A 72,089-nucleotide genomic window follows, 5' to 3' on the forward strand; every position below is an offset into this window, starting at 1 on the left:
ATATTACAATATATTATTACCATACTACAAGTTGCAAAAATTTAAATATAACCAAATACTAATAAAGACATAATCAAGGGTCAGAATCAAATACTATTAATTTGCTATGTTTCAGAAATTGGTGTCAACTCCTCCACTATAAATAAAGTCTCCAATTTGTAGTTTAAAATCCAATACACAGAGTGTCCTGGAAGTAGAACACTTTCACAGATGAAATACTTTCCTATAATTGCTCAGAAATCACACTTATTCATAAAATATTAACAAAATATTTAAAAAGATGGTATCATAAAATATCCATGAGTTCCAAACTATGTAGAATGTAGATCTTTCAAAATACAGAATTCAGATAGAAAGAAACAAAACCATGTGAGAACACGATGAGGTGTATATCTTCTTCATAGTCCTGACGTCTACTGAGTAAGGGAGGGAGGGAGAATGAAATGAAGGTAAAGAACAAGCAGTTACATAATTACTAATAGATGTAATATTATATGTGTTGATAATAGATGTGATATTATTTCAGTTGAATATCATAACACATTGTGAAGTAGGTGCTATTAGAAGTATTTTCACTGGAGAAAACTGAAGCAAACCATGGTTAAGTGGCTTATCCAGGGCCACAGAGATAGTAAATGTCTGAGGCCAGATTTTCTTTCAGATTTTCCTGACTCTAACTCCACTCTTCCATTCACTGTTCCACCAAGGTGCTTCAATTACTACTGGAATTTTCTCATTTTCTTATGTTGGAACAATGTTATAAACATAGTTGATAATATTTTATTTCAATTTGAAAGGTAGTTAGTTTTTCTGTGTTTTTATTGCAATTGAATTAAATATAAAGAAAATTACTTTTTCTGGACCTATTGCTTTCTGAATCCCATAAAAAGGAGTAAAAGATAATATAATAATTGTATCATATTTTTATTTTTCATTATTAATTAATGTTCAGTTTTCTAAAATCACCTCAATAAATCTTATATTTTGTCCCCTTTCCTCCCCCTCCCTCTCCATTGTGCAATCTTATATGTGTTCTACACATGCATTCTTGCTAAATACATTTTCACCTTAGTCATGTTACTTGGAAGAAATAAAATGAATAGGAGAAACCATGAGAAAAACCAAAACAAAACAAAATGCAAGACAAAATAATTTGCTTCATTCTGCAATCGAATTTCATAGTTCTTCCTCTGGATGTAGATGGAATTTTGCCTCAAGAGGTTATTGGGAATTTTTTAGGTCCTTGAATTGCTGTGAGAGGTTAAGTCTACCAGAAAAATGACTCACATACTGTGACAGTTGCTGTACACAAAGTTCTCCTGGTTCTGCTTCTTTCACTCAGCATCAGTTCATATAAGTCCTCCCAGGCCTCTCAGAAGTCTTCTTGTTCATCATTTCATATAGCACAATAGCATTCCATTACATTTATGTACCACAATCTGTCCAGCCATTCGTCAATTGATGGGTATCCCCTTGATTCCCAGTTCTTGCTCACCACAAAAAGAGCAGTTATAAATATTGTTTTACATGTGGACTCTTTCCCAATTTTATGATCTCCTTGGGATACAGAACTAGAAGTGATATTGTTGGGTCAAAGGGAATGTATATTTTTGTACCCTTTAGGCATAGTTCCAAATTGCTCTCCACAATGGTTAGATCAGCTCACAGCTTCGCCAACATTGAATTAGGACTCCAACTCTCCTACATCTTTTTCAAAGTTTATCATCTTCCTGTTTTGTCATGTTAGCCAATCTGACCACTGTGATGTGGCACCCCAGAGTTGTTCTAATTTGCATTTCTCTAATCTATAGTGACTTAGAGCATTTTTTCATATGACTATAGATAGCTTTTAATTTCTTCCCCTGAAAACAGCCAGTTCATATGCTTTGACCATTTATCAATTGGGGAATGGCTTGTATTTTTGAGTCCAATTTCAGTTATCTATATATTTTAGAAATGAGGCCTTTATCACAGACACTAGTTGCAAAAATTCTTTACCAGTTTTCTGTGTCCCTCCTAATCTTGGTTGTATTGGGTTTGGTTGTGCAAAACCTTTTCAATTTAGTGCAATGAAAATTATGTATTTTGCAGTGCATAATGTTCCCTATCACGTTTAGTCAAATATTTCTGCATTCTCCACAAATCTGACAAATACACTATTCCTTGCTCCACTAATTTGTCCATAGTATCAATTTAATACCTAAATCATGTGTCCATTTGGACTTTATTCTTGTGTATGGTGTCAGACATTGGTCTACGCCGAATTTCCACCATAATGTAATCCAGTTTTCATAGCATTTTTTGTCAAACAGTGAGTTCTTAACCCAGAAACTGGGCTCCTTGGGTCTATCTGTTACTGTATACTGCTTATTGATTGGCTACTGTGTCTTGAATACCTAACATATTCCACAAGTCTATCCCTCTATTTTTTACTCAGTACCAAGTGATTTTGATGATTGCTATTTTATAATGCAATTGGAAATCTGGTAGGGCTAGACCACATTCCCTAGCATTACTTTTCATTAGTTCCCTTGATATTTTGGACCATTTCTTCTTCCAAATGAATTTTGATATTATTTTTTCAGGCTGTACAAGATAATTATCTAGTAGTTTGCTTGGTATGGCATTGAATAAATAAGTTATTTTAGATAGAATTATCATTTTTATTTTATTACCGTGGGTTACCCATGAGCAACTGATGTTTTTCCACCTATTTAGATCTGACTTTATTTGTGTGAAAAGTGTTTTGTAATTGTGTTCGTACATTCCCTGAGTTTATTTTGGCAGGTAGACTCCCACATATTTTAGATTGTCTACTGTAGCTTTAAAAGGAATTTCTCTTTCTATTTCTTGTTGTTGGACTTTCTTAGTAATATATAGAATGCAAATGATTTATGTGGATTTGTTTTGTAACCTGTAAATTTGCCAAAGTTGTTTGTTATTTCAAATGGTGTTTTACTAGATTCTCTGGGATTCTTTAAGTATATCATCAGGTCATATGCAAAGAGTGATAATTTATTCTTTGCCTTTTCTAAGTCCTTTAATTTCTTTATCTTGTCTAATTGCTACAGCTAACATTTCTAGTACCATACTAAATAATAGTGGTGATAATGGACACCCTTATTTCACCCCTGATCTTATTGGCAATGCATCTAGCTTATCCCCATTGCATATAATGCTTGCTGATGGGTTTAGGTAGACACTATTTATTATTATATGGAAGGCTCCATTTAGTCCTTTGCTCTTCAGTGCTTTCAATAGGAATTGGTGTTGTATTTGGTCAAAAGTATTTTTCTGCATCTATTGAGATAATCTTATATTTTCTGTTAGTTTTGTTGTTGATATGATGAATAATGCTTATAGCTTTCCTAATATTGAACCAGCCCTGTATTCCTGATATAAATCCTACTTGATCATAATGTATTATTCTCATGATAAGTTGCTGTATTCTTTTTGCTAATTTCTAATTTAAAAGTTTTGCATCTATATTCATTGGAGAAATTAGTTTGTAATTTTCTTTCTCTGTTTTGGCTTTTCCTGGTTTAGGCAAAAAAACCATATTTGTATCATAAAAAGAATTTGGTCCTCTTCCCCAATTTTTCCAAATAGTCAAGAATGTATTGGAATTAACTGCTCTTTAAATGTTTGATAGAATTTGCCTATAAATCCATCTAGCCCTGAATGTTGTTTCCTAGGTAGTTCATTGATGGCTTGTTCAATTTTTTTTTTTCTGAGATGGGGTTATTTAAGTATTAAAATTAAACTTCCCGAGATACCTCTGAGGAGAGAATCTGACCAAACTTTGGAGGTGCAGATTCATAGCCCAGGACAGACTGGAAGGTCTATGGGAAGGACTTGTTCTGCCCAGCTGAGCCCACAGAGCACAGCACAGACTGCAGCACGTACAGCACAGCCAAGCGGGAGCGCCCTGGGGAGACCTGAAACAGCAGCAAGCAGAACAGCAGATCAGCAGCTCCTGAAACAGCAGCAAGAGACCAGCACAGCCACTGAGCCCCAGATATCAGCTGCAGCAGCTCCTGAGACTTTCAGTCAGATTAAACGTCTGTAGGTCACCTACTTCAACTTCCAGGAGCAAGAATGGTAGAGCGATCAGTAAATGCTCTCTCCTCCCCCCTTGATGATCTCAAAAGAACAATAAAATATTTCCCCAGAAAAATCCTGGATCACTGGGAACAGCAGAGGTGGCAAACAGTCTCATAACACATGAAGCTAGGAAAATAGTTAAGGGGGATTCCTCCTACTATGGCAGAGGTGAACTGAAGGAAAGGGGCCCCAGGGAAGTTGAAAGTTGCACTAGGACCCAGGTGTACCTCAGTGCTTGGAGAGGAGCCCCAGAAGGGGTGGAAACACACTAGGATCCAGGTGTGCCTCAGAACTCCAGGGGAAACAGGAAGACAATAGGGTAGCTGGGATCACCAACCCGTGAGCTAAAGGGTTGCCTCAGCTCAGCTTAGGAGATCCTCTTTGACCAGACCACCTCTCCCCCATGCTTAACAAGCTAGCCTACAGGCTGATCAGGGAAACATAAAAAAAAAAAAAAAAAGATAAAAAGACACTTGCCCTTATTTTTTTCACACCAGTCAGCTAAACACCAAATTTTACAGGTTCTATCTGAAAGAACCAGAAGCCACAACACACAATCATCATCATGAACAAGAAAAAGCAAAAGAAGGGCGAAAAAACCATAAAATCTTTCTGTGAGGACAAAGACCAAAACACAAATATGAAAGAGGTCACTAGTGAGACTGTACTTCAATCCGAAACTTCAGAAGCGACTATGAACTTCTCACATGCACAAAAAGCTCTCCTGGAACAGCTGAAGAAGGAAACAGAAGAGAAACTGGCCAATGATTTTAAAAGTGTGAAAAAAGAATTCCAAGAAGAGAATATCTCTTTAAAAAGAATATTGAACAAATGGAAAATGAAGTTCAAAAACTAACTGGAGAAAATAATTTCTTAAAAGGAAAAACTGGACAGAAAAAGTTAACTGAAGAAAACAATTTGATAAAAACTAGAATTGGGCACGTAGAAACTAATGACTCTATGAGACAGCAAGAATCAGTCAAACAAAATCTAAAGAATGAAAAGATAGAAGAAAATGTAAAATATCTAACTGGAAAAACAACTGACCTGGAAAATAGATGCAGGAAGGAAAATATCAGAATTATTGGCCTGCTAGAAAGTCACAATAAAAACAAAAGAGTCTGGATAATATCTTCCAGGAAATCATCAAGGAAAACTGCTCAGAAGTGCTAGTTACAGAGGGCAAAACAGTCATCAAAATAATCCACCATTCACTGAAAGGGATCCTAAATTCAAAACCCCAAGAAATACTGTTGCCAAATTCCAGAACTATCAAATGAAGGAGAAAATACTACAGGCAGCCAGAAAGAAACCATTCAAATATTGAGGAGCTAAAGTCAGGATCACATAGGACCTTGCAGCTTCTACACTAAAAATCAAAGGAATTGGAATACGATATCCCGTTAGGCAAAAGAGCTGGGACTACAGTCACAGATTAATTACTCAGCAAAGTTTAGCATAATATTTCAGGCAAGGAGATGGACAGTCAATGAAATAAGGGATTTCCAGGCCTTCCTGACAAAAACGCCAGCATTTAATAGAAAAGTCGATCTTCAAACGCAGGTCTTAAGAGAGGCATAAAAAGGTAAGTGAGGAAAAAAACACCTTGTTCCTCAATTTGGGCAAACTGTTTACCCCCTATAAGAGATGATGCCTGTTAATCTTGAGAATTGTACATGTATTATGAAAGATAAAAGGCATATACATAGAAGGAATATTATATAATAAATGATGTGATGACAAAACTATGATTTAAGAATACAAAGAGATTGTAACAGGAGGTATGAAAAGGAGGAAGCATAAAATGGTAAATTACATCACAGGAAGAAATACAAAATTATAGCAGAGGGAAAGAGGAGAGGGAGATGAGCTTTGTTTGAGAGGTACTCTCATCTGATTTGGTTCAAGGACGGAACAATAAGCTTAATTAAGTAAATAATTCTTTTATTTTTAATTGTGAAAAATTTATTCAGAATCCACCAGCTCCAAATTGGTCTGGAAACATCAGACAGCTTCTTTTGCGACTCAGTCCTTTTTGAGTGGCCCTATGAAAGCTTTTTTCTCCTCCACAGTCTGGAACCGACCGTGGCCAAATTTGGGTGTGGTGTCAATAAATTTCAGGTCAGTCTTCTCCAGGGCATGACGTTTGGTCTGTACCAGCAGAAACTTTCACAGGGTGAGGACACGCTTCTTGGTCCCAACGACACAGCCTTTCAACATGATAAAATCATTGGTCACTTCACCATAGTGGATTAAGCCTCCCCAAGGATTGATGCTCTTGTTGGACAGATCATAATCTGTGGATGCATTGTTCTTGATAAGTTTGCCATCCTTGATCTGGCAGCCTTGGCCAATCTTGTAGATCTTTTTGTTGATCTCAGTGCGATGGTGATAGCCCTTCTGACCAGCTCGAGTCACAGAGAAGGCTACCCGGGCAGGATGCTAAGCTTCAATACATGCCACCTTACACAGCCCTCCATGGGTTTTTTCCTGGCAGTTTCTTGGTGCCAGTAGCTAGTAACACCTTTGTAACCCTTGCCATTCGTCACCCCAATGACATTAATCATCTCATCTTGCCCAAACACGGTGGACATGGGCACCTGCTGCTCCAGCTTCTCACAGGCCCAGTCCAGTTTCTCAGCCACGCTACCTCCATTCACCTGGATGTCTATCAGGTGAGACTTCTTCTACCTCAGAGGGAGCAGGCGCATCTGGGTGTGGGCAATGACACGGATCACCTGGAAGTACTTTTTCATGCTCCTCAAGTCTTTCTCCAGCTCCTTTTTGCCATCCTTATCTTGCCACTTTTTGCAATACTTGGTGAAGGCCTTCTTCTTGGACTTTGGCCAATTCTATAGAATCACTTCTTACACTCATCACTGATGTACTCTGCAAAGATGATTTTAAAGCTCCGCAGGCCTCCTTGGGTTTGCACATAGCCCACGATGCCCACAGTGACCATGGGGGGCGTCTCCATGATCGTCACAGCCTCGACGACTTCCTTCTTATTGACCTTTGAGCCTGTACTGTCCACTTCTCGAACAATATAGGTCATGCCTGCCTTGTAGCCCAGAAAGGCAGTCAGATGGATGGGCTTGGAGGGGTCATCTTTGTGGAAGCTCTTAACCTTCCTCCGGTGCCTGCTACTTCTCTTTCGAGATAGGAAGCCCAGAGACCCATGCCTGGGAGTGGAGAATTTTGGGGACGTGCTGCTACTGAAGAACCTGCGGCTGCTGCAGAGGCGAGTTAGGAGCTAAGTATATAATTTGAACGACCTCTATAGGCAGTAGGAGGGGAAGAGTAATGAAAGGGGAGGGGAAGCTAAAAAGGAGGAAAGAAGTAGTAAGATGAAAAGGGAGTAAAAGGGAGGGGGCTAAAAGAAGGAAGGGAAGGCTGGAGGATGTGGTGATAAAAAGTGAAAACAATTGAGGAGGGGAAGGGAGGGGGAGAACTACAAGTCCAAATTGTGGGAAAGAGGATGGAGGGAAATACACAGATTGTAATCATAACTGTGAATGTGAATGGAATGACCTCTCCTATAAAACGGAGATGGATAGCAGAATGGATTAAAAGCCATAATCCAACAATATGTTGTTTACAAGAAACACATCTGAAATGGGGGGATGCACACAGGGTGAGGGTAAAAGGTTGGAGCAGAATATATTGTGCTTCATCTGATGTAAGAAAAGTAGGGGTAGCAATCCTAATCTCAGTTAAAACAAAAGCAGAAATAGATCTAATCAAAAGAGATAAGGAAGGAAACTATTTCCTGCTAAAAAGGCACCACAGACAGTGAAGCAATACCATTACTAAACATGTATGCTCCAAGTGGTATAGCATCCAAATTCATAAAGGAGAGGTTGGGAGAGTTGAAGGAAGAAATAGATTCAACCCCGCCCCCCCCTTAACTTGATATATTTAACCACAAAATAAACAAGAAAGAGGTTAAGGGGGTAAATAAAACTCTGGATAAGGTAGATATGATAGATCTCTGGAGAAAAGTGAATGGGAAAAGAAAGAGATACACTTTTTTTACAGTGGTACATGGCACATATACAAAATTTGATCATGTATTAGGACATAAAAACCTCACAATCCAGTGCAGAAAGCCAGAGATAATCACGTGCATCCTTCTCAGATCATAATGCAATAAAAGTTATATGTAATAAAAGGCTATGGAAAGACAACACAAAAATCAATTAGAAACTAAATAATCTAATACTAAAGAAGGAGTGGGTTAAACAAAAAATCATAGAAACAATCAACAACTTCATTCAAGGGAATGAGAAAAAGGAGAGAAAACACCAAATCTTATGGGATACTGCAAAAGCAGTTCTTAGGGGAAGTTTTATGTCTTTGAATGCCTACAAAAATAAAATAGAGAAAGAGAAGATCAAAGACTTGGACATGCAGCTGAAAAAGCTAGAAAAAGAACAAATTGAAAATCCCCAAGTAAATACCAAATTAGAAATACTGAAAACCTAAGGATAGATTAACAAAATTGAAATTAAGAAAACTATTGAATTAATAAAAAAAAAAACAATAGTTGGTTTTATGAAAAAACTAATAGAATTGATAAAACTTTGGTTAATTTCATTAAAAAAAAGAAAGAATAAAATCAAACTACTAATATCAAAAAGAAAAGGGGTGAACTCACCTCCAACGAGGAGGAAAGTAAAACAATAATTAGAAATTGCTTTGCCCAACTTTATGCCCATAAATTCGACAACGTAAATGAGATGGATGAGTATTTTAAAAAATACAAATTGCCCAGATTGACAGAAGAGGAAATTTAATCCTTAAACAACCCCATCTCAGAAAAAGAAATTCAACAAGCCATCAATGAACTCCTCGGGAAAAAATCTCCAGGGCCAGATGAATTGACAAGTGAATTCTATCAAACATTTAAAGAACGGTGAATTCCAATACCATATAGACTATTTTTAAAAATTGGGGAAGAAGGAGTCCTCTCAAATTCTTTTCATGATACAAATACAATTTTAATACCTAAATCAGGAAGAGACAAAACAGAGAGAGAAAATTATAGACCAATTTACCTAATGAATATAGATGTTAAAATTTTAAATAAGATTTTAGCAAAACGAATACAGCATCTTATCACAAGAATAATACATTATGGTCAAGTAGGATTCATACCAGGAATGCAGGGCTGGTTCAATATTAGAAAAACTATTAGCATCATCGATCATATCAACAAGAAAACTAACAAAAACCACATGATTATCTCAACAGATGCAGAAAAAGCTTTCGAAAAAATACAACACCCATTCCTATTAAAAACTCTGGAGAACATAGGAATAAAGGGAACTTTCCATAAAATAATAAGTAGTATCTACCTACAACTTTCAGCAAGCATTATATGCAGTGGAAATAAGCTAGATGCATTTCCAATAAGATCAGGGGTGAAACAAGGATGTCCATTATCATCACTACTATTCAATATGGTACTAGAAATGTTAGCTGTAGCAATTAAACAAGATAAAGAAATTAAAGATTAACAACAGGCAGAGAAGAAACTAAGTTATCACTCTTTGTAGATGATATGTTGATATACTTAGGGAATCCCAGAGATTCAAGTAAAAAATTATTTGAAATAATAAACAACTTCGGCAAAGTTGCAGCTTATAAAATAAACCTGCACAAATCTTCTGCATTCTTATATATTAGTAACAAAGTACAGCAGCAAGAGATAAAAAGAGAAATCCCATTTAAAGCTAGGGTAGACACTATGAAACACTTGGGAGTTTACCTGCCAAAACAAACTCAGGGACTATGTGAAGAGAATTACAAAACATTTTTTGTACAAATAGAGCCAGATCTAAGTAAGTGGAAAAACATCAGTTGCTCGTGGGTGGGCTAAGTCAATATAATAAAAATGACAATTCTGCCGAAATTAATTTACTTTTTCAGTTTCATAATCATAATGTGGGAGAGTTGGAACACTAATTCATTTTTGGTCCAGCTGTGAGCTCATCCAACCATACTGGAGAGTGATTTAAAACTATGCCCAAAGGACCACCAAAATGTGCTACCCTTTGACCCAGCAATATTGCTTCTAGGATTGTATCTCCAATAAATCGTAAAATCAGAAAGGGTCCCACATGCACAAAAATATTTATAACAGCCCTCTTTGTAGTGGTCAAGAACAGGAAATCAAGGAAATGTCCGTCAATTGGGGAATGGCTGAATAAAACACGGTATATGAATATAATGGAACACTATTGTGCCATAAGAAATGATGAACAAGAAGACTTCAGAGAGGCCTGGAAAGACTTATATAATCTGATGCTGAGCGAAAGGAGGAGAACCAGGAGAACTTAGTGCACAGCAGGAACCACAGTGTGTGAGAGTTTTTTCTTGTAGATTTGGATCTTCATACCAATGTGAGGACTTAAAAAAAAATATTCCCAATGATCTTCTAAGCAATATGCCTTCCACATCCAGAGAAAGAACTATGGAATTCAATCACAGAATGTAGGAGATCATTTCTTTTCTCTGTTTAATATTTTGGTTTGTTGCAAGATTTCTCCCATTTATTTTAGTTCTTCTACACAGCATGACCATAGTGAAAATGTATTGAATAAAAATGTATGTGTAGATCCTATATAGAATTGTATGCCATCTTGGGGAGGGAGTTGGGTTATAGGGGGTAGGTTGGGGAAAAAATATCTAAGTTTTATGGTAGTGATTATACAGCACTAAAGATAAATAAAATTAATAAAAGAAATTTTAAAAAGTATTAAACTTCCTCTTCTGCTAATTTTGGCAACACCCACACATATACGTGTGTGTGGTGTGTGTGTATATATATATATATATATATATATATATATATATATATATATACACTTTAAATATTCATCCATCTCACTTAGATTGTCAAATTTATATGCATACAGTTGGGCAAAGTAATTTCTAATTATTGTTTTAATTTCCTCCTCATTAGAGGTGAGTTCACCCTATTCATTTTTTATATTGATAATTTGGTTTTCTTCTTTCTCCTTTTTAATGAAATTGACAAAAGGTTTATCAATTTTACTGGTTTTTTCATAAACTAACTCCTAGTTTTATTTATTAGTTCAATCATTTTCTTAATTTCAGTTTTATTAATCTTTCCTTTGGTTTTCAGTATTTCTAATTTGGTATTTACTTGGGGATTTTTAATTTGTTCTTTTTGTAACTTTGTCCACTGCATGCCCAATTCACTGAACTTTTCTTTCTCTATTTTATTCATGTAGGAGTTCAATGACATAAAACTTCCTCTAAGAACTGCTTTTGCAGTATCCCATAAGTTTTAGTAGGTTGTCTCATTTTTTCATTCTCTTGAATAAAGTTGTTGATTGTTTTCATGATTTGTTGTTTAACCCACTCATTCTTTAGGATTAGATTGTTTAGTTTCCAAGTAACTTTTGTTCTATCTTTCCATGGTCTTTTATTACATATAATTTTTATTGCATTATGATGGGAGAAGGATGCATTGATTATCTCTGCCTTTCTGCACTGGATTACGAGGTTTTTAAACCCTAATAGATGTTCAGTTTTCATATATGTGCCATGTACTGCCGAGAAAAAGTGTATTCCTTTCTGTATCCTTCAATTTTCTCCAGATATCTATCATATCTACTTCATCCAGGGCTTTATTCACTTCCTTAACTTGTTTCTTGCTTATGTTGAGGTTAGATTTATCAAGTTCGGACAAGGGGTTGTTGACTTCCTCCACTAGCATAATTTTGCTGTCTATTTCTTCCAGAAACTCCCTTAACTTCTCCTTCAAGAATGTGCATGCTATACCACTGGGTGTATATATATTTAGTAATGGTGTTGCTTCGTTTTCTATCGTACCTTGTAGCAGTATATAGTTTCCTTCCTTGTCTCGTTTGATTAGATCTATTTCTGTTTTTGCTTTGCCTGAGATAACGATTGCTACATCTGCTTTACATCAGTTGAAGCATAATACATTCTGCTCCAATCTTTGACCTTTAACCCTTTTGTATCTCCCCTTTTCAAATGTGTTTGTTGTAAACCATGTGTTATTGGAATCTGGTTTTTAATTCATTCGGCTATATGCCTCCATTGTATGGGAGAGTTCACCCCATTCACATTCACAGTTAAGGCTACTTTCTGTTACTTTCCATCCATCCTATTTTCCCCCTACTTTACTTTTAGTTCTCCCTTCTCCTTCACAAGAGTTTTAATTTTTTCCACCGTCTCCCTCAGTCCTCCCTCCCTTCTTTCAGCCCCACTCCCTTTTGCCCCTCTTTTCCTTAATACTTCCCTCCCTTTTAGTCTCACCTCCCTTTTCTTTCCCTTTTCCCTTCCTACTACCGAGAAAGTTATTTAGATTTCTACTTAACTGAGTTTGTTGTTCCCTTCTTGAACAAAATAAGATGAAAGTAAATCTCAAAGAATGCACATCTCCCTCCCCTCTTTCCCTCTACTGTAATATGTTTTTGTTCCTTTTCACATGATGCAATTTACCTTTTGCTGCTGCCTCCTTTTTACATCTCCCGTTACAATTTCATTGCACTCTTAAATCACATTTTTTTATCATCACATCATTTAATTTATACTCACTCCTAATATCTCTGTATATCTCTTTTAAATATAATAATAAATACATCATTCTCAAAATTTGTAGCAATTTTCTTCCCTTATAGGGATATAAACAGTCTGCCCATATTGAATAACAAGTTTTTCCCCCTGTTTACCTTTTTATGCCTCTCTTGAGACTTGTGTTTGAAGAGCAAATTTTCTATGAGCTCTGGTCTTTTCATTTGGAAGGTCTGAAAATCCCTTCTTTCCCTGAATGGCTGTCTCCTTGCTTGAAATGTTATGCTCACCTTTACTGGGTAATTAATCTTTGGTTGTAGTTCCAGCTCCTTTGCCTTATGGAATATCATATTTCAAATCTTTCAGTCTTTTAATATAGAGACTACAAGGATTGTAGCTCCTCGGTATTTGGTTTCTTTCTGGCTGCCTGCAATATTTCTTCTTCACTTGGTAGTCCAGGAATTTTGCAACGATATTCTTTGGTATTTTCAGTTTGGGATCCCTTTCAGGGGGTGATCAGTAGATTCTTTCAAAGATCATTTTGCCCTCTGGAACTAGGACTACTGGACATTTTTCTTTAATGATTTCTTGGAAGATATTGTCCAGGCTCTTTTTTCATCATGGCTTTCTAGTAGGTCAATATTTCTTAGATTTTCTCTCCTGGATCTATTTTCCAGGTGGGTTTTTTTTCTAAGGAGATATTTTACATTTTCTTCTATTTTTTCATTCTTTAGATTTTGTTTGATTGATTCTTGATGTCTCATAGAGTCATTAGCTTCTACTTGACAAGTTCTACCTTTTAACAGATTATTTTCTTCAGTTCATTTTTGCATCTTCCTTACCATTTGTCCAATTGTTCCTTTTAAGGAGTTATTACCTCCAGTTAGCTTTTGTATTTCCTTTTCCGTTTGTCCAATTTTCCCAGTGAAGTTTTGTGCATCCTTTTTCATTCGTCCAAATTTTTTTTTTCAAGGAGTTATTCTCTTCAATGAATTATTTCCTCATATTTTTAAAATCGTTAAAATCTCTAATTTGGTTTTTAAAGTTCTTCTTGAGCTCTTCTAAGAATGCTCTTTGGGACTGAGACCATTTCATATTCCCTTCTGAAGTTTTAGATGAAAGTACAGTTTCAATGCACATCTTCTCAGTATTCATCTTTTGGAGCTTGTCCCTATAGTAAGCTTCTATAATCTTTTCTTTTCTAGTTTGTGTTCTGCTCGTGATGATCACCTTTTAGATCACTCCGTGCTTCTGGGGCACAGAGGCCACAGTCCTATGATTTTTTGCTTAGCACTTGAGGCTTTGTGTATTGTAGCCTCTGGTTCATTCAGTTAGAAGCTAGAGTGCTGTAACTTACCTGATGCTGAGCTGGCTGATGTGCCAAAGCAGAGGCCAGGTGAGGTCTTTCTGAGTTTCACTGGAGTTACCCTGGAGGTTACTGAGCTGCAAGAGTTGTGGGGGAGGTGTGATCTGGCCACAAGAGGTCTCCTTTCCTGAGCTAGAGTACAGGTAGCCTCAGCAGTTGGTGAACTCTGTCTGCAATGGTATCTTCCCAATTCCCCTGGCTGTTCTGAAGCATGCCTGGAATTCTGGTGCTGGCAATTACAGGCTCCACATCCCTGGAGATAAGGATCTTCTCCTGATTTCCTGAGATTGGGCTATCTTGGACAGTTCTGATCCTGCACTGGTCCACTTCAGCCACAGCCAGAGGGAAACCCCCTCACCCCCCTGCTGTGCAATTTTCCTAGCCTCACAGGCCAAGACACTGTTTATCCCTTTGGCTGATCCCACTACTCCAGGATTTTTCCTAGGGAAATATTCTCCAGGTTTTTCAAAGTAAACAAGGGGAGGGGAATAGCATATACAGATCACTCTGCCATCTTGGCTCCTGGAAGTTTCCATATCACATTTCTATAACATTTTTTGTTTTAATGAAATATTTTCTTTACAAGTCTGTTAGGTATTATACTTAGATAAGAAATTTTTCATTATTTTATCTCTTGTTTACAAGACAGAACACTGACAAATTATGAAATTTCATATGATACATTCTATTTCCAGGCATACTGATGATCTTTTTATTTTCTCTGCTGTACATGCCATTTCTGGCCTCTATGATGTTTTTGTATAGAATGTCAGTCATAGCTAGAATGTCTTCCTTCCATACCTTTGCCTCTTAGTATCCATAGTTCCCTTCCCAGCTCAGAACAAGTTCTGTCTCCTATAAGTACCTTTTCTTCAAGCCCACTGCTTTTACGGTCTTCCTACAAATTATTTCTGTATTTACTTTTGCATATTTTTATATGCTTTTCTATATATAGTGTCCTTGTATAATGTAAGTCCCTTGAGGACAGAGTATATTTTATTGTTGACTTTGTATTCACAGTGTCTGCCACATAGTTGGTGATTATTAAATGTTTGTTGGTTGGTTGGCTGATTATCAGGAGGCTCCAATGAGATGAGAGGTAGTGGGGTGCACTGGAAAAGACATAATTTGGAATCACAGTTCCTGAGGTTAAATCTCTACTTTTCTTCACACTACCTGTGTCATTTAGGGAAAATTAGTTAACTTTCTGTGGCTTCAATTTCTTTTTTAAAAATATTGGATTTCTAGAGTAGTAGACAAGTAAAAACACTCTTATTTCCCTCATAGCTCTAAATTTTAGAGCTATGATTTTTGTTCAGTAATTTGTTTCACATTTAGTCTCTCAGAAGCACAACAATTACTAAGACATAATTGAGAAGTATTTATTAAGGGCTGACTGTGGACCAGGTGCTAGGTAAAGCATGGTAGAAACATATGCAAAAGAAAGGTAATTCCCGAAGAAGTTAAATTTGATTAAGGGTACATATCATATTTATAGAAACTGATATAATGGATATACGCAGAATAAATTTCCCTAAATAGGACAGGGCTAATAACTGGAGGAAAGACGAAAGTCCTCTTGAAGAAGATAACACTTGGTCTAGCCCTAGAGAAAATGTGGGGTTGCAAGGGGCAGAGATCTGAGAAAGATCAATCAAGACAATAGTTACAAATTGAGGAAAGTCACAAAGGGAGGAGGTAGAACGACATGTATAGAGTCTAGCAAGTGTGCCAGCCACTCTTCCTTTCCAGAATTTTCCCAATATTAAAATCCCCACTTTACTATTATCAATAACTTTTTATCTCTAACAATTTTAATTGAATCACAAAAAACAACTTCCCGCATACATTGAAATCACATTAAGAAATGAAATTATCTAAGTTCTCTCCTTATCTTATCTCCGTGTATTGGCATTACCTGTTATCTGTTTCTAACACAACAAATAACCAAACTTTTTTTTAAATTTAATTTAATTTAATTTTCAGTTACAAATGTTCTCCCTACCTCCACCCTTGATTCCTCTTCTTTTATTAGTGTCTTTTAAATAAATTCTCTACATTTTAAATTCAGGTTGAAATGAAGAAATGGACAATATTCTCATTGACTTCAAGCTATGCCTTGACACAAAAATCTCATATGTTTAAGACTCCCATTTTTAAAATTTTCTTTTCCATCCAGAATTAATCATCAAAAGACCCAAGAATTTCAACATATCAATTTTCAATTAGTGTAACAGTAATAATTTACATGATTTTGGGGGTTGACAAAATGTTTTCTATATGTTATTTCCTTTTTTCTCACAGCAACACTGTTAAGGAGATCATCTTATTAAACTGAATTGCAGGGAATATCAATATGTTGTTGTATGTCCTCAAGCTACTAAGAGTCAAAGTAGAGAAGACAATGGGGCAGGTGGGATCACCATCCCCTGAGCTTGCCTATACCTTAGTTCAGCTGAGGAGATCTTCCTTAACCAGACCACCCCTCCCCGACACTTAACAAGCTAACCACAGGGCAGATATGGAAAACACAAAACAAAAAGATAAGAAGACACATGCTCTTAGATTTTTCAAATAAGTCAGTTCAACACCAAGTTCTGCAGTTTCTAACTGAAAGAAGCAGAATCCATAACACACAATCAGCATCATGAACAAGAAAAAGCAAAAGAAGTGCAAAAAAGCCATAGAATCTTTCTATGGGGACAAAGACCAAAACACAAATATGAAATAGGTCAGTCTTGAGACTGTGCTTCCATCTGCAACTTCAGAATGGACTATGAACTGCTCGCATGCATAAACCACTCTCCTGGAACAGGTGAAGAAGGAAACAGAGGCAAAACTGGCCAATGATTTTAAAAGTATAAAAAAAAAATAATTCATTGACAAGAACATCTCTTTGAAAAGGAAAATTGAGCAAATGAAAAAGGAAGTACAAAAATTAACTGGAAAAAAATAACTCTTTAAAAGGAACAATTGGACAAATGGAAAAGGAGATGCAAATGTTAACTGAAGAAAACAATTTGATAAGCATTAGAATTTGGCAAGTAGAAACTAATGACTCAATGAGACAGCAAGAATCAGTCAAACAAAATCTAAAGAATGAAAAGATAGAAGAAAATGTAAAATATCTAATTGGAAAAACAGCTGACCTGGAAAACAGATCCAGAAGAGAAAATTTAAGAATTATTGGCCTGCCAGAAAGCCACAATGAAAACAAAGAGTCTGGACAACATCTTCCAGGAAAACATCAAGGAAAACTGCCCAGAAATGCTAGATCCAGAGGGCAAAATAGTCATTGAAAGAATCCACCATTCACTTCCCAAAAGGGATTCCAAACTCAAAACCCCAAGAAACATCGTTACCAAATTTTAGAACTATCAAGTGAAGGAGAAAATACTACAGGCAGCCAGAAAGAAACCATTCAAATATCGAAGAGCTACAATCAGGATCATGCAGGACCTTGCAGCTTCTACATTAAAAGACTGAAGAAACTGGAATCCAATATTCCATAAGGCAAAGGAGTTGGGACTACAACCAAGGATCAACTACCCAATAAACTTCAGCAAAACATTTCAGGCAAGGAAATGGTCATTCAACAAAATAAGGGATTAGAAAATTTGATCTTCAAACGCAGGTCTCAAGAGAGACATAAAAAGGTAAATGGGGGGGTGGGGGAGAAACTTGTTACTCAATAAGGGCAAACATTTTACCTCCCTATAAGGAAAGATAATATATGTTAATCTTGAGAATTATGAATCTATTATGAAATATAAAAAGGATACACAAAGAGGGAACATGTAAAAAGTAAATTATGTCATGTAAAAAATATGATTTAAGTATGTGAAGGGATTGTAGCAGGAGGTGTGAAAAGGAGGAAACAGAAATTGTTAAATCACATAACAGGAAGAAGTACCAAATTATAGTAGAGGGAAAGAGGGGAGAGAGATGAGCATTGTTTGAGAGGTACTCCCATCTGATTTGGTTCAAGGAGGGAACAATACACATAAGTAGATAATCCTAACTACTTCCATATGCAGTAGGGAAGGGGGAAGAAAGACGAGGGAAGCTAAAAGGGAGGGAAGAAGCAGTAAGGGTAAAAGGGAGTAAAAGGGAGGAGGGATAAAAGAAGGAAGGGAAAGCTGCAGAAGGTGGTGGTGAAAAGTGAAAACTATTGAGGAGGGAAAGGGAGACGGGAGATCTAAAAGCACTAACAGTGGGAAAGAAGATGGAGGGAAATACACAGATTGTAATCATAACTGTGAATGTGAATGGAATGAACTCTCCCATAAAACAGAGACAGATAGTAGAATGGAATAAAAGCCATAACCCAACAATATGTTGTTTACAAGAAACACAATTGAAAACGGGGGATACACACAGGGTAAAGGTAAAAGGTTGAAGCAGAATATATGGTGCTTCAGCTGATGTAAGAAAAGTAGGGATAGCAATCCTAATCTCAGACAAAGCAAAAGCAGAAATAGATCTTATCAAAAGGGATAAGGATGGAAACTATATCCTGCTAAAAGGCACCATAGGCAATGAAGCAATTTCATTACTAAACATGTATCCTTCAAGTGGTATAGCATCCAGATTCTTGGAGGAGAGTTTGGGGGAGTTGAAGGAAGAAATAGACAGCAAAACTATACTAGTGGGAGATGTCAACCTCGCCCTCTCTGAACTTGATAAATCTAACCTCAAAATAAACAAGAAAGAGGTTAAGGAGGTAAATAAAATTCTGGATAAGGTAGATATGATAGATATCTGGAGAAAACTGAATGGGAAGAGAAAGGAATATACCTTTTTCTCAGCGGTACATGGCACAATTACAAAAACTGACTATGTTCCAAGACATAATAACCTCACAATCCAGTACAGAAAAGCAGCAATAATCAATGCATTCTTCTCAGATCATAATACAATAAAAATCATATGTATTAAAAGGCCATAGAATGATAAACCAAAAATTAATTGGAAACTAAATAATCTAATCCTAAAGCAAGAGTGGGTTAAAGAAGAAATCAAAGAAACAATCAACAACTTCATCCAAGAGAGTGACAACAATGAGACAACCTACCAGATGTTATAGGGTACTGCAAAAGTAGTTCTTAGTGGAAGTTTTATGTCTTTGAATGCCTACATAAATAAAATAGAGAAAGAGGAGATCAATGATTTGGGCATGCAGCTGAAAAAGCTGAAAATCCCCAAGTAAATACCAAATTAGAAATACTCAAAACCAAAGAAGAGGTGAATAAAATTGAAATTAAGATAACTGTTGAATTAATAAATAAAACCAATAGTTGGTTTTATGAAAAAACTAATAAAATTGATAAAACTTTGGTCAATTTTATTAAAAAAAGAAAGAAGAAACTCAAATTACTAATATCAAAAAAGAAAGGGGTGAACTCACTTCCAATGAGGAGAAAATTAAAACAATAATTAGAAATTATGTTGTCCAACTTTATGCCCACAAATTCGATAATCTAAATGAAATGGATGAGTATTTTAAAAAATACAAATTGCCCAGATAAACAGAAGAGGAATTTGAATACTTTAACAACCCCATTTCAGAAAAAGAAATTGAACAAGCCATCGATGAACTCCCTAGGAAAAATTCTTCAGGGCCAGATGGATTTACAAGTGAATTCTATCAAGCATTTAAAGAACAGTTAATTTCAATAGTATATTGACTATTTTTGAAAACTGGGGAAGAAGGAGTCCTCCCAAATTCTTTTCATGATACAAATACGGTTTTAATACCTAAATCAGGAAGAGACAAAACAGAGAAAGAAAATTATAGACCAATTTATCTAATGAATATAGATGTTAAAATTTTAAATAAGATTTTAGAAAAATGAATACAGCATCTTTTCACAAGAATAATACATTATGGTCAAGTAGGATTCATACCAGGAATGCAGGGCTGGTTCAATATTAGAAAAACTATTAGCATTATCGATCATATCATCAACAAAACTAAAAAAACCACATGATTATCTCAACAGATGCAGAAAAAGCTTTCAAAAAAATACAACACCCTTACTATTAAAAACTCTGGAGAACATAGAAATAAAGGGAACTTTCCATAAAATAATAAGCAGTATCTACCTACAACTTTCAGCAAGCATTATATGCAGTGGAAATAAGCTAGATGCATTTCCAATAAGATCAGGGGTGAAACAAGGATGTCCATTATCACCACTATTATTCAATATGGTACTAGAAATGTTAGCTGTAGCAATTAAACAAGATAAAGAAATTAAAGGATTAACAACAGGCAGAGAAGAAACTAAGCTATCACTCTTTGTAGATGATATGATGATATACTTAGGGAATCCCAGAGATTCAAGTAAAAAATTACTTGAAATAATAAACAACTTTGGCAAAGTTGCAGCTTACAAAATAAACCCGCACAAATCTTCTGCATTCCTACATATTAGTAACAAAGTACAACAGCAAGAGATAAAAACAGAAATCCCATTTAAAGCTAGGGTAGACACTATGAAACACTTGGGAGTTTACCTGCCACAACAAACTCAGGGACTATATTAACACAATTCCAAGACACTTTTTGTACAAATAAAGTCAGATCTAAGTAAGTGAAAAAACATCAGTTGCTCATGGGTAGGCTGAGCTAATATAATAAAAATGACAATTCTATTGAAATTAATTTACTTATTTAGCACCATACCAATTAAGCTATCATATAATTATTTTCTAGATCTGGATAAAATAACATCAAAATTCATCTGGAAGAACAAAAGATCCAGAATATCAAAGGTGGGAAGGCGGCCTAGTGCTACCAGATTTTAAATTGTATTATAAAGCAGCAATTATCAAAATAACTTGGTACTGGCTAAGAAACAGAAGGGTAGACAAGCGGAATAGACTAGGCACTCAAGAAACAGAAGGTAAGGAATATAGCAACCTCCTATTTGATAAACCCAATGACCCCAACTTTGGGAAAAGAACTCACTGTTCCACAAAAATTGTTGGGAAAACTGGATAACAGTGTGGAGGAAACTAGGCATACACCCATGCTTGACACCATACACAAGAATAAAGTCCAAATGGGTACACGATCTAGGTATAAGGACTGATAGCATGGACAAACTAGAGGAGCAAGGAATAGTGTATTTATCAAATTTATGACTAAAGAAGAGATAGAAAGCATTATAAAATGCAATATGGATAATTTTGATTACATTAAACTGAAAAGTTTTTGCACAACCAAATCCAATGCAACCAAAATTCGGGGGGATGTAGTAAACTGGTAAAGAATTTTTACAGCCAATCTCAGGGATAAAGACCTCATTTCTAGAATATATAGAGAACTGAGTCAAATGTACAATAATACAAGTCATTCCCCCAATTGATAAATGGTCAAAGGGTATGAACAAGCGGTTTTCAGAGGAAGAAATTAAAGATATCTATAATCATATGGAAAAAATGCTCTAAATCACTTTTGATTAGAGAGATACAAATAAAAAAAACTCAGAGGTACTACACCACACCTATTAGATTGGCAAATACGAGAGAACAGGAAAATTATAAATGTTGGAGAGTTTATGGGAGAGTTGGAATACTTACTCATTGTTGGTGGAGTTTTGAGCTCATCCCACCATTCTGGAGAGCAGTTTGAAACTATGCCCAAAGGGCTATAAAATGTGCATACCCTTTGACTCAGCAATATCGTTTCTAGGACTATATCCCCAAGCAATCATAAAAATGGGAAAGGGTCCCACATGTGCAAAAATATTTATTGCAGCACTCTTTGTAGTTGCCCAAAACTGGAAGTCAAGGGGATGCCCATCAACCGGGGAATGGCAGAATGAATTATGGTATATGAATATAATGGAATACTATTGCGCCATAAGAAACGATGAAGAAGAAGACTTCAGAGAGACCTTGAAGGACTTATATGATATGATGCTGAGCGAAAGGAGCAGAACCAGGAAAACTTTGTGCACAGCAACGACCACAGTGTGCAAGAGTTTTTTCTGGTAGACTTGGAATTTCGTAGCAATGCAAGGACTTAAAAAAAAATTCCCAATGGTCTTCTAAGGCAAAATGCCTTCCAAACTCAGAGAAAGAAATATGAAAGTCATTCACAGAATGTAGCTGATCATTGTGTGTGTGTGTGTGTGTGTGTGTGTGTGTGTGTATTATGTTTTGATTTGTTCTATCATTTCTTCCATTCTTTTTAGTTGGTCTACACAGAATGACTACAGTGAAAACGTATTCAGTAGGTAAGTATGTGTAGATCCTATATAGAATTGTATGCCATCTTGGGGAGGGAGGGCAGTGGTGGGGGATAAGTACGAGGGGAAAAATCTAAGTTTTATGGTAGTGATTGTAGAACGTTAAAAAAAGAATGATTTATAAGAAACTGCATACGAGTTTAGTTTCATATACAATCGTTTTTTATACTAATGTTTTTATTTGTTGATGATTAAGATCATAATATAAAAAGAATTGGTCATAAACAATGGGATTTCCCCTTTTTGAATAGATTATTGAAGAGCTTATTTTTAAAAAAAGAGTCAAAGTAGAATTTACACTCCAAGTTTTCCTCACTCCAGGCCTATTAGTCTATCCATTATACTACCTAGTTATAGGTTTGTGAGTTGTGGAGAAATCTGTTATCTGAAGAATCCAAATTTCATCTGATGTTAATAGTGTGTATCAATAGGTTGTGTCATATTATCATGGGCTGTTTTAATGCCTAAGTGCAACGCTGATACTCAGGGGAAAAAGACTTAAACAAGTTATCCAGGCTGGACAATACATTTTGAGAGACCTTCAGGTGAGTATGTAAAGGTAGGACCTTTTTTACCTCCTAAAGGATGTAAACAGAGCCAAAGAAAACATGCATGGATGGAAGGAAACAAGAATGGGAAAGGGTAAGAAAGTTCATATAAGACATGACCTGAATCCTTGGTAAGTGTTTGTATATGGAAGGATGGCAATTCATCCAGAATGATAGAAGCCTAAGACCAAAGGGACCCAATTAACCTGTTTTTCTGAAGTGCAAATACCAGTAAATCAGGTACCTCCTTCTCTTAAGACATTATTCAAGCAATTAAACCAATTGCAGTATTTTTCTATGCTCTACTTCTAATCCCTAGTTTGTAGGGAGTTTGTAGCTCCAATGTGATATTCACAGTGCCTATGGCAGTCATGAATATCCCATCACAATTTGGAATCACTAAATACAACAGATTTTCCCCATGGAAGACAGAATCAAAATATTTGTTCAGATACCAGATAGTCAAATGCATCATAGTAATTAAAAAAATCTATATACAATAACAATTCATCCCCAAACCTTCCCTCTGTTATGCTTCCCACAAACCAGTTCCCTTTAACAAATCACAAACAGACTCTCTCACTCATGCTAGCCAGCTGCCTTTTCCAGTTCTGACTGCTTTCTGATGAATTTCCTCTCAGCTGTGCTCTAGCTCTGCCCCTTCCTGCCCCACCCTTCCTGCTCCACTGATTTATCAAACTTCTCCCAGCACAGGCTCCATGTGACTCTAATTTCCAAGTGACCCAGGAAGGTCACATGGGGCTATTAATGAATAGGAAAGATTTTCCCATTTAAATTACCATTACAACATTTCATTTCTTTCAACTTATAATAGAATATAAGCTCCTGATAGGCAAGCGCAGCTTGGATTTTTGTCTTCGTATTTCTACTACATAACCATATGTCTAATCTTACTGATAAATCTTAAGTGAAATGAATTGAACTGATTGCTAATATTAGATCAGAACATCATACTGGAATATAGAACTGGGTAATAACAAAAATAGACACAGAATCAGTCTCAGAACATTGTGTGTTCACTACTATTGTTGTGAAGAAAATTGTTTGTGTCTACTCTTTTCTCTCTTATGTAATCCTGAAGGTGGAAAGGACCAACCGATGTCTACAGAATTTGGAGAAACTTCTAAAAAAATGCAGTTGAAAGTTTGCTCAGATAACTTTGAGTACACCAGGATTGGGAGGAAATCAAAGAATTTCTCAAATTTCACAGGCATTGAAAAGTTGAAAGTTTTAAAAATCAATAAGAAATTTCAAGTGAAAGTTTGTGAAGAAAATAGTAGTCATGCTAGGGCTTGTTAAAAATCTTCAGGGGGGAGGAGCCAAGATGGCGAAGTAGGAAGACATGCATATGCTAGCTCTGAAACCCACAGCCCATAAAATATCTGTAAAGAAGAACTCCCAACAAATTCTGGAGCAGCAGAAGCCACAGAACAATGAAGTGGAGGAGATTTCTGTTCCAGAGAGCCCTGAAAACCTGACTGGAAAGGTCCATTGCACCCTGGACCCAGAGCAGAGCCCAGGCCTTCCTTGGCTACCCAGCGCCAAGAGGAGCCGATCGGAGCAGGCTTCAGTGAAAGAATTTCCAGCAGCAGTGCAGGTCACTCCACCCACAGGTGCCAAAGGTCAGTGAGAGGGTCTCTTTGGCTGGTCGAGAGGGGAGTGGGGTGTCCCCATAACTCAGGCCCCCTTGGAAAGCAGCAGCAGGGGTGGCAGTGGACCAGGGCTCCCCAAGCAGGCAGGAGCTTGGATTCATTGTTGAAGGTCTCTGCATAAACCCCCTGAGGGGACTGAGCCCCTTGTTGCAGTCCTGCCCCTACCTGAGCAGCTGAACTTAATCTCACACTGAATAGCAGCCTCACCCCACCCAAAGCCCTGAGGCTGAGAGGCAGCATTTGAATCTCAGACCCCAAGCACTGGCTGGGTGGATCTGAAGGGATGGTGGGAGTGAAAAGAAGACTCAGAAGTCAAGTCACTGGTTGGGAAAACGCCCAGAAAAGGGACAAAAAATAAAACGATAGAAGGTCACTTTCTCGTTGAACAGATAATTACTCCCTTCCTTTCAGATGAGGAAGAACAATGCTTACCATCAGGGAAAGACATAGAAGTCAAGGCTTCTGTATCCCACACACGCAAAATAAATATACCATGGCCTCAGGGCATGGAAGAGCTCAAAAAGGATTTTGAAAATCAAGTAAGAGAGATGGAGGAAAAACTGGGAAAAGAAATGAGAGAGATGCAAGAAAAGCATCAAAAGCAGGTCGACACCTTGAAAAAGGAGATCCAAAAAAATGCTGAAGAAAATAATACCTTGAAAAATAGGCTAACTCAAGTGGCAAAAGAGGTTCAAAAAGCCAATGAGGAGAAGAATGCTTTCAAAAGCAGAATTAGCCAAATGGAAAAGGAGGTTCAAAAGCTCACTGAAGAAAATAGTTCTTTCAAAATTGGAATGGAACAGATGGAGGCTAATGACTTTGTGAAAAACCAAGAAATCACAAAATAAAACCAAAAGAATGAAGAAATGGAAGATAATGTGAAATATCTCATTGGAAAAACAACTAACTTGGAAAATAGATCCAGGAGAGACTATTTAAAAATTATGGGACTACCTGAAAGCCAGGATCAAAAAAAGAGCCTAGACATCATCTTTCAGGAAATTATCAAGGAAAACTGCCCTGGTATTCTAGAACCAGAGGGCAAAATAAGGATTCAAGGAATCCACAGATCACCTCCTGAAAGACATGCAAAAAGAGAAACTCCTAGGAACATTGTGGCCAAATTCCAGAGTTCTCTGGTCAAGGAGAAAATATTTCAAGCAGCTAGAAAGAAACAATTGAAGTATTGTGGAAATACAATCAGGATAACACAAGATCTAGCAGCTTCTACATTAAGGGATTGAAGGGCATGGAATAGGATATTCCAGAAGTCAAAAGAACTAGGACTAAAACCAAGAATCACCTATCCAGCAAAACTGAGTATAATACTTCAGGGGGAAATAAATGGCCTTTCAACGAAATTGGGGACTTTCAAGAATTCTTGATGAAAAGACCAGAGCTGAAAAGAAAATTTGACTTTCAAACACAAGAATGAAGAGAAGCATGAACAGGTAAACAGAAAGAGAAGTCACAAGGGACTTACTACAGTTGAACTGTTAACATTCCTACATGGAAAGACAATATTTGTAACTCTTGAAACTTTTCAGTATCTGGGTAGTTGGTGGGATTACACACACACACACACACACACACACACACACACACACAGCACAGCACAGCACAGAGTGAATTGAATAGGAAGGGATCATATCTTAAAAAAATGAAATCAAGCAGTGAGAGAGAAATACATTGGGAGGAGAAAGGGAGAAATGGAATGGGGCAAATTATTTCTCATAAAAGAGGCAAGCAAAAGACCTTTTAGTGGAGGGAAAAAAAAGGGAAGTGAGAGAAAAACATGAAGTTTACTCTCATCACATTCCACTAAAGGAAGGAATAAAATGCACACTCATTTTGATATGAAAACCTATCTTACAATACAGGAAAGTGGGGGAGAAGGGAATAAGCAGGGTGGGGGGGATGATGGAAGGGAGGGCAATGGGAGGAGGTTGCAATTTGAAGTCAACACTCTTGAGGAGGGACAGGATCAAAAGAGAGAATAGAAGCAATGGGGGGCAGGATAGGATGGAGGGAAATATAGTTAGTCTTACACAACATGACCATTGTGGAAGTCATTTGCAAAACTACACAGATATGGCCTATATTGAATTGCTTGCCTTCCAAAGGGAATGGGTGGGGAGGGAGGGACGAAGAGAAGTTGAAACTCAAAGTTTTAGGAACAACTGTTGAGTAATGTTCTTGTTGCTAGGAAATAAGAAATACAAGTAAATGGGTATAGAAAGTTACCTGACCCTACAGGACAAAAGAGAAGATGGTGACAACAGAAGGGAGGGATGATAGAAAAGAGGGCAGATTGGTGATAGGGGCAATTAGAATGCTCGGTGTTTTGGGGTGGGGAGGGGACAAATGGGGAGAAAATGTGGAACCCAAAATTTTGTGAAAATGAATGTTAAAAGTTAAATTAATAAAAAAGAGGAAAAAAATAAAAATAAAAATCTTTATTCGTAAAACAGAGATGAGAGAAATGCAAGAGCCAAATATGAAGTCATCGTTATAGAACTTTAATAGTTGAATTCATCTGCATAAAGAATTACCCCCCATCTATCTTCATAAAATAACGGACATCTGTACCTACAAAGGACAGAATTAGGGGGAAGAATGGACTTCTGAAATTCTTGGGAGGAAAAAGAGTCATATGGAAAAGAAGGAATAAACATTTTTATAGTGTCTATTATGGTGAGGAACTGTTCTAAGAGTGTTTTTACAGATATCTCATCTATTCCTTACAGTAATCCAGAAAGAAAAATGATATTATTATCTCCATTCTACAGTTGAAGAAATTAAACGAGACCTAGGTTCATTTACTTGATCAAGTCCATGTATCCAATGAGTATCTGAGGCTTTATTTAAATGAAAGTCTTCCTGACTCCATGGCCAAAACTCTTATCTTCTGTGTCACCAGGTGGCTTTAGAATGGCTTGCAAATACTAAAAATTGATAGTTTGTCATTCATTCTTATCTCACTCACTGTTTATTTTGGAGGTTTTAACGCCTTGAAGTCTTTATTTTGCTAATACAGTGGTACTCAAAGTATAGTCTGAGAATTCTCAGTGTTCCCAAGGCATGAGGTCAAAATTATTTTCGTAATAATACCAATATGTTTTAAAATCTAATATTTTAAAATCTTGTAGACATAAACCATATTTAAAAAAATCTTTGGTGAAGAAGTTCTCCATAATTTTTAAAAATATAAAAGCATTCTGAGACCAAAAAGTTTGAGAACCACTGATCTAAAAGAAATTATGCTCCTTAAGGGCAACCATAGTAATAAGTAAGGGAAATATATAGAAATATATACTCTCTTCCCTCCTTTCTCCTCTCTCTTGTTTCTCTTTCTCCATTTATCAGTTACATTTGTCTTTTCATCCATCTATCAACCAATCTATGTATGTATGTATGTATGTATGTATGTATGTATGTATGTATCTATCTATCTATCTATCTATCTATCTATCTATCTATCTATCTATCTATCTATCTATCTACACTTTCATCACCAAAAGAGAATGAGATATCAAAGAACTAGGCATGCAACCAATGAAGAAAAGTATAAAAACAAATAAAACCAAAAATTGAAATTCTGAAAATCAAAAAAAGAGAGACTCAAAACATCAAAAACTTAGCAAACAAATTTAGTAACTTATAAAAGAGTAACACATTAGAGAAACTGTTTTATTCCTAATTTGATAAAAAAAAGAGACTAATCAACTTGCAAACAATGAAACAAGGGAAAGGCTTCAAAGTAAATATAGAAGAAATAAAGGAAAGCGTTGTAACTATTATTTTCAACTGTATGCCAATTAAAACAATAAAACACGAAACATAAATATTTGCAAAAAAATCTAATACCCAAAGTGACCATACAAAAATAAGAGAACTGCATGACCCCAATGCAGAAAAATAAATCGAATAAGTCATAAAAGAACTGCAAAAGAAAAATAACTATGATTCATGATTACTATTGCCTAGCTTATATTGCTGTGAAAAAAGTGCTTTGCAGAGCTTAAATTGTGATAGAAGTGTGCATTATTATTTTATTTCTTGAACATACCATGACCTGAACAAATCCCAACCCTACAAAACTGTCCACACTGTATTAAATACAAATGTGCTTTTACTGAGGCATCACAGGAACTGCACATTTAGACATCCAGTATTTATGGCTAGGTCCATATTTTGGCTGTTTTAAGAAATATATATCTCAAGGACTGTAAAGGTAATTGAAATTCAAATGATTTGCAGCCCCCTGTTCAAATTTCCAAAGAGGTAAGTTATTGACCTGCTGTCACTTCATGCTTTTCCAGCCTTGACAGATTTGCTAAATTGGTCCCCAATTTCTATAAGGCATCTATTTTCATGTAGTGCTCCTCTCACAGGAAGACAATGACAAGGAAGTAGAACCTGAACAGTCACTCTGAAAGGCCCTGCAACATGAGAAATGGTCCATTTCACCAAAGAGCTGAATAAAATATTATCTTTTCAACCCCAGAAATGCTTTAGGGACACACAAGATTCAACATGTTGACAACTTACAGATAGATTGCAAGATAAGGTCCCTGACTTTTGCCTTCAGAATTTGAAAGCTAATGTGTTTTCTGAGGAATGAGAGTGAAGGGAAGACAGGTAGTGGCTGAAGATACTTGCATTTGGGCAGTGACCTTTATATGAATGCATTAGAATGGGGACAAGAAAATATCAGAATTTATTGCTGGTAAGTATTTTTACGAACATGTAACTTTAAAAATTCTTGGAGGACAATGGCGATATTGCTTTAAGACAGAATGAAACTTTCTTTGAAAATGACACTTTAAATAGTAATAGTGTTCTTTTTTTGGGGGAAGGGGCAGAATATTTTTTAGGCAACTTGTTATTTGCAGATCACGTGGCTTAGCACTGGAGTGAGATTTATGGAAAGAGAAAGCAAACTTCATGATCACTGTCTTTCTCAAAATCATCTGTGATTAGGACAATAAATGGTGACAGAAAACAAGAGAAGAAGTGATCTTAAACAGTTGTAGCAAAGAACAGTAGTCAAGATCAAAGAGAAAAGATAACTTGGGAATGCAGTTGTGTTATATCCAACTGCAAATTTCACTCAGTCCTCTATGTGAAGGATTAGTGACAGGTAGGCAAAGTGAGAATTCTCCATCAAAGACTAGATAGCTCAGATATGGAAGCACCCTCCCTCCTGAGTTAGAGTGTGCACCAGATCCTAAGTTACATGCTTATGTTATACAATTAAAATTAAGTTTTTGACTCCAGAATTCACTCATGTGCACTTGATTATTAGTTGTTTGGGAAGTATTACTTACATCTCCAATGTAAACTGTGTTTTACCTTACTCTGCCTTCTTTAGGGGAGACTCAGTTGTATATTCCTTGGAAATCCTTGCACTAGGTCATTCACATGGATCAAGTTACTTCCAGGGCTTAGGAGAGTGATAGTTACACAGTTGGGGAAGTTTTATAGTACAGTGGATAAAGCACTAGGCCTAGCCAAATCTGGCCTCTGACACTTACTAGCTGTGTGATCATCAGTTTCTTCATGTTTAAAGACCTGGAGATGGAAATGGCAAATCCCTCCTGTATCTTTGCCAAGAAAACCCAAATGGAGTCATGAAGAGTCCAATATGACTGAAAAACAACTGAACTGAACAAAGTATATGGTCCCATAATAGAAGTATATTGCTAAAACTTATGAATTGTTTTCATTTGATAAATTATAATTTACTTATTTTTTATATTAAACTGGGTAAAAATGTTATATGTAATATTCCAACATACATATCTCTCTCCATGAGAAATGAAGCCTAGAAGGTAAAGTTCATGTAACTAGTGCTTAATGAAATAAAACACTTTTCTAAAGAGGACTGGTTTGTCAGTGGCAAGAAGCTTACAGGGGGGTGAGCCAAGATGGTGGAGTAGAAAGACACACATATGCTAGCTCCAAAACCCACAGCCCATAAAATGTCTGTAAAGAAGAACTCCCAACAAATTCTGGAGCAACAGAAGCCACAGAAGAATGAAGTAGAGGAGATTTCTGTTCCAGGGACACCTGAAAACTTGACACAAAAGGTCCGTCACACCCTAGACCCGGAGCAGAGCCCAGCCCTGCCTTGGCCACGCAGCACCAAGAGGAGCAGATCTGGGCAGGCTTCAGTGACAGAACCTCCAGCAGCAGCGCAGGTCCCTCCACCCACAGGTGCCGAAGGTCAGTGAGAGGGCCTCTTTTGCTGGTCGAGAGGGGAGTGGGGTGTCCCCACAACTCAGGCCCCCTCATGAGGCAGCAGCGGGGGTGGAGGCTGCAGACAGGGGCTCCCAAAGCAGGAGCTTGGATCCATTGTTGAAGGTCTCTGCATAAACCCCTGAGGGAACTGAGGCCTGAGTGGCGGCCCTGCCCCCACCTGAGCACCTGAACTTCATCTCAGGCTGAATAGCAGCCCTGCCCCTGCCCAAAGCCCTGAGGCTGGGAAGCAGCATTTGAATCTCAGACCCCAAGCACTGGCTGGGCAGATCTGGAGGAGAGGTGGGGGTGGAGAGAACACTCAGAAGTCAAGTCACTTGCTGGGAAAATGCCCAGAAAAGGGACAAAATATAAGGCCATAGAAGGCTACTATCTTGGTGAACAGGTATCTCCTCCCTTCCTTTCTGATGAGGAAGAACAATGCTTACCATCAGGGAAAGACACAGAAGTCAAGTCTTCTGTATCCCAAACATCCAGAATAAATATTCCATGGGCTCAGGCCATGGAAGAGCTCAAAAAGGATTTTGAAAATCAAGTAAGAGAGGTGGAGGAAAAACTGGGAAGAGAAATGAGAGAGATGCAAGAAAAGCATGAAAAGCAGGTCAACACCTTGATAAAGGAGACCCAGAAAAATGCTGGAGAAAATAACACCTTGAAAAATAGGCTAACTCAATTGGCAAAAGAGGTTCAAAAAGCCAATGAGGACACGAATGCTTTCAAAAGAAGAATTAGCCAAATGGAAAAGGAGGTTCAAAAGTTCACTGAAGAAAATAGTTCTTTCAAAATTAGAATGGAACAGATGGAGGCTAATGACTTTATCAGAAACCAAGAAATCACAAAACAAAACCAAAAGATTGAAAAAATGGAAGAGAATGTGAAATATCTCATTGGAAAAACAACAGACCTGGAAAATAGATCCAAGAGAGAAAATTTAAATATTGGACTACCTGAAAGCCATGATCAAAAGAAGAGGCTAGACATCATCTTTCACGAAATTATCAAGGAAAAATGCCCTGAGATTCTAGAACCAGAGGGTAAAATAATTATCCAAGGAATCCACGGATCACTGCCTGAAAGAGATCCAAAAAGAGAAACTCCTAGGAACATTGTGGTCAAATTCCAGAGTTCACTGACCAAGGAGAAAATATTTTAAGCAGCTAGAAAGAAACAATTCAAGTATTGTGGAAATACAATCAGGATAACACAAGATCTAGCAGCTTCTACATTAAGGGATTGAAGGGCATGGAATAGGATATTCCAGAAGTCAAAGGAACTAGGACTAAAACCACGAATCACCTACCCAGCAAAACTGAGTATAATACTTCAGGGGAAAAAATGGTCTTTCAATGAAATAGAGGACTTTCAAGCATTCTTGATGAGAAGACCAGAGCTGAAAAGAAAATTTGACTTTCAAACACAAGAATGAAGAGAAGCATGAACAGGTAAACAGCAAAGAGAAGTCATAAGGGACTTACTAAAGTTGAACTGTTTACATTCCTACATGGAAAGACAATATTTGTAACTCTTGAAACTTTTCAGTATCTGGATAGTGGGTGGGATTACACACACACACACACACATGCACACGCACATGCACACACACATAGAGACAGAGAGCACAGAGTGAATGGAATAGGATGGGATCATATCTTAAAAAAATGAAATCAAGCAGTGAGAAAGAAATATATTGGGAGGAGAAAGAGAGAAATGGAATGGGGTAAATTATCTCTCATAAAAGAGGCAAGCAAAAGACTTTTTAGTGGAGGGAAAAAGAGGGGACGTGAGAGAAAAACATGAAGTTTACTCTCATCACACTTGACTCAAGGAAGGAACAAAATACACACTCATTTTGGTATAAAAACCTATCTTACCATACAAGAAAGTGGGGGAGAAGGGGATAAGCAGGGTGGGGGGGGGGATGATGGAAGGGAGGGCAATGGGAGGAGGGAGCAATCTGAAGTCAACACTCTTGGGGAGGGACAGGATTAAAAGAGAGAATAGAAGCAATGGGGGGCAGGATAGGATGGAGGGAAATATAGTTAGTCTTACACAACACGACTATTATGGAAGTCATTTGCAAAACTACACAGATTTGGCCTATATTGAATTGCTTGCCTTCCAAAGAGAATGGGTGGGGAGGGAGGGATGAAGAGAAGTTGGAACTCAGAGTTCTAGGAACAACTGTCGAGTACCATTCTTGCTACTCGGAAATAAGAAATACAGGTAAAGTGGTACAGAAAGTTATCTGGCCCTACAGGACAAAAGAGAAGATGGGGACAAGGGAAGGGAGGGATGATAGCAGAGAGGACAGATTGATGATAGGGGCAATCAGAATGCTCGGTGTTTTGGGGTGGGGAAAGAGGACAAATGGGCAGCAAATTTGGAGGCCAAAATTTTGTGAAAATGAATGTTAAAAGTTAAATAAATAAATTTAAAAAAAGTAAAATAAATAAAAAAAAATAAAATGTTATAACTTTTGTTAGTGGAGTAGCTAGAGAACTGGGCCTGGAATCAACTGTGTGAACCTGAGAGATTCAATTAACCTCTGTCTGCTTCAGTTTCCTCATCTGTCAAATGGGGTAGTAAAAGTACTTATCTCCCAGAATTGTTGTGAGTATGAAGTGAGATAATATTTGTTTTTTATTTTTAGACTCAAACACCACAACATAATTACAGAATAGAGAAAAGAAACAAAACATGTAAACTTAAATATTGGAACTTAAGTACAAAGTTAAAGAGTAAAAAAAAACCCATGTCGTGCATAGCAGAACGTAAGAGAGGATTCAAATTATGTAACAATATATTTTCATTTCAAGAAAGCCTCTATAATAAAAAATACTTGTTGTGTTTAAAAAAAATGAAGCTTACATCCAAGTTCTAACCAGTAGATCCGTGAATTCCCACATGCCAACAATCATTGGAATTATCTGAAGTGAAGGGCATAGGTGAGTGATCTACATTTGAGACTCTTTGGTAGGGAAATCATAAAACTTACTAAGAAAGCTGACTCCAATGAGGTATGAATGGAAGACTGGAATGAGTATAAGGTTCCCCAGTGAATGATTATCAGGAACACCTCCTGATCTTCAAAACTCTCAATGAACTTATACTCTAATATACAGAGAAAAGAAGCATAATAAAATGGGTAGAGTGCTGAAATCGCAGTCAAGAAATATAGGGTTCAAATCCAGTCACCTATACATCTGTAAAACAGGACAACTTTGAGCCAGAGTGATAGATGCTAAGAAATAAATTCTGTCAGTGGGTTGGAACAATTTTTCAGGTCATAAACCAGGAGCTGAAAGTAGAATTATTTTAAAAGGGATTGCTAGATTTTTCCCCAAACTAAAACAGAACGACTCTTGAAGGGAAGATATGTGTGACTGTGGAATAGTAAGAAGGCTTCCTCCATGCCATAGGTGTTTTAACTTTGCCAGAGAGACAGTGGAGGCAGTTTGGGTTTGCTTCTGGTTTGCATGAGAATCAAGAGAATATAGAAGACAAAAGAAAGGAAGACTAGGCATTGAAGTGATATGACTGTAGTGGGAATATTACCAGAGCCTCAAACACTGTAGCTATATCCACCTCAGTGGTTAGATGTGACAGTCATAGACTTTGAGAAAACAGTAGTAATGCTACTTGCAGTAGCTGACTTTCCATTTGGGAGAAATTATCAGGCTTCCTCAGACCCTGCTTACATTATCTGAAAGGTCATTCAGTTTTCCTCTTATATAGTTAATGTATACTTCCCATTTTAATTAGTATAACAGCCAGCTCCGATAAATGTTTGATCAATCATAACTTCTACAGTTTGCATGCATTTTGTTTGTGATGAGGTAGTTTCTAAAGAGGAGACTGAAAATAGTGGGTTTTCAATAAAGAGACAAAAAGCAAGGTCTGCTTGAATCTGCAAGGAAGAATGGTTTTATTTTCTTTATATACTCGCAACTCAGTACCAAGGGACTAAATTATATTAATTTCACATTGTTATAAACCTTCAAAACTAAGAAAAACACTGATCAGGGTCTTCTCCCCAAGGAGAGAAAAATAGCACTTGGTGGACTTTTGGGTAGGAAGAATGTTAGATGCTGCAGTGAGCACACTTCCTTTTCCATTAAAGTAAAGAGAAATCCTCCAAAAGGGTAGACCTAAAGGCACTTGCTAGAGTGTAGAGCATTACTGAAGCTTGAGGGAAAGAGTAGCTAAAAACAGTTACTCATCTATGCATTTCAAGGGTGGGGCTATAGAACAGGGAGTAAGATCTCTGTTCTTCCTACAATGGCACACATAGATAAGTCATTAATTAGTCAGGTTTGTCAATAAAGATTTATTAGGTTCCTACTATATGTGAGGCATTGTGCTTAGTGCTGAGGATACAAAAATGGCAAAGACATTCCCTGCCCTTGCAATTTCCTCTTCCATAAAATGGGGATAACAACACTTATATGCCCACCTCCCAGCATAGCCAAGAAGCACAAAGGAGAAAAGGAGTATAAAGTTTTTGGCAAGACTGAAAGCTACTATATTTTCAGAGCTTCTATAGAAGGAATGCCTGTTCAGATATGGTTTGAACAAGTCTCAATTCCTTCCAATCAAATGTTGCCTCATATACTTACTAGCCTCTTGACCTTGGGCAAATCACTTATTTTCTCACAACCTTAATTTCCTCATTTGTAAAATGGGAATAATGAGAAAGCATACCTTATAAAGCTATTGTGAAGATCAGATGAAATAATTTATCTAAATAACTTTGCAAAATTTAAAAGTGCTATATAAAGTTATGTACTTATTCTATGATTATATTTTTATTATAATTTCTAATTAAATAGTAAGTATAATTGTAGAAAATTATTATTGATAATCAATAATAGTTCACTTTCATTTTGATGAATAAATACCAGGACAAATCAAATAGTTATAATTCAATTCTCTAGCAAGGAGGAATAAATGGCCCTCAAGAAAACTGTTTTCAAGCTGGAATTATTCTGTTTATTAGTAAGGTTTCCCTTATAGCAATCCTAAACTACTCTCTTTTCAAAACTTACCTCATGCTTCTGATGCTGCACTCTGGGAGCAAAAGGCACAAGTCCAATCTTTCTCGTAAGTGAATCCAGTTAAGGACTTGAAGATACCGAAAATTACCTTCCTAAGACTGTTCTCCCATGAACTGTTTCCAGTATTATTGATAGTCTTTTGAGGTATTATATCAATACTTATCTTGATCACACACTCTCAATGATCTAGACCCAGAATGTAATAGGAGAAATAGAGCAGTCAAATTTTATTTGGAAAATTTTGTGACATTTACAATAATCCTAAATTGTTTCCTAGGAAAGTAGCCAATCTTTTCTACACTAATAATCTCCCTAGAATGCTACATGACTGCAAATGAGAGAACATCAAGATCCCAGAAGATTCATAAGTACAGGAGACTTAAAGGTGAATGGAAGGTATTTGGTGGATTAAAGTAGACTCTACCATTTTGTTGAGGCTAACTCTTATGCCAGAAGTCATCTAAGAAAACTTCATGGACATGTAAGATCAGAAAAGGAAATGTGCAGGTCAGTTGTCTTGAATGAATGAAAACACATAATAAACAGGCTGTGTTGGGTATCAAAATCCATGAGATATGTAACAATCCAGAGAAAAGCTACTAGCATATTCAGTAGATGGTCTTTCAGAACTTATAGAATTGTAAAAGTAAGACTTTCATGGGAGGAAAAGACACACATTGCTAGGGAACCACCAGAAATTGTGCCTTCTTCTGAGTGACAATAGCTACCATCAAGGTATCAAAGTAGTCTCATACACAGAAATTTTACTGAATTTTTCATATGGACATTTTGTCTTTACCTAGACACAACTTTCCATCTCTGGCAGTGATTCAGTTCTTTGCCTTGGATATATGTCTCTGGGAAACAAAGGCATCTAGAATCCAAAAGTGTGCAGTTAATGAAAATTTAAACATCTCTTCAGCTTTCTTTTAGGGAAGAATTTAAATAGAATAAGGTCTTTGAGAATGTATTTGCAAAGGAGAAAAATTGGGCAATTTAACTCTTCAGAGTTGATTTTGTCTTCCTAATTAAAGTCTTTTAAATGAATAATCAACAGAATTTGGGAAACTGAAAATTTTAATATATTAGTTCAGATTAAGTGTGAATATAAATTTAGCTCTTTGATTAATTGATCAAATCAGATTCACAAAGAATAAAATAAAATGAATTTTAATGCTTAGAAAACAAGATCTGGCAAATTAGCTTTGGGTAAATAATATAATACATAAAAGGTATGCATGTAGATTAAATGTGATTATATAGGGGGCCATAATCCTTTTCTAAAAGAAAATTATACCTTATTTCCCCAATTTTTGTGTGTGCATGTGAAGAGAATTGAGGAATTTTCCTATTCAGTTTTTTGCCTGACAAGAAGACATGATGTTGGTAGTAGCATTATTTGCATAGACTTCCCATAGATTTAGGAAGATTTGCAGTGCCAAATTCCCATAAAAGGAAATATGGACTGCTTAATAAAACAATAAACCAAGGCAGCTTTATTGGGGGAGAACTACAAATTGAAGGGACAATGAGGGAGGAGGAGCACAGGACCATGCCATGAAGTCCTGGCACTGGTTAAGCTGGGTGACTATGAGGATGATGGTGACTTCAACAGTAATAGGAAAGAGCAGAACATAGGACAGATTTTAGGGAAATATAAATGTATCCAACATTGTACATCCATAATTCTCCATCTTGTCACCAAAATAAGAGAGGTTCATTTCCTTACCTTACCTTTTCTCCTAGGCCGAGAATCCTGCCTAGCCATTTCTATAACCACCAAGAGAATTAAATAACGTTGAAAAGTGAAGATTGGGGGAGGGGGGGTGGAACCAAGTTTACAGAGTAGAAGGATAGACCTACTCTAGCTCTCTCCCCATATCCCATGAAATACCTGGAAAAAATGACTCTAAATGAATTATGGAGCAATAGAAGCCACAAAATGATAGAGTGAACAGATTTCTAGCCCAAGAGAGCCTGGAAGGCTGACAAGAAGTGTCTATCACATCAAATTCAGAGCAGAATGCAGCTGAGTCTGGGCCATGCAGCACAGACAGGACTGAAGCAGGCTTCAGGGCACAGAATCATGGGTAGCAGTTGTGGTTCCCAGATTTCTCAACTCACAGACACCAAAGACAGCTTCAAAGATCAGTAAGAAAGTTCTTTCACCTGGGTGAGAGGGGACTTTGGTGTGGCCCCAAGGGGCTGCAACCATTGCAGCATCAGAGTCTACTTTTGGAGCCCTCGACCTAAAGATCCTGGGGGAATCAAACATTTGATCTGAGCCTGGTCCTGAGAGGTGGTGGTAGTCTAGTGGTGAGGAAGAACACTGGCATGGTAGAACTGATAGTGGCTGTGGAGAGGGAACCCTACTCACAGATCTAGGGTAGAAAAGAGTGCTTGTGGTTGCTCCCAGACAAGAGCACAGGCCAGGAGAGAAAATTCCTCTCCATTGATTGCACCATCTTGGAGCAACTGAGAACTTACAGGTCCCTAAAGCATACCTTCCACTTCACAAAGGACTCAAAAGTCAAGTAACTGTCTGGGAAAATGCCCAAGAAAGGGGAAAAAATAAGACTACAGTATGTTACTTTCTTGATGAAAAGTTATTTTCATCCTTTCAGATGAGGAAGAACAATGCATACCATCAGAGGAAGTCAAAGTTTCTACATCTAAAACTTCCAAAAAATATGCAATGGTCTCAGTCCATGGAAGAGTTCAAAAAGGATTTTGAAAATCAAGTAAGAGAGGTGAAGGAAAAATTGGAAGAGAAACGAGAGCGATGTAAGAAAATCATGAAAAGTGAAAGATTTGCATGGTGATGGCTACAGTATTATGTCTGACCTCCCATTGAATGAGAGTGAGAAACCTTCATACTAAATGAGACAAATGAAAAGAAATATAAGGTCATAAAGAAAGGGATAGAAAATAAGCAGAGATGATGACAGAAAAACATGAAAGAGACCTTTCTAAGGCCCAGTGGACAACTAAGATTATTTGCCTCTCAAAATGACACATTTCTGATCCAAAGGCCACAGCAAGAGCATTCATCAGAGCTTTTACCTATTCATGTAGTGAACAATGAAATTGTGATTTTTAAGATGCTAACTTTCTCTCCTGAACAGCATTGATTTTGAGCGAAGATTTTAAAAGTGGAAAAGCCCTTCTTTTTAAAGCTTCATCACAACAATCCATTTCACCGGTTTCAAGTGAAGATTAAGTTGAGAATTAGGAGGACATATATACCATCAGAAACTAAATGACTGCCCCAGTTTTGAAAGCTAAAGTTATACTTCTTCCCAGCACATTTGATATCATAAATCATGACCTATGGAGACTTTAATAATAGTAACACTATTCCACCTGCATGTGGTCAAACAATATGTCCTGAAGCTAGATTCACACAAATAGGATGGAATGATCAGGAATCTATTCCATAACACTGTATTTAGAGGTCAGTAACAACATTTGAAGTTCCTTTATCCTCATCTTTCCATATACTCCATCCTCTCTGTAACAGGCCCTTCCCCCAAAAAGTATTGCACTAATGTCTCTGGATCCCTCATTCTTCTTTCCTTCCACATGTCATGAGCCATTGTCTTAACTCCTCTCTGTACAATAACTAGGGTAGCTAGGTGGTACAGTGGATAAAACATCAGTGCAAGTATCAGGAAGACCTGAGTTCAAATCTCTCCTCAGACACTTGACACTCACTACTTGTGTGACCCTGGAAAAGTCACAACCCCAATTGACTCATCCTGAGTCATCTCCAGTCATCCTGATGAATATCTGGTCGCTGGACTCAGATGGCTGTGGAGAAGTGAGGCTGGTGACCTGAGCAGCCTTCCCTCACTCGAAAAAACAAATTCAAGTGCAAGTCATGTCATTATTTATCTAGTGGCATGGTCTTCTTTGGCAATGAAGGACGAACTCACACATATAATAACTGAAAAAAATGGTATGATGATGATGACAATTATGCAGCGATAAATTAAATTTTGTAGTATTGTCAGGTTTTTAAAATTAATTACATAGACTATGTCATTTAATGTGTACTTTTCTTGCTTCCTTCTCTGGAAGCAAAAAAAAAAGTGACAATTGAGAAGTTTGGGGCCACTAGTGTTTATGAGACTATCAGTTTTCTGATATCATTAATTTAGAGCTGGAAAGGACCTTAGAATCCATTTCTCATTTTTTTCCAGAGGAAATAATTGACACTCATGAAAGTTAGTTGAGTTGCCCAATGTCACATGGTTCATTATGCAGGGGCAAGTCAAATTTAAATGTGAGTTATTGGGGGACATGGCTCAGGACTCTGTGCATTAATATAAGTTATATGAGATGATAACATGCTTACTAGAAGAAATATATGGAAAAGAAGACAGAAGAAGAAATAATAACAGATATTTATATAGAACTATAACATTTGCTAATTGCATTACGTGCATTATCTCATTTGAACTTCACAACTCTATGGGGTATGACAGAGAATTAATTCAGTCTTATGCATTTTCCTTTCTTAGCCAAGGTATTTTATGGTTTTGTACACAAGGGGAGGCTCATGTCCATGGACAATCAAATAGTCCTCACAACCATATTCTCCTCCCCTTCATGCCCCATGCCTCACACCTCCTGTTAAGGTAAAGTATGCATGGCCAAGTTTTAGCCTTACAACCAGAGTGAGGAGCCTGAGAATTAATCAGAAGCAGTACAGGGTGGAAAGGTCAAGAGGAGGGGCATTAGGGCACTAAGAGAGAAATAAAATTTATCTGATTAATGTAGTTATTGTTAGTAAAAAATGGTGACTGAAGGGTGATTGGATATTTTAGAAACAAGTTTTTGTATTTGATTTTTCCATTGAACTGCCTTAGGTCTGCATTCATTCACATAAGTACACATTTCCCCATAGTCCCATCATGTTAACAATGTCTGTTTGACCCATAAGCCTTTGTGGTGATGCCAATCTCTCTAGAGATAAAATCTAAATTCTTAGGATTCTATGCCCCAGATAGCCAAGGCAGATGTCACCATCCTTATTTTACAGAAAATAAAACTGAAATTGATACAGGCTAAGTAACTAGCCCATAAATGCAGAGTCCATCTAAGCAGAGAGGAACTTTGAATGGAGCCTTCCTTAATCCAATTGTGTTACTATATCTTCTAGAATATGTTGCCTTGGAAGAGAGGAAAAAATGAGAATAGTGAAACAAATATATAGAATGTTATATCAGGCATCTGACATTTTAAGTCTGAGTGAGGGGTAAGACATGAATGTGGGCATATAAATAAGAGACTTTGCTATAGAGCTGGGAGTGATAGAATAATCAGGAATTATCTTTCTTCAAGAAATAGCCTGTGGATGCATGATGAAGACCTGAACAAAGCAGATACCTGATTATGGAATCAATTATGCATTTAACATGCTAATGGATCTCATATCTACACTAACCATAAAGCATAATTTCTAAAAGAGATGCATTCTGTCTTACTACTTTAGGAGGAACTAATGTGGTTGGTTCAGTATTTTTAATGTGTGGTGCTGTAGAAAGATTGTTTAAGCTAGAGTTAGGAAGACCTGAGTTCAAATCCTTCCTCAAAAGTTCATTTTATGTGTGACCTGAGATCAGTTGCTTAAGACCTATTTCCTCATCTGTAATACCAGTCAGATAACATTTATTAAGTTATTACTATGTGCCAAGCAGGCAACAAGGTCACTCAGTGGATAGGGTCTTGGACTTAGAGACTTGGACTGACTTCAAATCAGGCCTCATATACCAGTTTTGTAATTCACAGCAAGTTCCTTAACCCTGTTTCCTCATTTTTAAAAAGAGGTGGAGAAGGAAATGGCAGATTACTTCAGGATCTTTAACAAGAAAACCTCAAATAAGGTCATGAAGAGTTGGGCCAGATTGAAAATGACTAAACAGCAACAACATGTGCCAAGCCCTTTGCTAAGTATGTCAATAAAAATAAAAGTAGAAAGAAAAAGAGGCCCTGACCTCAAGAAGTTTACATTCTACTGGAGGAAGATAATACAGAAAAAGGAGCAAAGGGGGGAAGATGAAAGGGGAGAGAAGAGTAGAGAAAATTCTGAGTGTCACCAGGAGAGGAATGGACATGATTGGTGTGTGTCCTCATTAATTGGGGGTTCTAAGAGGAGCCATGCTACCAGAAGGAAAGGTAATTTTGTCTATAGGTAATTTTCCCATTTAAATTTAATTACTTGTGTAACCTCTGCCCTAAGGTCGTTGGCATAAACTCTTTCCTTATTCTTGGAGATAAAACCCTGCCCTTTGGGAGGTGTGGGACACGTATCCAATACTTCAAATCTCACCCAGTCTTCCTTCATGCTCTTCAGAGTCAGTCCACTCTTTGGGGACTCTTCAAGGAACACACACAATTTAGAACTCTCGAAGCAAGGTTTTTTTTCAGTGACCTTTGAATCAGCTTCTAGCTTCAAGAAAGAAGTTGGAAGATGTAAATCACACTTAAGTTGCTAAAGAAAAATATTCAGGGAAGACATGAGAGGAGACAGCAGTCTCCATAACATGCCTGTTCTCGGATTATTATTTAGAAACTTTAGGGATTTGGGGTGAGATCTAGGACTCTCTAACTCTTGATTGGCTGACATCTCTCTCCTTCATTCTCCATTGTCTATTTTCTCCTGTATAAACTTTCTTTGATTTCTATTTCACTATGATTTGGATAAATGAACTTTTTTTTCTACTTGCTATATGTAGATATATGCATATCTACATACGCATATATGTATATACATATATATGTATACATATATATATATATGTGTGTGTGTGTGTGTGTGTGTGTTCATTGGAACACTAGTATTAGATGAGAAGGGAGGGGTCAAGCCTTGGATATAGAACTTGGTCTCCCATTTTCCCCAGAAATTACAAAGTGATCAACATTTAGGTGGAACCCAATCATATCCTGTAGGCAGTATACTTGAAGTCCACTATCCCCTCTCTCTGGAGAGAGCAGAGTGTTGGCATCCATCCAAAGCTCCTGCTTTCCCTTTTGGCAGCAATGAAAATCTCCCTTGTAGAAAGGTGGGGAGAGAAGGAACTAGAAAAATCTATTTTACCTTCCTTCAAGTCATAAAATGACAATAGTTCCTCTCCTGACACATGGAGCTCCTGGTGGATATCATGGAGATAACATAGAATTTTTTTCTTTCCTTTCTTTGCCTATAATTCAATGATGCTTCAAAAAAGAGCTGAACATGGGGGTCATAGACTTAAAGAGTAATAGGATCTTGAGGGATATCATTTTGAAAATAAGAAAACGAAGGCACTGAAAAGTAGAGATATTTGTCACTGGTTAGAGACAGAAAAAAACCCAGTCTTCCTATTCCATAATCAGGTTTTGATAAATTGAAACTAGGGGCAGTTTGGCACAGCAAATGGAACATTGGAATTGGAATCAGAAAGATCTGAGTTCCAGTCCTTCCTTTAATACTAGCTGTGCACCAGTGGACAAGTTACATGCCCCAGTTTCTTGTAAATAAAAAATGGGGAAAATAAGAGCACTCACCTTACAGGATTGGTGTGAGAATCAAATGAAAAAAAAAACAAGAATATATGAAAAGAACTACTGAAACCTTAAATCACTATATAAATATTAATGTTATTAAATCTGATAATATACTTTACATAAAGCTCAACTTTAACTTGCTACAAGCTCTAAATGCTTCTTGTAGTAGTAGTAGTAGTAGTAGTAGTAGTAGTAGTAGTAGTAGTAGTAGTAGTAGTAGGCAGAGGAGGAGGAATTTTTTGTTATTTTATTACATTATTTTTTGTTATTATTATTATGCTATTTTGTTATTATTATGTTCTCCTGAATTTAGAATGAAAACTCGGGCATTTCTATTGCCATTTTTAATTTTTGATATTAATTCTCTCCCCCTTTCTGTAATAATAAGCATCCTGACATAAACAGGGGGGCCTGCTACCACAGGTTTTAAAATCTATATTCATAATAGGAAAGGCAACTTTTGAGGGGTTAACAATCACTTTAATAAAGCATATATATCATTCCTTTAATCAAACACATATATCATTCATCTATTTCAGGGGAGTCAGCACCCCGAACTTCAAAGAAATCAAAGATCAACAGACATGGTTTCCTATTTCTGACCATAATCAATACATATATCATAAATCAACAGTCAGGTCCAACTCCCTGACCATACTTACCAAAGAGGAAAGTACCAACATCTCAGTTTTCCAAGAGGGGATTGAGAGATAAGAGGGAGGCCACTGCTCATCAGCTTTCTAGACTCTTGTCTGGTACACAAACCTTCTTCCAAAAACTAAGCTCCAAAGTAAAACTGCACCTCACAGTCTTTATATACCTTTTAGAATCAGAGGGCACCACATCCCTTGAGAACCAGTGCCTCATCAACAAAAGGGAATGACTTTCCTACAAATCTTCCCAGGCCCAACAATAGTTGGGAAAGATTCTCCTTAATCACATTATTCAGAGGAATTATACTTCTTGTTATAAACAAAAACAGCAAAAGATTCTACTTTGCTTGCCCTCACACTCTCCTGATATGACTTAAAATATGACTTATTTTAAAATAGTGGCTTAAAATCAAAAGAATGGGCAAAAATCCAAGTAGTTAACTAAAGAAGATACAAGAAAATCTTCTACAAAGAGGAGTTTTTCAATTCAATTCAGCAAAAAACCTCTTAAGTATTTACTGTAAACTTGATTTGAGGTGTAAACAAAAATAAAAATGGAGTCCCTGGCTTTTCAAAGTTTATTTTCTACTGGGGTGGGCTTAGGAAGGGGAAAAAAGTACAATTTGTACTAAGCAACTTGGAAAAATAGAAAACAATAACGGAGGTATCAGGAAAAGCTCAGGTAGGATGTGGGGCTGAAAGAGAGTTCTGCCCTTCAGGACTCTATGAGGCTGAAAGGAAGAGGGAGAGAATTAAAGAAGAGAGAGTCCATACAATTGAATGGAGGTAGGGAATGCAATGTTACATTGAGGAACTGCAAGTTTGCAATTGTGAATATAATAAGAGTGCATGATAGAATTGTGTGAAATAAAATTTGAAAAATAAGTGGATGATCAATGTAGAAGACCTTACAAGATGCATTGAAAATTTAATATATATGCTGTTTTACACACACACACACACACACACACACACACACACACACACACACACATATATATATATATATATATATATATATATATATATATATATATATATATATAAGTATCCATGGAATTCAGATGCAACTTTTGATGTGGGAGCTATTTATTTGTATTTCTCACAGAACAGTTAGTTGCTGGAGCTGAAGGGCCATCCAACATTAATTAGTGATTGCATTGATGTATCCTTAGCTTTCCATAAACAGAGGCAGGTCAAATGTGTCTTCACTCAAACGGATATTAATTATGCATATCACCTGTAATTTATTATGCAGATATGAAAAATGGTTCTTGGTAATGAGTTCTCACATAATTAATCAAGTTCCTTTGTAAACATTAGCATTTAACTCTGAAAAAAGTCATGCATTTGCCTTATTATAATAATCTATTTCTATGCACCCCTCCAAATCACTCTATACAAGGATATAGAGGATTGTGCATGTGGGAGGAGGGCAAGTTCTTATTTCATCTTTAAGGATATAACATTCATTAGTTTCTAACAAATTATAGAAAATAAGACATTCTCCATGGGAACTACCAGTGGAGTACATATATAAAGAACATGGAAATCACAGCATTTCAGAGTTAGATGAGGACTCAGAAGAAAAGGGGACCAAAATACTTTAAGAAGCTAGAAAATAGTAATACTAAAGGGGTAGAGAAAATGAATTTTACTACATTACAAATTCTATATTTATCGATCAAGACATATAGAAATGAATAGAGCATTAGAATATCTATTAGTTACTGAGTATGTTCTGGACACTATGCTGAATACTATAAACAAAAGTATGAGACAAATTAAGAAACTAGCCCTTACCTTAAAGAAGCTGACATTCTAATGGAGGAAGACAACTTATAAAAGGGAACTGAAAGAAGGGAGAGATACTTCTGAGTAAGGATAAGTTTGCTGGTGAGCATCTGGAAAAATCCAGAGATGGAGGGGTGGATTCAGGATGTGTTGGAAATGACATCGGCACCTTATGAAATGATAGTCCAGGTGAAGTGTTCAAGAATCATAATAAAAAGTTTGAGGGTGAATGTTTCTTTCTTTAAATACTGTTCTTAATTTCTTTGTTTTCAGTTATCTACAATTACTTCCTTAAGCATTAGGCTTTCTCCCCCTCCCTCTTCTCTCCCTCCCCAAAACAACATGCAATTTTATATGGGTTCTACACATATTTTCTCATTAAACACATTTTCACATTAGTCATTTTGCATAGAAGAACTGAAATGAATGAGAGAAATCATGAGAAAAAGCGAAACAAAAGAAAACACAACACAAGAGAAAATATTCTGCTTCATTCTGCGTTCCAATTTGACAGTTCTTTCACTGCACGTGGATGGCATTTTTCCTCAAGAGTCCTTTGGGAATGTTTTAGGTTCTTCCATTGCTGTGAAGGGCTAAGTCTAACAGAAAAATGCCTTGAACACTGTGGTTTTTACTGTATACAATGTTCCCCTGGTTCTGCTCCTTTCACTCAGCATCAGTTCATATAAGTCCTTCCAGGCCTCTCTGAGGTCTTCCTGTTCATCATTTCTTATAGCACAATGGTATTCCATTATATTCATATACTATAAGTTGTTCAGCCATTCCCCCAATTGATGGACATCCCTCAATTTCCAGTTCTTGGCCACCACAAAGAGAGTAGCTATAAATATTTTTTGGGCATGTGGGACCCTTTCCCATTTTTACGATCTCTTTGGGATACAGCGCTAGAAGCGATATTGTTATGTCAAAAAGTAGGCACATTTTTATAGCTGAGGACAAATGCTTTTCCAGTGTGAAGAGGCTGCTCCATTTATCTGACTATCAATGAATTTCTCTCTTTTTAATTACACATTTTAAATTCATCAACATTAATAAACATTTCATTGTATAGAATATAAGAAAAGGTTTCATTGAAATCTTATGCACAAGTCTAAAAATTATTAAATTTAATTACATAATAGCAATTTTGTCCTGTTTGTCCTGATCTAAACTGCATCTTTGAAGAGGTACATGTATAATTGTTAGGGTCTCTCTGGGGTCATGATCTCTCATGGTTCTATGGATAGGAACGAATATTGATATAAACTTATTAATACATCTTCAGACTAGGTGCAAGGGTGATAGGATTTAAAGACAAGAGTGAAACCATACTTGTTCTGAAAGTTTGTACATTTAATACAGTGTGTGTGTGTGTGTGTGTGTGTGTGTGCACGCACCTGTGAGTGCACATGGGGTGGGGGGTGCTGGGAAGAGTCAAAGGCCAATATGTGCATATGTAATTTTATCTTAGCTACGTTTCCTTCAGTCATCACCAAAAAGACTCAAGATAGATCTCTCCTACTTTAAAGCTGAAACCTTCCAGTCTGTCCAGTGATATCTTCCTGAGGAGTTTCATCCTGATTTGTGCACTGGTAGATAGCCTGACTTTGACTGACAAGCTCCTCCCATCCTACTCTTTGGATTTTTTGAAACAAAATCATGGAAGAAACTGTCAGAGAGTCAGGAGAGATGTAAGCTATTGGAATTATGGTATACAAGTAAGAGAGTGAGGGACTTAAGTCACAAGGTTTCCAACACTGAATTCTGAATATCTGGTGTAGGCAGACATTTTGCTGCTGAGATCTATTTGCACTGCAAGAAGAAAGCAGTGATTTCTCGGTTTTGCTGTTGTTCTTTTTTTTAAACTCAGTCCTATCACTCTCTTCAGAGTGAGCATTAATCTGCTCATTTCTCTTGAACACTCAGGTAAGTAGACTAAATTTTATTTCTTATAAGTGTGCTTACTCATTTGTGATAAAATACATGTTATGGGGGGAGGAGCCAAGATGGCAGAGTAGAGAGATTCACATAAGCTAGCTCCAAACTCACAGCCCATAAAATATCTGTAAAAAAGAACTCCCAACAAATTCTGGAGCAGAAGAAGCCACAGAGCAACTGAGCAGAGGAGATCTCTGTTCCATAAAGCCCTGAAAAACTGACAAAAGGTCTGTCGCCCCCTGGACCCAAGCCCAGATCAGCCATGCCTTGGCCGTGCAGCACCAAGGGGAGCAGATCCGAGCAGGCTTCAGGGATGGAATCTCCAGCTGCCACACGGGTCCCTCCACCCACGGGCTCCAGGGGATGAGTGAGAGAGTCTCTTTGGCTTGTCAGGAGGGGAGCAGGGTGTCTCCATGGCTCAGGCCCCTTAGGGAGGCAGCAGGACGCAGTAGACAAAAGGGGCTCCCAAAGCAGGCAAGAGCTCAGATCCATTGTTGAAGGTCTCTGCATAACCCCCCTGAGGAAAATGAACCCAGTGGTGGCCCTGCCCCCACCTGAGCACCTGAACTTAATATCGCACTGAATAGCAGCGCTGCCCCCGCCAAAAGCACTGAGTCTGGGAAGCAGCATTTGAATCTCAGACGCCAAGGACTGGCTGGGCGGATCTGGAGGTGTGGTGGGTGTGGAAAGAAAACTCAGAAGTTAAGTCACTTGCTGGGAAAATGCCCAGAAAAGGGGAAAAAATAAGACTATAGAAGGTTACTTTCTTGGTGAACAAGTATTTCCTCCCTTCCTTTTGGATGAGGAAGAACAATGCTTACCATGAAGGAAAGACATAGAAATCAAGGCTTCTATATCCCAGCCCACACAATGGCCTCAGGCCATGGAAGAGCTCAAAAAGGATTTCGAAAATCAAGTTAGAGAGGTGGAGGAAAAACTGGGAAGACAAAAGAGAGACATGCAAGTAAAGCATGAAAAACAGGTCAACACCTTGCTGAAGGAGACCCAAAAAAAATGCTGAAGAAAGTAATATCTTGAAAAATAGGCTAACTCAATTGGCAAAAGAGGTTCAAAAAGCCAATGAGGACACGAATGCTTTCATAAGCAGAATTAGCCAAATGGAAAAGGAGGTTCAAAAGCTCACTGAAGAAAATAGTTCTTTCAAAATTAGAATGGAACAGATGGAAAATGGAAGATAATGTGAAATATCTCTTTGGAAAAACAACTGAACTGGAAAATAGACCCGGAGAGACAATTTAAAACTTATGGGTCTACCTGAAAGCCGTGATCAAAAAAAGAGCCTAGACATCATCTTTCATGAAATTATCAAGGAAAACTGCCCTGAGATTCTAGAACCAGAGGGCAAAATAAAGATTCAAGGAATCCACAGAACACCGCATGAAAGAGATCCAAAAAGAGAAACTCCTAGGAACATTGTGGCCAAATTCCAGAGTTCCCAGGTCAAGGAGAAAATATTGCAAGCAGCTAGAAAGAAACAATTCAAGTATTGTGGAAATACAATCAGGATAACACAAGATCTAGCAGCTTCTATATTAAGGGATCGAAGGGCATGGAATAGGATATTCCAGAAGTCAAAGGAACTAGGACTAAAACCAAGAATCACCTACCCAGCAAAACTGAGTATAATATTTCAGGGGGAAAAATGGTCTTTCAATGAAAAAGAGGACTTCCAAGCATTCTTGATGTAAAGACCAGAGCTGAAAAGAAAATTTGACTTTCAAACACAAGAATGAAGAGTAGCATAAAAAGGTAAACAGCAAAGAGAAGCCATAAGGGACTTACTAAAGTTGACCTGTTTACATTCCTATATGGAAAGACAGTATTTGTAACTCTTGAAACTTTTCAGTATCTGGGCAGTGGGTAGGATTACACACACACACACACACACACATGCACACAAACACGCACACACACATAGAGACAGAGAGCACAGAGTGAATGGAATAGGATGGGATCATATCTTAAAAAAATGAAATTAAGCAGTGAGAGAAAAATATATTGGGAGGAGAAAGGGAGAAATGGAATGGGGTAAATTATCTCTCATAAAAGAGGCAAGCAAAAGACTTTTTAGTGGAGGGAAAAAGAGGGGAGGGGAGAGAAAAACATGAAGTTTACTCTCATCACATTCCACTAAGGGAAGGAATAAAATGCACACTGATTTTGGTATGAAAACCTATCTTACAATACAGGAAAGTGGGGGATAAGGGGATAAGCAGGGTGGGGGGGGATGATGGAAGGGAGGGCAATGGGAGGAGGGAGCAATTTGAAGTCAACACTCATGGGGAGGGACAGGATCAAAAGAGAGAACAGAGGCAATGGGGGGCAGGACAGGATGGAGGGAAATATAGTTAGTTTTATACAACACTACTATTATGGAAGTCATTTGCAAAATTACATGGATATGGCCTATATTGAAATGCTTGCCTTCCAAAGGGAAGGGGTGGGGAGGGAGAGATGAAGGGAAGTTGGAACTCAAAGTTTTAGGAACAACTGTCGAGTATTGTTCTTTCTACTGGGAAATAAGAAATACAGGTAAAAGGGTATAGAAAGTTATTTGGCCCTACAGGACAAAAGAGAAGAAGGGGACAAGGGCAGAGAAGAATGATAGAAGAGAGGGCAGATTGGTGATAGGGGCAATTAGAATGCTCGGTGTTTTGGGGTGGGGGTAGGAGACAAATGGGGAGAAAATTTGGAACCCAAAATTTTGTGAAAATGAATGTTAGAAGTTAAATAAACAAATTTAAATAAAATAAAATATATGTTATTTTTTAAACTGGCAAATATGATAAACATTTTTAGCTACATTTATTACTAAATTGTGAGTTAATCTTCAAATTCCAAATTGAAGGGGCAATTGAGAGTAACTGTGAGAAGAGAGAAGAACATTTAAAATTTCAATATTTCTCTGAAATTCAATTTCTGCCTGGGGAATCAGACGTAGAGGAGAAAATTATTTATTCATTTTCATAACTTTCTAGAACAGGGGCAATACTTTTAGTGTAATTTCTCTTGACAAACAAATCAGTAACAATTTTGGTACAGTCACTACTTGAGCAGGAATTGAGGCATATCTCTCTCTCTCTCTCTCTCTCTCTCTCTCTCTCTCTCTCTCTCTCGCTATATATATATATATATATATATATATATATATATATATATATATATATATATATATATATATATATATATATATATATATATATATATACCATTTCACTGGATGAGTTTGAAAGGAAATCTATTACCCAAAGGGGAAGGACTGAGAGAGAGAATAGAGAGAACACTACGTTAAAAGGAGGAATAACCATGTCCAGAAAATGGTGGGAACAAGTATTAAAATCTGAGAACTTTGTCTGTCTGCTAACCATTTCAATATATTTGGTACAGTGACAGCAATGTCACACACACACACACACAGAATAAATAGAAAACAATGAAAAAAGCTTTAAAGAAAACGGACACTAGCAGTTGAGGGACTGAAATTGAAGGTGGTACATGAGTTATTTTTATTTTGCAATTTAAAAAATATATCATTCTTTTTTTTTTGGTTCCAAATTCTCACCCTCCTAGGCTAGAGCCTCTCCCCCACGCATTGAGAAAGAAAGCAATATGATATGCATTATAAATGTTTAATCATGTAAAACATATTTTCACATTAGCTATGTGGCAAAAAAAGGCAAGAAAAAAAATAAAGTGAAAAAAATAAGCTTCTGTCTGGAATTAAAGTTCATCAGAGCTCTCTCTGGAGATTGATAGAAGTTTTCATCATGAGGATATCAGCTATTTTGAAGGAAGTGAGGTGTTCTACAAGGTATGGATGAAGGATTGCATTGCAGGCATCAGAGGCAGTTAGTGCAAAGTCATGGATAAGAGGAATGTAGAATCATGTATGAAAAAAATGGCAAGGCCAGCTGAGTCAGATTGTAGAGTGTTGGAAAGAGAGCAAACTATATCTTTGAAAGGTAGCATGAGACCAGGCTTCACATAGCTTTAAATTTTCAACATTGATATCATATTCAATTGATATTATATTCAATTGATGTTATATGCTGGATCCAATAGGGTATCAATGGATATTACTGAATAGGGAGATGTTTTTGTCACATCTAAGATTAAGGAAAATCATGATTGTTGATAGTAGGAAGAAGCTTGAGGTATGGAAACTAATTAGTATGCTATTGTCATAATCCAGACAAGAGATGATGACAGCCTAAAATAAGTTCTTAGCCATATGACTAAAGAGCTGGGGACAGATTTAATATAATAATGGAGGTGGAAACACCATATGGAAGATTTGGCACCATACTGACAATGTGGGCTTAGAGAGTGTGAAGATATAGGGAGCTGAGTTTGCAAACTTGAAAGACTGAAAATCTGGTAATGTTGGAAGAAACAGGGAAGTCTAGAGGAGGATTGGTTTTAGGGGAAAGGTAATGTGTTTTGTATTAGACGCAGTTTGTCATACCTTTAGGACATGCCATTTACAGTGTCCAGTGGGCAATTTGTGATGCAGGACTGACATTTCAAAGAGAGACTAGGCTATGCGTGATGTGCATGAAGGCAAGAGCTAAATCACTGATAGGTTCCACAAGGGAGAGGAGAAGAGAGGAGAGGAGAGGAGAGGAGAGGAGAGGAGAGGACAGGAGAGGACAGGAGAGGACAGGAGAGGACAGGAGAGGACAGGAGAGGACAGGAGACATAGAGGAGAGGAGAGGGGAAAGAAGGAGAGGGGAGAGGAAGGGAGGGGAGGGGTATAGGAGGGCAGGAGAGAGGGAGGAGAAGGGGAGGGCAGCAATGGGGATGCCAGGGGCAGAGGAGGGGAAGGGGGGAGAGGGGAGGGGAAAGAACTTATGAAATAACGCAACAGCCAAGATGTTCAACTCAAACCAGAAGACGGAGTAACAGAGAAGCTTAACTGCCACATGCCCATTGAGACTATGCAGGTAAATGTGAGTGGAAAAGATAATCAGCATGAGAGATCATGTGGAGATTTAATTGAGAAGATGTAGCAATTGATCAGAAGGGAGAAGGGAGGGAGAAAGAATGACAGTCAGTGATGATGCCCAGTTTGAAAACATGAGTGACAGAGAAATTAATTTTACTTATGCAGAAGTAGAACAGCTGAAGAAAGAGGAAATTGGTGGGAAGTAATAATAATATAACAAATGATATTTACATATAATAGCTGCTAAAATATTTATTGAATGAATTGTATTTATTGAATGTAAGTTATGGGACCAGGGACTGTGGAGCATACAAAGAACAAAAATAATTTGTTCTTAAAGAACTTAGAGAATAGGTATCATAGAATAGTTACAAGTATATCACAGTGGAGAATTGAGGAAAGAAAAATAATGTAGGGGCAGAATTTTATAAAATCTACTAGGATTAACTGAACTCTGTTAATTCTTTTAAGTCTGTCAATAAAATCCTCTTTGATCCCAATAATTAGTCTTATATCTTTCTGTAACAAACCCTCCTTGGCTACCATTCTCCTTGATGGCTTCCAGGGGAAGGGAACCTGTGGCCTGGGGGCCACATGTGGCCCTCTAGGTTCTTGGGTTGACCTCTTGATTGAGTTCAAATTTCACAGAACAAATCCCTTTATTAAGGGGATTTGTTCTGTGAAGTTTGGATTCAGTCAAGGGGTGGCACTTAAGGACCTAGAGGTCCACATATGACCTCCAGGCCGCAGTTTTCCTACCCCTGATATACCATAATATTTTTTTCTCTCAATTAGAATGTAAGGACTCAAGGACTCTCTTTGTTTCTGTGTTTGTGTCATCAGAACTTAGCACATGTCTTGGCACAGAATATAAACTTCATTATTTTTTTAATTTCATTGTATTCATTCATTCATAATCTCAAATTTGAAAGACACCCAGAAGTCTATCTTGTCAAAGGTTTTTACCTTAATTTTGTTCCTGGAAATCTTTGGTGGTGTTTGATGAAACCTGTGTGCCCCTATCAGAACAATATTTTTTAATGTATAAAATAAAATAGGATTACAAAGGACAAATAACCATATTGAAATATAGTTACTTTTTTAAATTCATGGACCCCTAGATAAGATCAGATCTACCACACCTGATCAAATGCAGCTTATTCCATGTCATTTTTGTTTAGTCATTTTTCGGTCATATGTGAGTATTTGTGACTCCATTTGGGGTTTTCTTGGCAAAGTTCCTTGGAGTGATTTACCATTTCCTTCTTCAGCTCATTTTACAGATGGGGATATGGAGGCAAACTGAGTTAAGTGACTTGTCCAGAGATACACAGGTAAGTGTGTAAGGCCAATATTGAACTCTGGGAGAGGGGCATACTTGTCTTTAGGTCCAGCACTCTATCTACTGTGTCACATAGCTGGACACCAGTAATTGTTAGGATCTCCTTTTCCTGATCTCAACGCTAAATTTGCTTTGTTCAGACATCTTGTCATCATTTCTGTGTCTGCCTCCTAAAAGCAAGATAGTTTTAACCTTTCTTCTAGAAAAAAGAGCTTCAATAATTGAAGACTATGATTATGTTTCTCTAAAATACCTTGCTCCTTGCTAAATATAGCTGATTTGTTCAATCAATAACCATATAGTATAAATTCCAGGGTCTTCTCTATACTATTTACTTTCTTCTATGTTGTATCAGGTTTATCAATGATCTTGCTAAAATGTGGTGCTTGATGAATAATATTATGTATATGGTCTGATCGAGACAGATTACAATAGTGCTGTCATCTCCCCAGTCCTGGATCCTATCAACACTCAGACAGCAAGGTGACTCATTGGATAGTGCAATGAAACTGGATTCAAGAATACCTGAGTTCAATTCCCACTGCACAAATTGAATAGTTTGGGATTTGGGGCAAATCTATTAGCCTTTGTCTATTTCAGTCTCCTTTTGTGTAAAATGAGATTCTGATTGCTGCTGTTAACCATTATTATTGCAAAGATAAAATGAGATTATATCTGTAAAGTGATTTGAAAATCTAAAAGTGCTATATAAATGCTATCTAGCTATTTTTATTATTGTTGTTGTTGTTGTTATTATTATTACTATTATTGTTATTATTATTATTACTTTTCACCACATTTCCCACAGTCTTCCCATTCTTCTTTCAGCCCTCCTCCCTTTTTACTCCCCTTTCCCCTTACTACATCTTCCCTCCCTTTTGCCTTTCCCTCCCCTTTCTTTCCCCTTCCCCTCCTACTGCTTATAGAGCTAGTTGGATTTATATACTGAATTAAGTTTATTGTTCCTCCTTGAAACAGATCAGATGAGAGTGCTTCTCAAACAATGCTCATCTCTCTCCTCTCTTTCCCTCTACTATAATTTTGTACTTCTTCTTGTGATGTAATTTATCATTTTCTGCTTCCTTTTTTTCACATCTCCTGTTACAATTCCTTTACACGCTAAAATCGTATTTTTATCATCACATCATTTACTTTATACCCATTCCCTCTGTGTATATACCTTTTACATTTCATAATAGTTATACAATTCTCAGGATTAACAATTATCACCTTCCCTTATAGGGAGGTAAACATTTGCCCAAATTGAGTAACAAGTTTTTCTTTTCCCCTGTTTATCTTTTTATGCCTCTCTTGCGCTCTGCATTTGAAGATCCAATTTTCTATTGAGTTCTGGACTTTTTGTCAGGAAGGTCTGGAAATTCCTAATTTCTCTGAATGTCCATCTCCTTGCCTGAAATGTTATGCTGAACTTTGCTGGGTATTATTGTTATTATTTATGAAACCTAAGTGGCATTAAGTTTCCTGACCAAAATTATATATTACTGAGTCACATTGAGATTTCAGTGTGGGGGTGGAGCCAAGATGGCAGAGTAGAAAGTCATACATACTATAGTTCTTCCTCCACAGCCCATAAAATACCTGTAAAAAACGACTCTCAACAAATTCTAGAGCAGCAGAATCCACAGAATGACAGAGTGAAAGAGATTTCCAGCCAAAGGTAACCTGGAAGATTGACAGGAAATGTCTATGTCATGGGATGCTGAACAGAGCAGAGCCTAGCCATGGCTGCTCTACACCAGGAGGAACAGGACTGAAATGGGCCTCTGGGGCAGAATCCCTGGAGCGAGGGGCTCAGATCCTTCAACCCACAAGCACCAAAGAAAGCTTCAAAGGTCAGTGAGAGGGCCTTCCCAGCTGGGTGAGAGAGAAACAAGGTCCCCCCACTCCCCAATACAGGTCCCAGGCAGCAGCGGTAGCAGCAGCAGCAGGGCAGCAGTGCTCCATGTCAGCGGTCAAGACAGGCAGCAGCTTCCATTATGGGAGTGGCTCAGTTTAAAGGCCCTGGGAGAATTAGGTAGCTGATCTGAATCTCAGCCCTGAGTGGGAGCCCGGCCCCCACCTAAAGCCCCTGGGGGAATTGAGAAGCAGATCTGAATCTCAACCCTGAGCACATTCCTGGGGTGAGGAGGAGCATTAGGACTCTCCCCTTGACAAAGGATTCAAGTAACTGGCTGGAAAAATGACCAAAAAAGGGGGAAAAAAAAGACCATAGGACGTTACTTTCTTGGTGAACAGGTATTTCCTTCCATTCTTTAGGATGAGAAAGAACAATGCATACTGTCAGAGGAAGTCAAGGCTTCTGTATCCTGTGCCTCCAAAATGAATAAGCAATGGGCTCAGTACATGGAAGAGCTTGAAAAGCGAGTCAACAGCTTGCTAAAGGAGACCCAAGAAAATGCTGAAGAAAATAATATCTTTAAAAATAGACTTATTCAATTGGAAAAAGAGGTCCAAAAAAGCCAATGAGGAGAAGAAGGCTTTACAAAGCAGAATCAGCCAAATGGAAAAGGAGGTTCAAAAGTTCACTGAAGAAAGTAGTTCGTAAAAAATGAGAGTGGAGCTGAGGGCAGCTGATGACTATATCATAAACATAGAAATCACAAAACAAAACTAGAAGAATAAAAAAATAGAAGATAATGAGAAATATCTCATTAGAAAAACAATTGACCTGGAAAGTAGATCCAGGAGAGACAATTTAAAAATTATTGGACTACCTGAAATCCATGATAAAAAAAAAAGCCTAGACATCATCTTCCATGAAATTATCAAGAAAAACTGCTCTAATATTGCAGAACCACAGGGCAAAATATATACTGAAAGAATCCACAGGTCACTTCCTGAAAGAAACCCAGAAAGAGAAACTCCTAGGAAAATTGTGGTCACATTTCAGAGTTCCCAGGTCAAGAAGAAAATATTGCAAGTAATTAGAAAGAAGCAATTCTAATATTGTGGAAATACAATCAGGATAACACAGGATCTGGCAGCTTATAGATTTAGGGATCAAAGGGCTTGGAATAGGATATTCCAGAAGTCAAAGAAACTGGGATCAAAACCAAGAATCACATACCCAGCAAAACTGAGTATAATACTTCAAAGGAAAAAAATGGTCATTCAATGATACAGAGGACTTTCAAGCATTCTTGATGAAAAGACCAGAAGTGAAGAGAGAATTTGACTTTCAAACACAAGAATCAAGAGAAGCATGAAAAGATAAACAGGAAAGAGAAATCATAAAGGACTTTCTAAGACTGGGTAGTTTATATTCCTACACAGAAAGATAATATTTGTAACTCTTGATACTTTTCTCTGCTGGGGATGGAAGCTCAATTCCATGTGGACAGTCTCGGGCAGGTAAAGGTGGGAACTTCTAAATCTTAGAGTTCTCATGAGGCCCCCCATAAACACCAGGGAATCGAGGAGTGAGACCGAGCAATCTCGTGTATTTCCGCCTCTTCCCGTGAGAAACGTGATGGGAGGAGCATCCCCCTCGAGACTGTCCCGGATCTGGACACACCTATTGTTATCTAACAGGCACGGTATTCAGGTGCAAACTATGCAGCCAGAGAGCTTAAGTAGGATCAGGAAAGCCTGAAGGTGCTCTAAGGCGGGAGGGGCGGGGAGCGGACAGGACAGAAGGCTCTGTTTTTCCTCTCTTCGCTCTCCCCTCTCCCTCTCTCCCCACTTACACTTCTACTTCCAATCTCTTATTGTAAGATCTTTGCCTCCTTGGGAGATTCCTCGCTCCCTCCTAAGGAAGAATTCCCCCTGCACTTGTAACCAGGACCCTGAATAAAGCTTAACCCTTGTTCGACTCCGTAAAGTCTCTTCTCTCATACGTTTATCCGGTTTGGCCAGCCGAAGAGCTGCGATACAGGTAAGGTAAGACTAGGGTAGCCCTCAGGCCTCTAGGCCTGGTATTTCTCCATATTTGGAGACTCACTCACTCACATACACACACACACACACACACACACACAAATAGACAGAGAGCACAGGTTGAATTGAATCGGAAGGGATGATATCTATAAAAAGTTACAATTAAGGGGTGAGAGAGGAATATATTGGGAGGAGAAAGGGAGAAATGAAATGGGGCAAATTATTTCTCATAAAAGAGATAATAAAAATCTTTTTCAGTGGAGAAGAAGAGGGAGGAGGTGAGAGGGGAAAAGTGAAGCTTACTCTCTTCACATATGGCTTAAGGAGGGAATAACATGCTCACTAAATTTTGTATGAAAATCTATCTTACACTACAGGAAAGTAGGGGAGAAGGGGACAAGTGGGATGAGGGGAATGATAGAAGGGAGGGCAAATGGGCAAGGGGAGTAACTACAAGTAAACACTTTTGGGAAGGGACAAGGTCAAATGAGAGAATAGAATAAAGGGCGGACATGGTGGGATGGAGGGAAATATAGTTAGTCTTACACAACATGACTATTATAGAAGTCATTTGTAAAATGACACACATATAGCCTGTATTGAATTGCTTGCCTTCTCAGTGGGGATGGGTGGGGAAGGAGGAAGGGAGAGAAGTTGGAATTCAAAGTGTTAGAAACTAAAGTTGAGAATTGTTATTGCATATAACTGGGAAATAAGAAATACATTTAATGGGGTATAGAAATCTATCTTGCCCTACAAGAAAAGAGAGAAGAAGGGGATAAGGGAAGGGTATGGTGTGATAGAAGGGAGGGCACACTGAGGGAATGGGTAATCAGAGTGCAAGGTTTTATGGGGTGGGGGAAGGGGAGAGATGGGGAGAAAAATTGGAACTTAAAATTTGGTGGAAATGAATGTCTTAATCTAAAAGTAACTAAATAAATAAAGAGATTTCATCATGTGAATTTCATTTATTTCAAATAGACCTGGGTCAGTGACCTATAAGTGGCAAGATTTGTAAAGCATGGCATGAAGGAAATTGCATAATTAAATATATTGATTGTTTTGATTTCAGATGATGTGGCTGATATGGCTATGATGCTGCTCTTGTGACAATTTTTATATTTATTTAAGTTTATCCACTTCCTTCTAATTACTTCTCATAAATCAAGTATCTATGTCTTATTTTAGCATATTACATCAATTGTTTCTTGTTCTTAATGTGATTACAATAATTAGGAATGACACAGATATGGGACTCACACATATACACAAGAAAACAAAATTTTCAGAGAGCTAAGAGTTGATATTTTGTACTTTCCAAACTTCCAAGGTCTAGACACAGGATAAAATTCTATCTCCTATTAGCATCAATCTTTAATCCACCACTAGACATCTATTGTACAATTAATGTGACAGGAAAATTTATCTTTGTTACACCCGTTGAACCACAATGGAACAAGATGCTATCACCATCTTATGTGTCAGTATCATGAAAAGTTCAATAAATCAAATTCCTCTCATCTACCTGTTGGGGAGAACACATCTAAAAAGGATAAACTAATCAGAAATCATCAATCTACACAAACATCATAAATTTCTCTTGGGGAAAGTGTACAGACATAATCCTTAAAATGAAATTTAAAAATCCTTCTTAATATAAATGTACAAAAGTAAACTTCAGTTTAAAAATATATCTACCTCTTGAACTTTGCTCTATTTGAGAACATTGTATTTGAAAGGAGAATTGACAAATGTACTTTATTCCTTTCACTTAAGACTGCCTGCAGTATCTGCTAGTGCTAAGATTGGCATGTTCAAATCAATTGGACAGTTACAATACGAGTATTTTTTAATGTTGGTGTTGTCTTTAGTGTTTTTCGTGTGTATTTGTGTTGTGTGGATTGGGTAGGTTTAAATTCCTTGTGGACAGCAAGTGGTTTAATATTTATATTTGTGTTTATTTTCTAGTATATAAAGATTTATTGAGTTGAATGGTTTATATCTATAAACATGTACCCCTAATCTCCATAAAGAGGCAATCTGACATAATGCATTGAGTATTACATGTCATTAAGTCAGAAATGGGTTCAAATGCTGTCTCTGACACTCATTCAGGGTATGAAAATTGATGTCATTTAACTTTGTTAAGCAGTTTCTGTGGCTATGTACTAAATTGTGTGTCTTGATTGACTATGTCTAAAGTTATTCACCTGCCCTGATGGAAAGTGTTCCTTCACAGAGGAAATCAAGGATCAATGACATATTGACACCTCCTAATGAAAAAGTTTATGGTTTGACACCAGGACATATGTGGTTTGCTAAAGTCAATTTGTGTACTGTGCAGAGAGAGACAGAGACACAGAAACACACACACACACACACACACACACACACACAGAGAGAGAGAGAGAGAGAGAGAGAGAGAGAACTTTTAATGAGAATGATTCTCTTTGTTCTTCTCTGACAAAAGCAAGGCAGTGATGGACACCTTCAACATCAATAGCCTTGCCAGGTGAAATAAAAAGATGCCAGGAATGTTTCATGAGATGATATATTTAGAGCTGTGATCAACCACAAAACTAATCACTGTTTTTTTTTTTTATTTTGCTTTCTGTTTTGTTTTATTTTTTAGTGCTTAATATGTGCCAGGAAATGTGTTAGGCATTGGAGATAAGAAAACAAAAACCAATATAGAACTTACCTTCAAATTTCATTTTGCTGGCAGAAAAAAACCTGTACCCAAATCATGTGCAAGAAAGATAAAAAGTGAGTAGAAATATTACATAGAAACACAAGGGACAATCATCCCTAAAATAATTAGGCAAGGTCACATGTAGAAGATGGTACTTGAGCTGAGCTTTTAATTTTATTTTATTTCTATATTTTGTTTTTCCGTTACAATTATTTACAGATTACTCCAACTTTGTGAAAAGTCCCCAGTAACAAAGCAAAATAATTAAATAAAACTAATAATACAGTGACCTCATTGTTCACATATGTAGCACCTCCCCCCATTTTTTAATAGATAGACATCTACAAGCTGAACCTTGAAGGAAACTAGGGATTCAAAAAGATGGAGGAAGAGAAGTCAATTTCAGGAGTAGAAGTGGACTATACAAAGGTCTGGAGACTACAATAACAAAAAGATCAAGGGCACCTGAAGGTAGAATTCATGAATAGAAATAATGGGTAATAAACCTAGAAAAATAAGCAAGATCCAGATTATGGAGTATTTTAAATGCCTATCACCCCAAAGATCAATGGGGTTTGTTCCTACAGATAATTAGGAATCAATGGGCCTTTCTGAGTAGTAAACTGACAGTCAAAACCATGCCTAAATCTTGACTTAGTATAGTGTTAGTGTGAGTAGAGGAAAGGTGGTATATGGAAGAGCTAGTATCAGGGTAAAATTGACAAGATTCAGTAGGCATGTGATGTGTTGACAGAACTTTTCCCTCATAGGAAGTAACATACCACTGCAGTGCCATACAGTGGGTTATCAACATATGAGGCACATCCTTCTAGGCATGCCTACACAAAACTTGGCCACTAATTGGATATGGTGGAAGATGTGAGAGTGAGAGTGAAGGATGATTCTGAAAAGCAAACCTTGAAGATTGGAAAAATGAAAGAAATAAGAAAGACAGGAAGGGGTAAGTTTTGGGGAACAGGATCATGAATTCTCTTTTGAACATGCTAGGTTTCAGATGCTAACAGAACTTTAACTTGGAGGTGTCTAAAATGCAGGTGATGACCCTGAAAAACATTTACTAAGACTAGAATGGACATCAGAGACAATCTATTACAACATTTTTCATTTTACAAATGAGGAAATTGGATTTCAAAGAGGTTCAATGACTTTTCCATGTTCACACAGTGAGACAAAATTTCTGCCCTGTGAGTTGAAATTCAGTGTTCTGTTCCTGTCCATTACACTGCAAGCAGGAGTTTGGGTATATCCTTAAAAAGAGTAAGAGAAAACAAGAATAGGGGATGAATCGTTTATTTTCTTTGTTAAACCTGGTCTGACATATAGGGGAAGCATTGTTACTTTGTCCCACGCTGCTTAGACCTCGTCTGCAGTTTGCTGGGCTTCCCCTGCTTTTCTCATTCCTAGAACACTTGAATTGGTTGAATAGCAGCTTCAGGGGAAACCTTCACTCAAGATGAAACCTTCTCATCTCTGATTGCTGGCTCCAAGTTAGGCTTTGATCCCCACCCCCTTTTCCCATTGGCACATCACTCAGCTTCAACTATTTCAACTTAAAATGCAGACATAGTCTCATATCCCTTGATTAATTGGTTCTAGGAAAACACAATTTTAAGAGAAATAAATGTGAAACATGTGAAACATAAATTGGTGATCAAAATTCATATTCAGTCTAGCATAGTTAATGTCCACATTCATAATCCCAACACCCTCCTTCTATTCCCATCCTAGAAAATCAGGTCTTCTCATCTGATTAGGAGTGTGTGGGCATTACAGAGAATCACCTTACATTCTCTCAATCCACATGAATGTGCACTCAAGAAATGTGGGGAAGTGTGTTTTTACTTCACAGAACTTTCTATCTTACCCCATAATTGGTCATAGCACACTGAAGGGAGACAAGTGGAGTGCTATACTGGCAAGAGGAATGATAAAACTTGACTGTGCCACCCTGTAACTCCAGTGATCCATTCTTGGAATTTTTTCCTCTCTTCATCTCAATACATTAATGCCTACCCATTGTATGCAAGTATTACCTACATTCTCCATAAATCTTGCAGAGAGAAATCAGACATTTTATGTGTGTCCTTGGGAATTTTGGAACCTTAATTCACTAATTTGTAAAATGAGCAAGTTGATTCAGCAGCCTTTTAGCTCCCTTCCAGTTCTATGGCTACTCCCCTACCATCTGCTAAATGTCCAGGAGATTTCTTCTGTGTCTTTTTACATTTCATGGGTGCCAATGCACCCCACTATCTAAACATCTGTTATCCTTTCTTTTGGCTTCAGGTCTCTTCCACTTCCATTTTCAATCATATAATCTTTGTTTGCTATGTGTTATAGTGTGTACACAGGTAATCATTGGTACTATCATTAGTGCTACTATCATACTCTATTATGCTCTGATATAGTACATTGACCTCATGCCTCTTTTTTTGCTCATCTGCAATGCTAATTTTTCAACCATTCAGTTGTTCCACAATTTCCAGTGACATTGTCTCATTGGGAAAATAAATGTTATAAAATATGGATTCAGAGTAAGGGAAGAACTTAAAAACAACTCACCTGTAAAATGATCATCTGTAATTAATGGTACCATCCATTTATTCACTGAATGAAAATTTTTTATGCTCTTGGGTCATAAAGACATAGTGCCAGTGGTGCATGTTGATACAAACACACACACACACACACACACACACACACACACACACACTAACCTCTGTCTTGAAGAAGCTTACATTCTGTTGATGAGAAACATCACAAATGGAAATAGGTAATTATATAATTCAAACAGAGTAATTGGGAAGAGTGATGCATAAAGTTTACTACAAGGGGCAAGAAGTGGGATCTGAATTGACTTTGTGTGCGAGATGATATTTGATTTGAACCTTGAAGCAAATTAAGGATTCTAAAAGATAGTGGTGAGGAAAGTGTCATACAGGATATAAAGTCTATTCAAAAGTATTGAGATGAAATATGGAGCATGTATGGGGAGGAGCAAATGCATCCATTTCATGCAAACATGTCATTTGTGTAGGAAAATACAGGGTTAAAAAGACTGTGAAGATGAATTGTGATGAATCTATAAAGTGTTTTAGATGGAAAGAAGATGAATTTGTATTTTTCCTTGAACCATTTGGGAACTAGTGCTGTTTCTTGAGTAGAAGTTTAACATGGTTATACTTACAGTTACAAGGCCTCTATAAGAAATATAAGCTAGAAAACAATGTGGAGGATATGTTAGAGAAGGCAGAGAATGGAGGCATGGTGACCAGTTAGGAGGCAATTACAATAGTTCAGATGAGAAGCAAAAGGTTTATTGAAAAGCATTGTTGGTCAGGGAACATTTCTGTGTAGGATTGTCCTTGTGTTCTTATAACCAGTGTAATTATTACTCATGAGCAGAATGATTTACTCTTTACTTGGTGTTGAAAGGACTCTGGTGTACAATAAAGTGCCCCTTCACCACTCCTTGGTGGTGACATAAATTGTAATGAAAAAGTTTTTCTCATTTAAATAAGTCTTTAATTCCCATTAAAATGTATACCTTAGTGTGATTAACTTGGAAGACTCCTTTTGATTTATGTCAAAATGTTTTCTCAACCAAATCATACAAAATAGCCAATATTTAGTGTGATTGCTACATGGGCAACACTTTGCCAGTTGTATTGTTTTGTGGGAGAGAGAATGTTACAGGGGCAGAGTGTTGATTCTGTAGCAGGGGTTCTTACCCATGGACTCATGAATATGCTTTTTAAAAATTTTTTTAAGTATTCTGGAAATGAGAGACAGTATGTTGCCTTGAGGTCACATGTGGCCCTCTAGGTATTCATGTGTGACCCTTTGACTGAATCAAAACTTCACATAGAGTATAATGGTGTGATTATTGTTGAAGACTAAAAATGTATGTATATGCTCCCTGTCAAGGATGCTATAATCTAGTTTAGTGAGTCAGCTAAGTACTGTACTATGCAGGCATCAAACACATAGCCTTCAGGCTTCATTCATCCTTCCCATGAAGCTCTTCCTTGATTCCCCTGTTTAGATAATGAACACTTCCCTAGGTTGTAGCTTTTTCTCCCCCAGGAGTTAATTAAATCATAAACAGGAACTGAACCCAGGTTTTCCAAACTCCAGGGTCAAAATTCCATCTACCACAATGTTTACATATGTTACATGTCACAGAGCATTTTTGTCGCTCTTGAAGACATTTTTATAGTAGGTATCATGATTATTTGTCCCTTTTCAACTCCTACTATCGATGTAAGAGGTAAACTATAAGGAAAGCTGAGTGCTAGAGAATCAATGCTTTCAAAATGTGGTGCCAAGAAGATTTTTGAGTCTCTTGGACAGCATAAAGATCAAATCAATCAATGCTTAAACAAATTAATTCAGACTATTTACTGGGAGGTCAAATATTAAAGCTAAAGATGAAATACTTTGGAAACATAATGAGAAGATGGTAATCATTGGAACAGACCCTCATGTTGAGAAAGACTGAAGACAAAAGGAGAAAGGGATAACAGAGAGTAACATGGAAAGATAGTGCCATGGAAAGAACAAACATGAACGTGTGCAGATTTCAAGAGATAGTGGAGGAAAGAAGGGCCTAGCATGCTATGGTCCATGTGTTCATGAAGAGTTGGACACAACTGAGTAACCAAAGAACAACAATTCCCATTATGTTATATATAACCACCTTGAGGGCAAGAAGCATGTGCCATCTAAATATTATATTTCCTCAAAACCTAGAATAGAATTTTGCCCACAGTATGTATCCAATATACATTTATTGCAACTAACGATACAATCCTGACAAAAGTCCTAAAATATGTCAGTGGATTACACTACTCCCTAAAACAAAAGGATGTTTACATAAAGCTTGGAAAGAAAATCATTTGATAATAAACAGCATTGTATATTGTGTGAAAAGATAGGAAATGAGGCAGAAAATTATAAAAAATGGAAACCAAAGCTCATGTCTGATGTATTTTTGTCTTTCATTTCAGGTCTCAAATACTGCTTAGAGAGCTGGCTCACCCTTCAGCCCTAAACATTTCAGGCTCCATTTCTTGCAAAATGCTGCTATCCACCATTACCTGAACTAATTGAAAATCAGAGCTAATTAAGTCCTCCTGTGATCTCTAACCCTTTTATAATGTCTTCATGAAAACAACACATAGAAAAAAGTGATCATGATCAATGGAAAATTAAGGGAGAGAGGAGTCAGCACCTAAAAAAACAGCAAAACAGCTCATGAAAGGTAAATTTTCTGCTTCTCTTAAAAATATTTGAAATATCAAATACAATTGTGAATTTTGCCAGTTATATTTGCTGTGTAGATTACATTTTTCATGCGTCTTCAGTTTTTTTTCCAGCATCAAAGCTTAGAAAACATTAGTAAGTGAAACAGGAACTATCCACACAAACATAACATCTTAATCAAACCAGATGTTTTTTTTTTTAATTGACAAAAAATTGGTTTACTCCGGAACCACTCTCTGAGGGCCTTCCTTATTATATCTCATTTTCTAGGTACAACAGCACTCTGACGTTTTGGAATATTAATTTTCTCTGCCATTGGTTTGAACCTCCATCACCTGTATCCTCTACAATTTAGGGACCCAGTGACTGTTACACCAATTACTTTTATTTACTTAATATCAGAGTAGTTTATACAAAAGAATATGTACTTCAAAGATAAAACCAGACCATAATTCAGACATTTCCCCTAGCACCTCAGGGGCATTTGCCACTCCCCAATACAACTCAATCAATTTGACGGAACAAATTAGATTGATAAGTTATCTAAGTTTCTATAGAGCAGTTTCAGTATTATTAGTCCCTGATACAAAAAGACATGCCTTTTCAATTATTCAATGACAAGTGTCACTGTTGAAGCTAAGATGTAGTTCTGCGATCTTGGGGAAGCCAAGGTTTTAGGTAAAGTATTTTCTAGCTTTCTTTATTTCCTTTGGAATGAATTAAGCAACTTTCAGGTTTTCTCCAGTCAGAAGGAATCAAAATGATAATAAACCTTTATGTCATCCCCTGTGAAAATTAATGTAACTTAGGATGTGTGTGTAGACATATATGTATATATACGTATATGTATATACACACATGCACACGTGTGTGCATGTGTGTGTGTTTGTATAAAACCTTGAGAAATAATGACAATTTTGTGGGGGTGGAGCTAAGATGGTGGAGTTAAAGCAGGGACTTGCTTGAACTCTCCCTCAATGCCCTTCAAATACCTGCGAAATGACTCTAAACCAATTCTAGAGCTACAGAACCTACAAAATGAAGAGTGAAACAAATTTCCAGCCCAAGACAACTGGGAAAATCAACAGGAAAGGTATACTGCACCAGACAGGGAATGGAGCAAAGTTGGGCATGGGCCATAACAGCCCAGATGGCAAGAGCAAGTCTCAGGGCACTGAATCACCAGCAACTGTGGCAGTTTCCAGATTTCTCAACCTGCAAATTCCAAAGAGAATATAGAAAGTGTGAAAACTCTTTGAGACCTAGGTGAAAGAGGAGCATGTAATCTGGCCAAGGTCAGGCCCCAGCCTGGGGCCAGTGGCAGCAGCAGCAGTGGAAGCAGAAGCAGCAGTGGCAGTGCTGCTTCTTGAACTCTGAGTGGACAGATGGTGGGGGTTTGAGCAGCTGATACAAAACTCCTGAAGCTTGGGACTGTACAGTAACCCCAACCTCAACCCCACTGGAAATAGAGCCCTACCTTGACAAAGAATTAGGAAGTCAAATATTTGACTGGGAATATGGATAAATAGCAAATTATAGAATCTTATTTTGGTGACAAAGAAGATGAAAATATAAAACCAAAAGAAGACAACAAAGTCAAAGCTCCTACATCAAAAGCCTCCAAGAAAAAAAAATGAATTGGGCTCAGACCATGGAAGAGTTCAAAAAGGATTTCAGAAATCAAGTAAGAGAAGTAGAGGAAACATTGAGAAGAGAAATGAGAGTGACAAAAGAAATCATGAAAAATGAGCCAACAGCTTGCTAAAGGAGACTCAAAAAATACTGAAGAAAATAAAACCTTAAAAAGAGACTTACCCAAATAGCAAAAGAGTCCAAAAAACCAATTAGGAGAAGAATGCCTTAAAAAGGAGAATTTGACGAATGGAGGAGCTCCAAAAGCTCACTGAAGAAAATAATTCCTTCAAAATTAGAATGGAGTAAATTGAAGTGAATAAATTTATGAAAAATCAAGAAAGTATAAAACAGAAACAAAAGAATAAAAAATAGAAGATAATGTGAAATATTTCATTGGAAAAGCCACTGACCTTGAAAATAGATACAGTAGAGATAATTAAAGAACTACTGGATTACCTGAAAGCTATAATCAAAAAAAGAGCCCAGATATCATCTTTCAAGAAATTGTCAAGGATAGCAACCCTGATATACTACAACCAGAAGGTATAATAGCAATTGAAAGAATCTAATGATCAGCTCTGGAAAGAGATCTTAAAAGGAAAACTCCTATTTGTAGGAGTTGTAATATTGTAGCCAAATTCTAGAGTTCCCAGGTCAAGAAGAAAATATTGCAAGCAGGCAGAAAGAAATAGTTTTGTGTACTGGCGAAACACAATCAGGATAACAGAAGATAGAGAAGCTTATATATTAAAGGACTGAAGGGCTTAATATATAATATTTGGGAGGTCAGAGGAGCTAGAATTAAAACCAATAATAAGCTCCTTCATAGGAAAAATGGATATCCAATGAAACAGAGGATTTTCAAGTATGCTTGCTGGAAAGATCAGAGCACAATAAAAAACTGGACTTTCAAATATAAGAATCAAGAAAACCAAGAAAAGGTAAACAGGAAAGAGTAATCATAAGGGACTTATTAAAGTTGAATTGTTTACATTCCTACATGGAAACATGATGCTTTTAACGAGATCTTTTTCATTATTAGAGGAGTTGGTGGAAATGATAGATAGATATATAGAAAGACAGACAGACAGATGTCACAGGGTGATTTGAATACGAAGGGATGACATCCAAAATAAAATTAAGGGGTGAAAGAGGAATATTTTGCCAGGAGAAAGGGAGAGATAGAATCGGGTAAGTCATTTCACATAAAAGAAGTGGAAAGAGGTTTCACAATGGAGGGGAGGAGAGGGGTCGTGAGTGAAGCTAATTTTCATTGGATTTGGTTTAAGGAGGGAATAATGTACAAACTTATTTGGGCATTTTACAAAAGAAGGGAGAAGGAGAAATAGAGGGAGGCAATAGAAGGGGGGCAGATTGTGGAAGAGGTAGCCAGAAGCAAACAGTTTCAAAGTGGGACAGGGTCAAAGGAGAAAACAGAATTAATTGGGGGATGGTATAGAATGGAAGGATATCTATTTAGTCTTTCACCACATGACTGTTACGGAAGTTTTTCTGTAATTACACATGTATCCCCTATATTGAATTGCTTGCCTTCTCAATGAGGGTGGGAAGGGAGGGAAGAATGGAGTGAATTTGGAACTCAAAGTTTTAAAAACAAATGTTAAGAAAATGTTTCTACATGCAACTGGAAAATAAGATATATTGGCAATGTGGTATAGAAATCTATCTTGCCATTCCAGAAAGTAAAGGAGAAGGGAATAAGAGGGGGAGAGTAAAGGGAAGGCAGAATAGGGGAAGGACTGATAAGAATGCATGCCATCTTGGAGTGGGGGGAGGGGAAGGATGGGGAGAAAATTTGGAACTCAAAATCTTGCAGAAATGAATGCTGAAAACTAAAAATTAATTAATTTTAAAAAGAAGAAATAAGGTAACTGTTTTCAAGTATTTGAAAGGCTCTCTCAGGGAGAGAAGGTGATGGTCTGCTGGGACCCAAAGTACGGAAAGAGGAAGGATGGTTGGACATCACAGAAAGAAATTGTTCATGTCAATTTATGAAAAATGTCATAATAATTTAAGTTATTCTACAGAGTAGACTGCTGCCCAGTAGGTAGCAGGTCTCTCTCCTCTCCATGTGAGTCATTGCAAAAAGTTTAGAGCATAGCTGGTAGAGGAAATCCATGTTGAAGAACGTATTGAACTACATGGCCTCTGAGTTCTATTCAAAATTTGATGTTCTGGGATTCTTTGTTTGCCTTATAAATAACTAAAACACATACAAAGCCCTTTCACAAGATGTGTGAGCAGTTTAGAGAAGATATAATCTACAATCTGCAATCTGAAGAAAAAATATGAAATCTAAAATGATAGCAAAGATACTGAAGATAATGTTTTGAAAATGATGATGATGATGATGGTATTGGTGGTGGTGGTGGTGGTGACGGATGAAGAAAGAGGGTAATGATGATTTCCAGTTATTTATCAGTCCTGTGTCTTCTAAGCAGAGTTGAAAAATAAATGTAAGTCATAGCCACCTACACAGATTCACTGTCAAAGGAAAAGAATGGAAAAGTCCTTTCCATTCACTCTAAAATTTATAGCTTCTTTAAGTATTCATCCTCCCCTTATATTTGTAAGTTTAAAAGATAAATCATCACGGATCTGAGATATGCTTTCTGATACATAGTAAACCTAACTAGGAGTCAACTGACCAATGATTTCTATTCTTGTCTCTGCCACTAACTGGATGTTTGATTTGTTGTGAGTCACTTTATTTTCCAGGCTTCTGTTACCTGAATGGTTTGAAATAATCATTATGGTTTATTTCTGGTCTAAGATAGTTCTTTCTCTGTCTACTCAGCCATGCCAGTGATTGAGACAGGAAAAGACATGTCCTTTAACTATCATCTCTGTGTTCCTACCATTCTGAACACAGTACACTGGGGAAAGTTTCAGATGTAGAGTCAGAGAATATGGCTTCAAATTACAGATTTTCTCCTTGCTGTCTATATGATTTTGGAAAAGGCTCAACCATTCTTAGGTGTATCATCTATAAACAAATGGGTTGTATTGGAACAACTAAACAATCCTCTTTAACTTCAAATGTATGATGATTTACATTCAGTATCCAGTCACTGGAGAGCTAGGTGGCTCAATGAATAGAGCACTGGGCCTAGAATAAGGAAGACCTGAGTTCAAATCCAACTTCAGAAACTTACTAGTTTTGAGACCTGGAACAAGTCATTCAACTATTTGCCTCCGTTTTCTCATTAATACAATGAGCCAGAGGAAGAAATTCCGAACAATTTCAGTATCTTTGCTAAGAAAACTCCAATTGGGGTCATGAAGAGTTGTACATGACTGAACAACAGATCCAGTCACTACTGTTTTTCATTACTCCTCTTATTTTTAACTTAGACCTACTTCTAATCCATAATTTGAGATGAAAGGGGAATCAATTATTAGCACCAATAGTAAGGATACAATGACATGACAGAAAAGTATAATCAGCCTAGGGGTATCAGAAGTTTAAATAAAGTGCATTTCTTGGCCTAAATCATTCATGAATTCATAAGATTGTAGCAAGAATGGATTTTAGAGATAAAGTAGTTCAAGTTTCATTTTCCACATGAGGATGTTCACATCTGTGTAAAGCATGATCTTACTGGTACCCTGATCATCACTGAATTAATGTAGACTTAGTCTTGAAAGACTCAGAGTCCATGGAATCCACCTTAGTTCTTTCAATAGGAATGCAATTTAATTCATTTCAATTCAATTAAAAAACCATTTATTAAATTGTACTCTGCATTCATCACTAGAGATACAAAGATACAAAAGAGTCAGTCCCTGAGGCATGGCCATTTTGATGACCTGGTAAGTGACATTGAACCACAAATAACAACTCTTTGAACCACATAATTCAGTTATTGTTAAATCAAAACGTTATCATATAGTCCAAGTATATACCCATCTTTATCATAAAAATATGAGATAATTTATTATCATATTGTTTTATTCTAGATCAATAGTTTCTACATCTTTCCCTTTATCAATTAGTTCAGAAATACTTACCAAAAGGGCATAATTTTATATCCAAAGTTTTCTATAGACATTGTTGTTGTTGATATCAATTTTTGTTTGGCTTTCTTTTCCATTTAGCTAAATATATCCTGACCTGTGGCACAACTCTCCTATATCTGATATTGTACAAGTCTCATACACCCGAAAAACTAATTCTTTGACTCAAATAAATTTGGTTGCCTTTTTCCAATGTCAAATTTCATTTTTGTCATATTCAGTTTATTATTGTATGCTATAAAGACCTTTTTTGGTTCTAAACTTAGTTATCTATCATGCTACCTGTCCTTCACAGTTTTCAAGTTGTTGGTAATAGGGGTCAACATCAAAGGACTAATAACCAATTTTCTAATGTACTCCACTTGAGACCTCCTTCCAAACTGATCTGAGTTCATTAATATGCCCTCATTGGATACAATCATTCAGTTAAATCTGAAGTCATATCTTCTATGCCATATCTGT

At 37.1% G+C, this 72,089-nt stretch overlaps 1 pseudogene; it reads right to left on the reverse strand.

The window, feature by feature from the left end:
- Positions 1-6,108: 6,108 nt before the first annotated feature.
- Positions 6,109-56,044, reverse strand: LOC140516590 (large ribosomal subunit protein uL3 pseudogene; annotated as a pseudogene).
- Positions 56,045-72,089: the final 16,045 nt, after the last annotated feature.

This window comes from Notamacropus eugenii, chromosome 1 (genome assembly GCF_028372415.1).
Source record: "Notamacropus eugenii isolate mMacEug1 chromosome 1, mMacEug1.pri_v2, whole genome shotgun sequence".
In the NCBI taxonomy this organism is placed as follows: domain Eukaryota; kingdom Metazoa; phylum Chordata; class Mammalia; order Diprotodontia; family Macropodidae; genus Notamacropus; species Notamacropus eugenii.